This window comes from Aulonocara stuartgranti (genome assembly GCF_965226115.1).
Source record: "Aulonocara stuartgranti genome assembly, chromosome: 10".
Classification (NCBI taxonomy): Eukaryota; Metazoa; Chordata; class Actinopteri; order Cichliformes; family Cichlidae; genus Aulonocara; species Aulonocara stuartgranti.
Genome location: NC_138946.1, coordinates 5,337,855 through 5,389,425, shown reverse-complemented (window position 1 = coordinate 5,389,425; position 51,571 = coordinate 5,337,855). Strand labels below are relative to the sequence as shown.

The following is a 51,571-nucleotide window of genomic DNA, read 5'->3' as shown; positions in this document are numbered from 1 at the left end:
TTTGCCAGCTTTAAAGCTTCCTCAATGCTGCGCGATATTAGTTATATACACTTTGGTCCAATTTAGACAAAAACGGCCTATAAATCTGTTCAGAGCTATGTTATGATAGACAAGTATAAGTGCGATTGTATAAGAGTGCATAGGGTCTCTGGTTTCTTAGTTACATCCTCGCTTGTAACGACTGGTTTCATAAAATACAAAATGGTTCTACTCAGGTCAAAAGCTCTGCTCTACAATGCTTTAAATCAATTTTGGCAACATAAAATGCTCAATGTTCAGCAACAAATAAGTAGTTGAGGGTGTCACTAGCATTTCGCTCTCTCATTGGAAATTTGTTTGTTTGGCAGCTTGAGACCAACGCTACGGTAACTCAATCATTGTGCAATTATTTGTCACTGCTGATGCTAAAATCTGCCAATTTATGGCAGACGTACAAGGTTCATCAAATCTTTTGAAGTTGTTATAAAGTACAAAATAAACTCAGGTTAACTTGCAATGAAAAATCACGCAGCAGAGCAGTAATTTACATTAGAACCACCACGGGGGTCATTTTGACCCACTGCATTTTAAAAACTCATGTAAGCTGAATTAAAATCCCATCATCTCATGTATTTTTTTTCTTTAGGATCAGCATACAAAACTATCTGTATTAATTGAAAACTACCACACTTGTAGTTATAATTCAGTCTGAGGCTTTGTTTTCCTGACAGAAAATTCTCCTCCTGCAGTTTTCCTTTTTTCCCCCTTAAAATGTCCAAGCAGTGACTTTCCGGCAGTCTTGTAATCACTGCTTTATGTCAGCCTGTCAGTCACTTAGTCATTCTGCACATCACACCTCCCTCCTCAGTAGGGCTTGAGGAAAGCATCCTCACCCTCTCCTCCTTCTCCTCCACTTCCTCCTCCTTCTTGTCTTCCTCCTCAAGCTCTCTGCACAAAATTCACTCCTGGCCCGCTCCAAGCGGAGAGTTATTGAGCTGCCGGTGTGATAGAGGTGGGAGGTGCGTTCACAATGCAGCGGGGGTCTGGCTGCTCAGGCTGCATCTTTCAGAGGGTCAATCGATACCGACTCCTTTTCTCCCCATCAAAGCTTTTCATTCATACAGACAAACAAGGAGGGAAGGGAGACGTGAGGAGCAGCGGAAAGAGAGGGAGAATTGTGAGTGACATGAGAGTTCTCTTCTTACTTTTCTCCCACTTGTCTTTCTCTTCTATCCTCCCTGGACTCGTTGCCTGGCCTCAGGGTCAAACCCAAGAGAGAGAGGGGAGTGAGAGGAAAGAATAGAAAGCGGTAGATGAAGAGAAAAGGGCGAGAGAAGCAAGCAGGAGGTCGAGCAATAAAAAGAGTCACATAGGAGGGGAAAAGGGAAAGGCAGGTGGAGGGAGGTGAAATGATAAAAGACTGATACCTATATGCTAATTTGAGGAATGAGAGTTGAGGAATATATACACTGAAGATGTTGTCGATGAACAGAAGACAGAGGTAGATGCAAGGACGGGGTGTGCACACCAATATTACAGTAGAAGGCATGAAAGAATAGGCCGAGGATGTAAGGATTGTAAACACACACTAACTGTAATAACGTTTGCCCTCAGCAGGCTTCAGCAAGGTTGCTCTGTAGTTTGAACCTCAAGGTTTTTACATCACTTAGGATGAAAAGGGTATGAAAGAAGGAGACGAGTATAATGCCTGTTACTTCCTTCTTATTCACCTTCACCTTCCTTGTCTGCTTTCCTACAGCCATTCTACATCTCCCAGTGTCAAACCTTCGTCGACTCCCTTCTCCTTTCTTTTGTTCTATATTTCAGTTTGTCCATCCAGAGTCACTTCTTCTTAGTTCAGCCAATAACAGCGCTGCATTTTAATTGTATATGAGCAGATTAATTTCTTATCAAGTTTAGTGCTTTGCAGTCTTTGTGAGGGAAGTTGTTTGTATTCACAAATATCGATCGGAAAGTCCTCGAGCATACGGAAAGTCCTTTTGAATACAAATCTGTCTTTCTAAAAGGGAGAGAGATGAAGTGTCTGAATCTATGATGCTACACTTTCTTTACCAGCGGGTTTGCTCAGTGGGTAACACACATCTAGTTTGTCACCTTTTGCAGAACACAGAGCAGCAGCTGAGTTTCATAGTGATGTAAATTTGCTAGCTGGTTTGTGGAAGCAGCACATGCACATTTCATTTTTATTCTCCCACGTAAAAATGAGATGTTTGGTATTCTAGATGGAACAGAATTCATTTCTTCATAGTGCTAATTAATCATTTTGACTCAAGGGCTGATTCTGTTTGTGTAAGGAGGCCAAAGATGTGTCATGGCGCCAGTGTGATGTAGCATAACTTAAGCAGCAAGGAAGGTGATAAGTAAATAGCATTAGCAGACAAATGAAGTTCTTTTTTAAGCATACTTTATTGCTAGCATCTCCCTTTTACCATTGATTGATTGATTGATTGAATCTTTATTTTGAACATGTTGAAAAAGTATAAAAAAAAAATAGAATTAAAAGAGACAAATGAACAAAGCAAACAAAAGGAAAACGAGCAACCACAACTCCAAATAACGTCCATGTTCAAAAAGGAGCAGGAAGAAGCATAAGTTTATTTAATCCCACCCCTTTTCCACTATCTAGTATCAATAGACTACAGAAATACCTCCTTGTAATTACATTATATGTTATGTGTAATTTTTTTTTTTTTTTTTTAATATATACACATATATGTTTCTATCTATCCATACCTACGTATATACACACATACGCACATATACACATTTTCAATAACCCCATTAACACCTGAAGGATACACAACCTACAATTTTATATATATTTTATATATATATATATATATATATATATATATATATATATATATATATATATACATACATACATACATACATACATACATACATATATACCCATACCAACAAACCCGTGCATGCGCACACACATGAAAATATTAGACAAGAACACCCTATCAAATCTCTACCTTTTCCCTGTACCCTGTAAAAACCATATCCTTAAACTGCTTTTTAAACTGCGCCATGCTTGGACATTGCTTCATATCTTTACTTAGTCTGTTCCACAGCTTCACTCCACACACAGAGATGCAAAAACTTTTTAATGTTGTACGGATACGAGGATGTTTTAAATTTAATTCCCCCCTCAAATTGTATCCCCGTTCCCTTTTAGAAAACATTTTTAGAATATTGTCAGGAAGCAGGTTATTTATTGCTTTATATATAATTTGTGCTGTGAGAAAATGAACCAGATCTGTGAATTTTAGAATTTTTGATTTTAAGAATAGTGGATTTGTATGATCTCTGTAACCAGTTTTATGGATTATCCTTATGGCCCTTTTTTGTAATATAAAGATTGATGATAGCGAACATTTGTAAGTATTGCCCCAAACCTCTGCACAGTAATTCAAATACGGTGCAATCAGGGAACAATAGAGAATGTGGAGTGATTTGTGGTCCAGAATGTGTTTTACTTTACTCAAGATTGAGACACTTCTTGAAATTTTGTTATGTATATGATTTATATGAGACTTCCAGTTTAATTTATCATCTATAATCACACCAAGAAACTTATGTTCAAGTACTCTTTCAATTTCCATACCATCTACATGAATCTGCACTTGTGCATTTCTAAGGGAATTCCCAAATAAGATAATTTTAGTTTTACTTAGATTTAGCGATAGTTTGTTCCTGTTAAACCATTTTTTAATTTTGCACATTTCTGAAGTAATTGTATCCAGCAGCTCCTTTAGATTCCCCCCAGAACAAAAAATATTTGTGTCATCTGCAAATAATACTAATTTTAATATATCAGATGCCTTACAAATATCATTTATATAATCCATCCATCCATCCATCTTCATCCGCTTATCCGAGGTCGGGTCGCGGGGGTAGCAGCCTAAGCAAAGAGGTCCAGACCTCCCTCTCCCCAGCCACCTCCTCCAGCTTGTCCGGGGGAATACCAAGGCGTTCCCAGGCCAGCCGAGAGATATAATCTCTCCAGCGTGTCCTGGGTCTGCCCCGGGGCCTCCTCCCGGTGGGACATGCCTGGAACACCTCGCCCAGGAGGCGCCCAGGGGGCATCCTTGCCAGATGCCCGAACCACCTCAACTGGCTCCTTTCGATGTGGAGCAGCAGCTGCTCTACTCTAAGCCCCTCCCGGATGGCCGAACTTCTCACCCTATCTCTAAGGGAGAGGCCAGCCACCCTTCGGAGGAAGCTCATTTCCGCCGCTTGTATCCGCGATCTCGTTCTTTCGGTCACTACCCACAGCTCGTGGCCATTATTTATATAAATAATAAATAATTTTGGACCCAGTACAGAGCCTTGTGGAACACCACAAGCAATGTCCAAGCATGATGAGGAATGGACACCCAGCTTCACAAATTGTTTCCGGTCACTTAACTGTGTCCGGTCACATAAAACAATCAATCAGGCATGCAAAAATCCCACTGGCTTTATACAAGACTTTGCCCACACCTGACCTCGTTAGCCCCTACCATTGAACAAAATAGGTCAAACCAAATAATACAATTCTAAACAAAGAACAGGAATAAAGTCATGCATGAAACTGACAAACTCATTTACTCAACTAAATGGTTTGTAAAGTAAAACACTGCATACAATATAACTCAAAAGGCTACTTTAAAGAAAACAAACAATACTATACAAAATGAAAACCCTCCATTTGGTTACACCCAGTGATCCAATCATTGACCTCATGACCCTATATAAACAGGAAGTAGTGGGCGGCCCTTCCCATACACCCGTCTCACATACAGGACCTGAATGCACAACATGGACACCATGGTAAGTATAACCAAAGCAACATAAAGAAACATAATTTACTAGACATGTGCCTGTAAACAGAAGAAAATTCAGATGATCTGATGGTTAGTAGTGTTTGCTTTAAAACACATGCATGGATGTAAAGAATGTAACTACTGCTACCACAAACAAAACCCGGGATATTGTGTGTTAAGAGAAGTTACACCAGCACTGTCTAAATTAAAGCATTATGGCTGACTGTAAAATAACAGAACACAGAATAACAATATACGCAAGTGACAAATGGCAAATGAATTCTGTCCTAGCCACTTTGTCACAGCCAGGTCTTTGAGTTTTGTGGTTTTTGAGACTTTTTTATCATTAGGTCATCTGGTTGTTTCCTTGTGTTTACTGTGATCTTATTTTATATTTTTTTTTATTGAGCTGTTGGTTCTTTGTTTCAGGTTATTTCCATAATTTTATCCTGGTTAGGGGTGGTCCTTTATAAAGTTTCCTTATGTCAAATTCTGTGTGCCTGATGACCCTCCCACTGTCAAAGTCGTGCTATTACTACGAATGGGCTGTCGTGGGAGGATCGCAGCTCTTCGTTCAGTCACTCCCTTTCATTCCACCTTGCACCACCCTACTAGTCTCTAAACTTGTTGAGTGAAATTCCCCCTTGTCACCTACTTTGAACCAGTTTGCAACAGTTACTGTCTTACTCGCTCAGATTTGCCTTCTGTGTCTTTAACAGTATTTAAGGTCTCAGTTTACATGTGTCCTTTGTTGTGGTGTCCTTTTTGGCGCCCGACTGTATGTTTCACTGGATTTTCCAGGATTCTCGTTACTTTGCTTACTGCCTCTGTTGTGGATGTATGTTTGAGACATTAATCGGCCAAATAAACGACCCTTTGGTTTGAACTCTGCTTCTGCCTGCATTTAGATGTGGACGTTGAGCTTCTTCTTTTGTGCAGTGATGCGCAGTGAAGGATAGGTATACTCCATGTCATGGTGCATGGTTAGGCTCATGAAATGTAAAAGTCTGCACAGGGAAATGAAAAAGTGCCTTTTTAGTCAGGTAGCATTGGTCTAATGGCATTTTTAAACAATAATCAAATAAATGGGAAAAGTGGCTTCCTTGCAAGAAAAATGAATAGAATAGAATAGAATAGAATAGAATAGAATAATCCTTTAATTAGGGGAAATTTGGTTGTAACAGCAGCCAGAAAGACACATATACAACAAACAGGACACAGAAACATACACAATTTTTCTTACATATTTACATTAAGGACAATGGTTACTATAAACAGAGTATTGTACAGTTATTAAATAAAATAAAATTAACTACAGATAAGAGGCAAACCCAGGTTATAGTGCGAATCGGTTGATTAAATTATTGCAGTCACAGCGCAGATGTAAACATCTATGATTGTTGGGAGCAGTTGTGATTGTACAGTCTGACAGCTGCAGGGAGGAAGGACCTGCAGAAACGCTCCTTCATGCATCGAGGATGCAGCAGTCTGGCACTGAAGGAGCTCTGCAGTTCAGCAACATTTACATGCATGGGGTGGGAGACTCTGTCCATCAGAGATGTTATTTTGGCCAGAGTCAACACTGTAAAAAATGACTGATGACACCACAGAGTCATAGAAGGTCTTTAAAAGTGCTCCCTGTACTCACCCTATTTTAAAAAATCTTCCTGTAACTAAAAAGTTTCTGTGCATGAGCAAATGGGTTGTAGACCTTTTGAATTGTTTTATATTATGTAACCTCTAGAAATGTCTGTGAAGGTTCTCAGTCATCCAGGTCATCGTAGTCAAAGGAGCTTGCAAAGAAAAGCGTCTGGACTTCTTTAAGTTGCTTGAAGACGTTTCACCTCTCATCCGAGAAGCTTCTTCAGTTCTAAGGTCAAATGGTGGAGAGTCCCAGATATAAACCTAGTGGGAGTGACCCCCCACAGAGGGACAAAAGGACCCCCTGATGATCCTCTAATCGCCTGAGCCAAGGTGGGAAACTGGGCGTGGGTCCCAATCAGCCAGAGTTTCGGGTGTGTTCATTGTGAAACCTGGCCCCACCTTATCATGTGAATTCCTGAGGTCAGATGGCCCAGGATGTGAGTGGGCGTTAAGGCGTCTGGGAAGGGATCTCAAAACCTCTCAGACTTCTACATTGGAGAGACCAAACAGCCACTTCACAAGCGCATGGCACAACACAGAAGAGCCACCTCCACAGGACAAGACTCAGCAGTCCATCTGCATCTTAAGGATAAAGGTCACTCTTTCGAGGATGCCAATGTTTGAATTTTGGACAGAGAGGACAGATGGTTTGAAAGAGGAGTGAAAGAAGCCATCTATGTCCACTGTGAGCGACCATCTTTGAACAGAGGCGGTGGTTTACGACACCAACTCTCTGCCATCTATAATCCAGTTTTGAGATCCTTTCCCAGACGCCTTAACGCCCACTCACATCCTGGGCCATCTGACCTCAGGAATTCACATGATAAGGTGGGGCCAGGTTTCACAATGAACACACCCGAAACTCTGGCTGATTGGGACCCACGCCCAGTTTCCCACCTTGGCTCAGGCGATTAGAGGATCATCAGGGGGTCCTTTTCTCCCTCTGTGGGGGGTCACTCCCACTAGGTTTATATCTGGGACTCTCCACCATTTGACCTTAGAACTGAAGAAGCTTCTCGGATGAGAGGTGAAACGTCTTCATGCAACTTAAAGAAGTCCAGACGCTTTTCTTTGCAAGCTCCTTTGACAACCTCTAGAAATGTGCATTTTATAGGTGAATGTGCAGAACACGTAGCCAAAACAAGTCTTTTGGTACTAACCGTTTTGTAGTTCTATTATGACGTCTTATTTCAGCTACATACAGGTAAACAGTTCATGTGGAGAGCAAAATATGAAGCACATTTGCAATAATGCAATCGTGGAAGCCATCAACTATTACTGCCAGAGTTTTAGAGCTGAAGGAGAATAGCTGATCTGTTCCCATAGCTTAAATCTGATTGGTAAAATGTCCAAAATAAGAGCTTTAAAGATCAGATAATTAAGATAATCACTGTGAGATAATGACATGTTTTTCAATAATGTATATTATACAGTATCTGCATCAACTCTTGAGTGGGTGATTTATGGATATAATGCTGAGTGAAATAATCTTCTCTTATGCTGCATGTAAAAGGTGGGATTTGTAAGGTTAAATGTCACTCATTAACAAAGTCTTAATTATTCGAACAGAGACACCACTGTTCTGTATCCTTCATGTATTAAAGACTTTACTGACAACAACCCCCCTTTAGCTGATTTATTGGTTAATAAAGATCAAATGATATTAAGAAAAACTCGGAAGATTTTCAATAAATACATTCAGCAGTAAACACAGCGCCGTCTGCAAGTAAACTTTCCTTGAGAGCTTTTCCTATGTCTCAGCTAGTAATGCCATCCGTGGCTCGAGGCATCAGAGACAATTACAATTTGGTTATATCGCTTCTTTTCTTCACCAGAGGTTCTTGCTAATTTGATGCTCTGGCGAGGAAGATCGTTGGCTTTAATACAAATCATGTTTCAATCGTTACTTGAAGACCTTAAGCCCCAGCCCGGTTCTCTGGAGGACCACAGTAATGAGGCCTGCTGGGATTTCAATCATTTTTACATCTGTTGAAAAATAAGGAGAAAAGAGAAGAGAAAAATAAAAGAGAGGGAGAAAAAAAGAGAAAATCAGCCACCCACAACCCTCCCCTCCCCTCCCCACAGAAGAAAAAAAAATATTTGTTTTGAGGATTGATAATGAAAAAAATATATAAAGAGCTGCTTTTTTCTTCTACATTTGTGCTCTCAAATTTCTCCGGCCTTGACATCTCCCAGTACAGTACCTCAATGCTGAAAACTCCCCCAACAATTTCTTAAGCCCTCTTGTCTCCCTCTCCTTGTTGCAAAATAAATAAATCCGTCTGATATTTGATTTCAGACACCTCTTTATTGCACAAACGTACTCTTTCTCCCCGCCATCTGCGCCGTCTCTCAGAAAACAGTAGCTCCCCCCACTGCACAGAAACTTTACTTCCTTCCTTTTTCACACCACCCGCTCGCCTCCTTTGTATTCCCAGCTTTAATTCGCTTTAAGTTAAAAGGAACAAGAAACATGCAGCCTTAAGTGCCAACAGCAGTAAAGATGAGAATTAATCCTGCCTGGGAGCCTCAACACAAAATACTGTGTATTCTGTACACAAAATTAATTAATAAATAAATAATCTTAGCTCAAAACAGGTAATACCTTTTTGCAACATGTAACTTTCATTGGTCTTTTTTATTTTAGTGTTGCCATGGAGATTTTCAGAAAGTAATGTTGGCTGTGAGTTTGGATAAAGCAACATGAACGATGTGTAATTTATTCTCTCGTTAAATCACATTTTCCAATTTGGTGTGTGTGTCTGCTCTGACGCATGCCACACTCTGTGCCCAGAACTCTGAGATAAGTATGTGACACATGATTATGAATTACTTAGCAGCTCCATTTCACTCACAATTAAGACTCCACTAATGCATCAGTTTGAAAATATCACCGCCTTGATTATAGCAGCTTCTCAAGATTTGGTGAAGGCCAGCGTAATAAAGACAGTAGGTCTGCATACATATACCAGAAAATCAACTGAAATTCAATAAATATCATATCTTCATGACATCTTTCTGTGAATTAGGGAGCTAGTTTCTGTGAAAAAACATGTTTTCGTTCCTCACCTCACAGTATTTAATTTCACTCTCTACTTTTAATGCCTGGAGTGCAGCTTATTTGGTGGGAACGTGTTTTAGGTTAGCGGGGTAAGACTGTCCCAGGTGAGGAGAAATGGCTCCGAAATCTACATTGCAAAGCAGCCGAGAGGGTTATCCACAGTCTTGCAGCACTGATGTAACGGTTACAGAGGAAGGTCCCATTTATAAAACGCTTCCTTTTTTTAGCGCTAAGAGAGTTTCGCAAAAATACACAAGTTCATTAAGAGGCTCGCATCAGTTTCAGCACATGTTCATGCATCCATCCAATCACAGGTTTCCTGTCTGCTGGTGTAAGAAGACTCTAACAACACTTTACATCATTGATGCCAACAGGTTAAAGACATCTCCCTTAATGCAAATAAGCTTCTTTTCTCTCACATTATTGTCTGATTGAGCTCACCGTGCATTATTACTCTTCTCCCTAAAGTGGATTAAGGAGTTTGTCCTAATGCAGGATTTGTTGGTTCATCTATTCATTCACGATCTGATGACTTTTGTATCCATTGTGTTTGTACCAGCTTGCCCTGTTTTGAGTCCATATTTTTTTTAATTTGAGCATTAATGACAATAAAGTATTGATGGGAGTGTGGACTGGTTATCATCTGTTATCCCCTTGAATGTAATTTGTCATCTCAGGTCAAACTGTTGTGATTGTGTTGTATTTATTCTCTGCAGTTGCATCTAACATGAAAAAAGCATCAAAATCTGTTACTGTGTATCTGTATACAAACTGTGTTAGTGTGTACAAACAGTAAGTGAGGTATTTTCTGACTTGTTCTATCTAAAATGTTTTGATACCTGTGGCAATATCTGATCACTTGATCGTTTCTGAGAAAAATCTAATATATTTTTGAATATCAAGCTATCAGGCAGACATATCACTGAAATCTGGCTGCCGGAGCAGCCTTTGAAGTCTCCTGGCAGAGCTGCGCCAGGGAGCTCCGAGCTGGCTGCATTGAAGTTAGCGTTAACACTCCACCTCCACGGCAGATCAGAAGCTCCCTGTAGCGCCACAACTTCAGAGGCAGGCCCGCCTCTACGGGTGGAAAGGACGGCTTGCTTTGCTTCTCGCATCAACACATGTGTATGTTGCTGCTGCTTTCTGTTTGACTGATGCTTCTTCTGTGCGCGATCGTCTGTCTTCCTGCATCAACGGTCGACTTCCTCCTCTCTCTCTCTGCCTGTCACTTTGACTTTCCAGCTTGGCCTCCCAAGTGCTTTTTTGTCCATCTCATTGCTTCTTCAGTTAGCTGACAACACTGTGTATGTTCACCTGCCAGTTTACCTTCATAGTTGTCAGTTTGTGTGACAACCTCTCCGTTGACTTCCTCTTCACCTCTGCCTGCATTGCTCTTACTGATCTGGGTTTGACAGACGACAAAGGAAGGATTTTCATGCACGTTTTTTTTTTTACTGCACCCATGATTTTATTTATTAAAGGACAAAAGATATCCAAATCTATCTGGCCCTATGAGAACAAAATAAGTTCCCCCTAAACCCAATAACTGTTTGTGTCACCTTTGGCAGCAAAAACTGCAATCAAGCATTTGTGATTACTGGCAATGAGTATTTCACATCACTGTGAAAGGTTTGGACCACTCTTCTTTGGAGAATTGTTTAAATCAATTTGTTTTAATGCATCTTGATCAGATTTGAATCAAGACCTTGAAGAGGCCACTCCAAAACCTTCATTTTGTCTTGTAGAGAGCAAAATTCATGAGTCGGTCAATAACAAGTCGTAGAGGTCCTGAAGCAGCAAAGCAGCCCCTGACCATCACACTTCCACCTCCATGTTTGACTGTTGGTATGATGTTCCCTTTCATGAAATGCTTCTAATGGGCGTCATATCTTCTAAAAAGTCCAGATTTTATCATGTCAGTCCACAGAATATTTTCCCAAAAAACTTGGGGATCATCGAGATTGTTTTTTGCAAATTTTAGATGAGCCTTTGTGTTGTTTTTGGTCAGCAGTGGTTTTCACCTTGTAACTCTCCCATGGATGCCATTTTTCCCCGTCTCTTTCTTATAGTTAAATGATGAACTCTGACCTTAACCGAAGTGAGGCCTGCAGTTCTTTAGATGGTGTCCTGGGATTTTGTGAGACTTCTTGGATGAGTGTTTGGCGCGTTCTTGGAGTTCACCACTGTTCCGAGTTTTCTCCATTTGTGGATAAAAGCTCTCAGTGTGGTTCGCTGAAGTCTTCAACCAAAGTCATCACACTTTATCCTTCTATCTTATATACAGTAAATGTGTGCCAGCAGGAAATGTTAGTAAAGGGTGTTGTTAGCAGCAGTCAGTCTGTTCAGCTTACTCTTCTCAAAAGGTAATGTTTGTCTACGATTTATACTTTATGTGCTACAAATAATCTGAAGACAACCTGCTTTAACTTGTCTTCATACTGATGTCATTCATGAATTATTTGTACCTTTCTGTATAATGGCTGAAGTCTGGGGCTGTGAGCGGGTGACTGTTTATGAGCTGTTTGCATTTGTGTACTTGCGTATGGTACATAATGCTGTATTAATAATAATTATAATTTATAAAGCACCTAAGACCAGAGTTTACAAAGTGCCTCATCAGACAAGCAAATACAAAACGCTAAATTTTAAAAATGAGCCAAAAAGATAAAAATGAAAGTAGAGAGCAAGAAAAAAGACAAAATGCAAAATTTAAAAGAATAATATCAATATAATTAACAAATGCCTAATAAATAAACATTAATATGTACCAAGGGAAAAACACAATGAAACCAATAATGAAGAAAATCAATTCACAAGAAAACAAACAAACAACAACAAAAAAAATAAAGATAATAATAAGAGGCAACAAATACTCAAATGTATCATATTTAATACATGAAACCTTTCATCATGAGTATGATTCCCCCCAAAAAAACCTAAATTCATTTTTAAGGTATAAAATGTAAATAAAAAAAAAATGCTGGATTCAGGAAATGTTACAGAATAAAACTAATTTTGCAAAACTGCAAATTATGCAAATATTAATTTTTTTTTTTGTTGTCAGGAGATTAACAAACACGTTATTTTTTTAAAAAGAAAGTGAACTCTCATTCAATTATTTCAAGGTTCAGGCTTTAAAGGATCAAAAGTCTGTTAAAAATGTGATCTACAGGAAGTCACAGATTTTTCAATCCAAAGCCCTCGTGGCAAAGGTGCATGAGCAGTGAGTTATCCTTACATAAAATCTAGTCGGACTCATAAACAGTGAGTAACCACCTGCTCCAGCAAACAGACAAAATGTTAAAAGATCAAGGCGACAGATACAATGGTGCGCTGTCACACCACACTTCAGAGCAATCAGCCTGACAGACACTCAGCCAGTGAGGGTATCACAGGCTCAGGCCTTCTCCTCTGCAGTTGTCAGACACTGGATGAGTGACAGCTAACCTCCCTCAGTGCCACTTATTGATCAGCCTGGGACTCTGCTGCTGCAATCCACACATGTATTGCTGTGTGTATTGACAGACAGAGAGAGAGAAAGAGAGAGAGAGCATCACAATGAATCACTTTGGGTTCAGAGGTCATAAATACAGTTTTTAGTAACCCCCCTTTTTAAATGGTCTGCTTCTACAGGTGCTGGCAGCAGGAATCTACCCGACACAGAGCTGTGTAAGAGCACATGTAGTGACACAACAACTTCATTTTCCTTGAAGTTGAATCTTTTTGGTCCTTCAAGTAAGCAGATACATAAATTAAGAGGAATCACAAAGAATATCAAAATGAACTATTGTATAATCTTTGTTGATTGGTTCAGTTTCATAAGCTTTGCTTTATGTGTTTTTCCAAACAGGCTTTGGCCGGTGAGCACTTTGAGTCCTTCAGTTTATAAAATGTGCTAAATAAAGATGGCCTGACTTAATTATGATTATAAAGTTCAAGCGTTGTGGGTTCTGATCTTTTAAAGTAGCTACTTAATCAACCTTGAGGGCTGAATGATCTTTTCCTGATACTGAAATTCAGTTAATCTGAAGCTAAAACTGTTGTACAGTAACAATCTGTATATGAAAGATGGACATAGCTACCAGCTCTGAAACGTGACACCAGCACATAAGTGTCTTAAACCAGCAGGGGGAGACTCTTTTGTTTGCAGGAAGAGATCTGATTGTATAGAAATCGATGGGAAAATGACCCATCGGCTCCTTTGATCTGTAATTCAAGCCAAACTTGATGCATTTCTGGGATCACTTCCTCTCTTTAACTCTTATTTAATAAAACATGTTTATTTTGTAAATGTATGCCGTGATTAGAGTCAAATAAGAAGTAAGCCTGAGTGTGTGGCTACACTGTGATTGCTAAATCATCCCGCAAGTCAGGTTTTCAAAAACTAAGATGTAGATTACGTAAAGAATTAAAAATAAAACTCAGCTTAAACACTAAAACAGAGTTTTATCAACCAGTAGGTGAATATATATTGGAAAAACCCTCTGGCTGGACACATATAGCAATTCATGCCTAAATGGAATGGGGGGGGTCCCATAAGAAAAAAGTAGCTGTCTGAAAAAGCTAAAGTAGAGGCTGAAAAAAGTGGAGGTTGGAGGCTAAATGAATCACAAAACCTGATAAAAATGTTCCAGACTGTGTCAGACATCATACACCACATCTCCTAGCGTGAAATAATTCTGGCTGGAGTCCTCAAAAAATATATTATAAGCTGAGCCATTTAGAAGCCAGTGAGTTAAAAGGTAAATGGCCTCTGTAAGGCTGGGAAAGCACTGCACAGGTATAAATTTTACCAAAACTGCTGCCAGGAAGCCAGAGCTCCCTGAAGCTAGCTCGCCGGGCTTGTAGCAGGTTGTCTCACAGCCCCCTGCTTCACGTTTTTTCTAAGGCCTTTAATTCCTGGCTGCAGCAGGGGTAGCGCACTGCTAGGCCTTCTGACTCCTCCAGCAAATAATCATTATAGTGCTCCAATACTGACACTGTGTGGTCACAAATAGTACTGCATCAACTCAAACGCTCCAGAATGATTAAGCACAGTTTCCTCTTTTATTTCCTTTGTTCTTGCTGTTTTGTTTTGTTGTCCACACCACTTCTACCCATCATTTTTTCTACCATTACTTTCTAACAGTCTTCTTCCTTTTGACATTCTCTGTAGCTCCTCAAATGTTTCCATTCTGTGGAATTCTCAGCTGATCTTCTCTGGGCCACTAACTGCTCTCTTACATTGCTTATCCTTTTCTCATCAGAATGTTTTTCCTTTGTTATACCACATCTTGTTATCCACCCTTCTTTAACTTTGACCCTCTACCCCCTTCCTTTTACGCCTTTCTTTCCTTTGCAAGCAAATTTTCCTTCTTTTTTTAAAAGGATTCTATTTTCTTCCTCTTTATGTCTCCCTCAGCAGAGAATGTGCTTTTCTTTTGGTTCTCTTCTTCTACTCTTTCTAACGCTCTGTGTCTCTTTTTCCCTCCCTCTTCAATTGCCTAAACTCATTGTGGAAAGTAGAGCATCTATTTATTATTAAAGAGAGTCACTGTGTGGTGAATGGAAGAGGTTATATAAACATTTGTGCTCTCTGCACTTTGTTGCTCACTTGGTTTTACAGAACACCTGGGACCGGCAGTACCGATACCTTTACTGATAACTAACCAGGTCAGAAAAAAGAAATCATTTCCTTTTAACCTATTGGTTCTGCTGTGGTTGACAAACGCTGAGCTGAGCTTAAAATATTGTACTGCTTTACAGCTTGTGGGGAGGTATATGGTTTAAGACTTGAAATGGGAACTGAAATTTGATCAAACATAAACCAAAATCCGAACTTTATACCTTATAATTTGATTTCTTTTCCTCCAAAACCATGGAGGACAATCTTTAACAGCCTCCACTATTCTGCTTTTAGCCCACAGGAATTTGCAGGGGGGATTAAGTGGGATTGCCGGTGATGTTGCAACCATGAAGTTGGTTGACGCTTGGCTCATGGGCTGACATTGTAGTACACCCTAGGGTGTCAGATGGCACCGCAACCAGCAGTCAAATACTAGAAAGAAAAAACCCTCCTACGTCTGTTTCTAATCATTCTGGAAAGCATGACTAGGTCAAGCAAAGGTTTGAAGGAACATTTATCGAGACCTTGAATCTTAGATTCATTACCCAGTGTTTTATTTTCATGTTGTTTCATGCAGGTCACATGAAGCAGAACAGCTGGTAAACAAAAACATGTCATTCAGTCCACTTATATTTTCTCTTCCAGGATAACTATTGCCTTTGCAATGTGACAAAAAATTAACACATCCAACACACAAACAAAAAAAGCTGAAAATTGTCCACAAACCTTTGGCCAATTAGTATAGTGCGCACACTGAAATACTACAATAAAGCTGTGGTCACATACTGAATTCCCAAATTGAGCAAGAAGCATTAAGAATCATGTGTTTGCTCAGTTGCATGAAGGTGTGTAGATGGTCGGGGTTGAATGGGTTCAAACAGATATTTTTAAAGTAAAAATGATAAAATTCTAATAATAGATAACTAGTAGTTGTATCCTAAAATATATTTAGGATTGTAGCTAAATAGCTAACCTATCCTATTCTGTTAACAAACGAAAAACAAAAGGAAAACAAAAAAATAGTGTAGTGAACTTGTCTTTGTGATTTCGCTTATTGTGGTGGTTTGATTTCAGCAACTTTTATCTGTGGTTGTATTGTTTTCTTCTGCACTGTGCTTTTACTGACTTTTGTCTCATATCAAAGCAGTTTTATGTACAGATAAAATGTGTTCTATCTTATACACTCTCTTTCATCCAAAAGGGAGCTTTTATATCTTTGAATGTGGTGGTCATGTGCCAATATGGCCACAAGAGGGAGCTAAAACTCCACAAACGATTGAGAATTTTCTTCTTTGTCTCACAGCAGCTGATAAATCAAATAATTCATCAGGAACTTCGACTTTTCTAAAAGAGCAAACTAATATTTGGTGCAGGCAAAAATGACAACCTTTATTGAAATTTTTATTGTTCAAATAACAAACAAATGGATAAAATCTTGACTTTTTTCTGGCATTTGTTTTACAGAAAAGTCACTGATCAAGGTTTTTAAATCTTACTCCCATGCAGATCTGATTTAATGGTCATAACTGAAAGGCTTTTTTGATGCCTGTGTTTCTCTGAACCCTTTTCTACCATCCTGAATGTTTGCAGAAAGAAAAGTTCTCCTTGATACCAACAGGAGGCGTCAAATACTCTGGTATAGGCCTAAGAAAACTGTCTCAAAGGTGCAGTCCTCCTATGAGGTATGTCTAGCAGCATTAGCATCCAGGTCCTAGCACCTGCAGACAGTTTGCCATATATGATATTTGACCTAAATGGTGTATCATTCTAACATGGTTTAATCAGCTATGTGATTACAGAATCCAGTGCACACAATCTGTGCATGTACTGCACCTGCGCAATCACGGCTTGGTTGTTGGACTGAGGGTATTTGGTTGAATTAAGTTGCACAGTGTCATAGTGCTTTATAAAAAGCAGTAAGTAAGTAAGTAAAAGGGTATTAAAGGTGTACAATTTTGTGTCAATCTCATAATTTGTCAGTGAAGATGTTCAACTAAAAAATTTGCTGTTAAAAACTGTTAAACAGACACTGAGAAGACTAATTTGAACTTTTCAGACAGGCATGTGGATGCTGGTGTGTTTGTGTGTGTGTTTACACTGTGACCTTTCCTTCCTGTGAAACCAGTGGGCAGTCTGTTACCCAGAGTCCCTAGCGGGGCCAGCTGTCAGGGCCTCCATCCAGTCCAGCGTTTTTCAGCTCAGACTGTGGGAAAGTGGGAACCCCAGCGAGTCCCATAAGGTTTGCTAATATCTAACAACTGCCTTCCTTTCTCATCCTGCTTCCCGCACCAAACGGCTAAAAATAATGCTCTGGCCATGGATTTCCCGCTTTGTCCCAAAATACAGCAGTGACATCAAACATGTTCTTTTGGAGATTTTACTTCCAAATTTTTCTCTCTCTAAGCTTTGATGTTGTCATTTCTGTTGCTTAGCTAGAATCCTATTTAAACTTTAAACTGTATCCAAATGATGCACTTCTACATGCACAGATTTTCATGCACCATGAAAGGAGGTGCATGCACAATGAAACAAATAATGCATTTTATTAGTTGTGAGTGAGTTCCTCACCTTGCAGACAAAGTTAACCTAAACATTAACCACACCAGGTTGTGGCGGATCTCCAGAGCAAAACGAGATATGGCGCTCCCAGCTGCGGTCTAGGATGGTGGAGCTGAAGTCTGTCCCATTGTCCTATACATGATATTCTCTGGGGAAGCAGCTGAATTATATCAAGAACTGCCACAACAGCTACCTGGCCAGTGGGCCAGCTGGCAGTAAAGACAACAGGGAAAGAAACCTTGTCTGACGGGTCTGCAGTGACTGAACTCTCAAAATAAGAGGCAGTTGTCTGATTACAAATGGTAGCATTGTTTTAGATGGAGGAAGCAAATACAAATAGTCCCATAAATATAATTTTAATATAAATATATTTACAGCTTTCTAAAAGTTTCTTCACAGTTTGATGTCCCAGTCCCCTCATAATGTCCCAGTTTCTATGCTTTATGGTTGAAATATTCTAAGACTAACCCAACTTGGCTGGATGGATAGATAGATGAATGGATGGTTGGTTGCATGGCTGCCTGAGTACACACAGCACTTAACCCCATCACTGAATACCACACCACATCAGCAGAAGGCCATTACTGTTCAGGAAATATGCTGAATTATTCAATCACTTCCTCTCTGCATTCTCTACAGGATGCAAAGTGTTGCAAGAAAATCACAGTGTGTGTGTGTGTGTGTGTGTGTGTGTGTGTGTGTGTGTGTGTGTGTGTGTGTGTGTGTGTGTGTGTGCGTGTGTGTGTGTGTGTGTGTGTGTATTGAAGTGCTCACAAAGAGTGTGAGTGCAATCAAATTCTTGTCATGACCTACATTAGGTCACCTTCTTGCACCAAATTGAATCAGAATATACAATAGTAACGTCTAATGTTATATTAAAAATACAAAAACTCATGTTTTACAATATTTGTACTGGAAAAAAGACACATAATTTGCAGCTTTAGCATATTATGAATGTGTTTTTATTTATAAAGTATATTTAGATCGATGAAATTGGTTTTATATCACAGCATTTTTACATAATCTAGTATAGACAAGCCACCTTTTTATCATTACTGTATATATCACTGTCATATCACTGTCACTATTTAAATGGACATGACTTTAAAAGCTCAGATTGAGTTGTTGCTGTTAAACGATTAGTTACTATTTTCCATATGTATATTTTTTACATAAGCTGAAGAAAAATTCTGCCTATTTAGATGAAAATGAGGAAAACATTTTAAAATTCCCATTTGCGGAGGAACTGTTGAAACCTGTACTTTCTGAAAATAAATGGAATTGTTGTTTCTAGGACTGCATTTATCCACAGTTAGTTTTCCAGGTATGAAATGTCGTCTCAACATCTGTTTCCTCCTACATATAAACACTTGTGTTTTGCGGTTGTGGTCTTTGCTTCGCAGTTTTGTTCTTAACAAGCCCCACCGTTTTTTGGTATTTCTGTTACTCGACCAAACAAAGCAAACCAGTCTCATGTGTGCCTTCAAAAAGGGGGTGGGAACATTTCTGGAGCAAATGGGTTGTCTTAGTCCTTGAACACAGCTGCATCTGGACTCCACTGGGTCAGCAACGCGCATCTGCAAAACGAATGGACAGACATTCTTGTTGATGCTGACTGGCTGGCTGTGCTTTGAGAACACAAAAACTACATGGAAACCTAAACGGTCATTAAGCCATCTTGAACTGAACACATTTCTGAAAAACTGGGGGCTTTGGAGCCCTGGCCGTCCCCCGCCTCTCCTCTACCATTTCCCTGCATCATGGTTTGATGAAAACATCTGAATGAGAACCCAGCCACTCTGAAGTGCACCAGAAAAAAGCTGAAGACAGGACTAGGCATGAAAGAATGAGTGTGGGAGGATGGGATGGACGTGAATTCCAGAGAGGAGGGAGATGAGTTTTGTCATCCCAGCAGCAGAAACAGGAAGTGAGTTAAAACCTCTCGCTTGACCTCCAGACCTCTGCAGATAACATTCCCACCCTCCCCCATCTCTGCAGCTGTGTGAAGCCCTCCCTTGCTTCCTAAATCTGACTCTCCCACTTGTTTCCTGTAAATCACTACAACTCCATCAATCTCCTCTGATAACGGTCTCCTTGCCAAAGCATGACTTAAAATGAATCAGCCAGTTTGTTTTTAAAATCATATTGCTTAGGTTGTAAAGTTTTATATTCATCATGGTATTTTTGTGTGGATACATTGCAGTCAGTAAGTCAGCTTCTATTTTATGGGCGTTTTACAACTTTACCACAAGTTTTGATAGATAAAATCTAGAACAGTTTCTCCTATGCACCGATTCCTAACAGCTGGCAGATACAAGTCGAACAGGCCTGATGGACCCCACAGGATCATTGCAAGATAAACTCTGAACCCCTTAACCCTTTAAGACCTACCATAGAACCAAGTCCGCCAGAGCTTATATTATATTTTTACATGCTGTAGAGCCATTTTTGGGAGCATTTCAAGTTGATATACATCAATACAACCATTATAGCCCAAATTTTAATAATATATATGCATTAAGTGTACAGTAATTACATAAATTGCAAAAAAAAGTGCAATAAACTACCAAAAAATTGAAAATCGTTTTTGTTTTTTTTAACATATATTTCTAATTAGAGAAATTTAAGAGGCTTATCCCTCAAAACTGTACAAAAAAGTTGCACAAAATAGTTTCCCACCACAGGAAATTTATTTTGAGTGTCTTCATATTTTTATTTTTGAAATTCACCAATTTTTATATACTGCAGGAAAAACGAAAATAAATGTTATAATGCAAATTTGCAAAAAAACTGAATATGCATCAAAATAAACTATTTCCAGCAGTGCAATTTGAGTCCTAAGCATCCCAGAAACGACACAGAAAGTCATAAAGTCAAAGATAACTTTTAAAAACACCAGTATAGGCTCATAAGGCCCTGATGGTAAAAAACTACATTTCTGCAAAAATGACGTCACTTCCGGTTTCGGGTAGGTCATGGCGGAAATGCGATAGTTCGCGCTGATGGACGTATTGTTACGAACAGCTGATCGGATCGGCAAAGCGTGTTTTTGGAATATTATGTTTTTGTTGCTGCAAGTGCTTTTTATGCAATTTTTGCAAAGCTATATGTGGAAGGAAACCGTGACCGAGGACAAGATGATGACATAAGATGTAAGTATAACTCCTCTGGTTTCATATGCAAAAAAAAAAAAATTGCGCTAGCTTACGTGGTTGCAGTGCTACCTGGATTTAAAAATAGTTACGCTAAACGACCGGCTTTAAAGGGTTAATGTAAACTCACCTGCCACTTATATTCGGTTGTTGATACAATAATAATAAGTTGCAGGATATTTAAAGCTGCGCACTCATTTGTAAGTTTATGAGGTGCACTGAAACTAGTGATGCAACAGTCCTGCAATAACTTTTTAACATTTTAGAGAGGCACTGATTCGATTTAATGGGCCTTTTAGAATCTGCAGCATGCAGTGCTGTTAAATTATAATGCATAATACTGAGAACTGTTTCTGCTATTCAGTGTACCCATCACTGCTGTAATTGGAGATGACAAAATATTATAGAAAACAGAGAGGCAAAAGCTCACTTGAGATTGATTTTTCGGAATGAAGGCAGGGATATGCGAACGGGAGGACTCACTATTCTTTGGAGCATTGTGGGGTTTTGTTTTGTTTTTTTAAGAAAGTGATTTAAGATATAGGATGAGGGGTTTGTGCTGGCCAAGTTTTGATAGTGTCAGTACTTTTTAAACCTTTGGCTCTTCCTCTCATTGTGAACCAGAGCTCATTAGCACACATTCAGTAATGGGGAACGTGATCTGGGTTTATACCATCGTGAGACAGATTAGTTTGAACATACTGGTGATGTGGTGCTGTAAGAGTAAATCTGTTTGGAACAGAAGAAAGAACTACGTGTCCAGACATTTGATGGGCATACAAGCTTATCCAAAAGCTGCTTAGTAAAGTATCTGTGGAACTGAACTAAAAGTCAGGAGTCTTAGCTGCTTGTTACGGGGCGGAGGCTGTCCCAATGTCACACCAATTTCGCCTAAGAAATTGTGTTTTAAAAAGGTTTGTGTGCCGCAATCCTGAACTCACAGAGGCTGCAGAGCAGAACCAGTATGCTGTGGACTACACGGGCAGCATACTATTTCTCTATCATTTGTCACACACTATTACCAGAAGTATTCATTTTATCTGCATTCACACTAATATGACCTTGAGTGGAATCCTACGTTGGCTCCCAAAAGTGTTCAGTCAGGTTGAGGTGAGGACTCTGTGCAGGCCAGTCAAGTTCTTCCAACTTGCTCATGCATGTCTTTATGGACCTGTCCACTAGTGCTATGATGTTATGCTTTAGAATCTAGCAGCATGTTTTAAACTGGATTTGATGCTTTGCATTGCGCTTCGTAATGTAAAGCATGGATGCAGCTGCTCAGACATGTAAACCATGAAGCTCTCTGAAGGCCACATTAAGTTTGGAGGTCTGTAGAAATTTTCTGATTTCACGTGGCATACCACTTCATGGCTGAGTTACTGACATTCTTAATTGCCTGCACTTTGTGAAATATTTCACAACCAACATTGCTGCATGGGTGGCATCCTATCACGGTGGCATGCTGGAATTCACCGAGCTCCTGAGAGTGACCCATTCTTTCACAGATGTTTGTAGAAGCGGCTTGCGTGCCTATGTGCTTGATTTTACACAACTGTGGTCATGAAAGTGATTGGAACACCTTGTTTCAGTGATTTGGAAGGGTGGGTGGATACCTGCTTTCATGTGCACACAGTTGTGCTTGTGTCTACGTGCCCTCTATAACATCACCGCAAATGAATTCTGTGGTAAATGTTGTTCAGATTGACATAATACAAGAATTTATCCCTTGTAGTGCAGTATCCTTATACATTTTTTTCCTTGCCTTCCTCCAATCATGCCATCTACCTGTGCAAATACCAGTTTTCCTACAGGAGCTTTCACACGTGTGCAGCTCAAACATTCGGAAAAGCCACAGCTTAACCTCTTGTCTTTTCCAGACTCCCAGCCAGCATCTAAGCCATCTGAATCCATTTTGTGACTTGAGTCATATCATAACAGACCTTGGCCACAATCGGAGCAGAACTGTTAATGTTTTCCACAACATTAACATTACTTATTGTTCCATTATCAAAAGTTATGTTGGGAAGTGTAAACACAACAACAAAAAATCATGTGCATGTATAATTTGATAATAAACACCAGCGACAGTGAATATAGGCACATAAGGTCACCACCAAGCAAGACACTGATTCCTTCATCGCATCCCAGGCTGCTGTTCTGAAGCCGGGCTGTTCTGAAGCCTGGCCTCTAACCTTCATTCATTTGCATTACTCTTCTTGTGCTGGTCAATTGACAGCTATAAACCACAGTGATGAATCTGTGTGAGGCCAGTCTCATCTATCTAAGTGATGGCACTTAGTCGTTGCAGAGCTACAGGCTCTTTCGTGTAAACACACAAGAATGGTTTGTCGAGTGATTGACAGCTGTATGGGCTTTTGATAGACAGCCGGTTTTGTTCTTGAGAGGTCATGAGACCGACTCCTAGGGTGCACCGGGACAGCAGCTCCATTCGAACAACAGCGAAGATTCACAAGTTGGAGAGGGTAGGGGGTCGGGCAACGTGGGGGATAGCTCCTCACCTCTGGACGCCTACTGCTTCACCAGTAGGGTCAGAAGTCACAAATGGAAGTGGCATCACTCATCAGCCTGTCTCATCACTGGAGTGTAGCAAGAAAGCTTTAGTAAATGGTAAAACACTCATCTATTCCTTGAAAGTCATTCTTATTGCTTGCCTGGTGTGTTTTGTAACAATTAACCATATGTTACAAAACACACTGTTTGATTCACAGTTTTTACTCTATTTGTCATATTATTCTTCTAAAACATATTCTTTATGTTGGAGAGTGTTAATGAGTAACAGGTTTTGAGCCTGAGGTCTGTACAGTATCAATTTAATTTCTTTAAATTGTATTATCTTTTGCAAAGTCCCAATTTGATTATGCTGTGGCTCTTGGTTTATTGATTTTAAACTAAAGTTATAGAGGAGACGCATTTTTCAGGCTCTTACTTTTATTCAGCTGCGTGCCAAACTGCCTTCGCTTTTATTCTTAATAAATATAGAACATAACTGGCAGTAAAGCCAGACATACTGACCTTGATTAAAGTCAGTGCCTGATGAATGGAAAAAGAAATGAAGATACGCAAGCAACTGTGCATATAAAAAGTTAGATGCAGTAACCTAAGAACATTTATAAATGGGAAAATGTAATTTCTTGCCCAACATCACTTTGCTTTGCTACTTTCCGGTTATAAGAAGTATTAACAAAGTATTGTGTTACTGGTTGAACTGTAGACTTATTTAGGCAGCGAATCACAGCTGCTACCTTGGGCCATGTGTGATAAATGATCGGTGCTCCAACCAAGAAACAAACTCTGAATCTAAAAAATTAAACCAAAGTCACCTAAAGCCTCAGTTCTCCTAATGGACACTGGAAGCTGAGTCAGTCCTCATAGACCACTATGTTAGAAATGGCCAATTTCATCAATAAAATGAAAATGTAGAATCCTGTGGACAATAATAAAGTACTAGAAGACAAACTTTATTATTGTCCACAGGATTCTGGAGTTGCCCACCCCTGTCCTAGGCTAATATAGTGTCTGCATCTGATCTGACTACATTGGGTAATGGCTTTTTCACATACAGCTACATACAGTACAATTGCTAATATTGAGAAGGGCTGCAGTACAATTGAGAAAGGCTTATGTCCTGTGGCATAGGGCTCATGGTTTGTGCTTCACCATACTCTGATGTAGTGTTATGTATGGCCCAAAAATGGCTTCCGTAATCTAACAATGAGCCCCAGGACATGAAGAAAACTTGTAGGTGAGGTGATTTGTTGTAAAGTAACTGCTGCAAAACATTTGTATCAGTGAATAAGCACTAAAATCATATAGCATACTTGTGTCCCTTTTACTAATTGAGTCAGAAGTCACAGAAAAAAGTGCAAAAGTGACAGACGTTTATCTGTGCTGGGTAAATAAAAAGGCTAATGAAAAAGAAAATGGACCAAAAAAGGCAAGAGGCGTGGACTGTTGCACTCAGTGATGGGACTAAACCATTCACCCTCTGTGGGTTAGCTGACTGTCAGGCTACCAGGTCAGCACTGCATATCGGTGCCTAGAGCCAGTGAATGGGTTTATTATTTTATTATTGGTAAGAGCTTGTGGAGCGAAATGCTCATGCATATTTAATTTACTCTATCACACTTTTATTACACACACACACACGCACACACTACAGAAAAACTGAAGTGTTTATTTATACGAATAGCATGCTTTTATGTATGTTTGCGTCAACATGGTGGTTGTGTGTGTATATGTGAGTCCAGAGGAAAGAGTGCAAGGTGTAGATCATCTTTAATGTGATGATGAACTGCTTTTTTCCCCCCCAAGGCTGCAAACACACGCACACAAATACACACATATACACACATATACACAAAAAAACATGCATGCTCCCATTCTAACCTAGTAATCGCATCCCCTTTCTGTTTACGGGCACATGTCTTATATGAAAAACACACAAACACACACATCTGTATTCACTGCTCTGGGAAGCCATTAGTGTGACCCAGCCTTGATTACTTATTTATAAGTAAGGCCAGCAGAGTAAAGTGAGGGGAGTGCAGTACTGGGGTGGGATCCTCATTTTTAAAACGTTTGTTTGACTTCACCCAGATCTCACCACAGCTGATGCTATCATTTCTAACAATGTCAGTAAAACAAAGAAATGCATAAAATGTCATCTGTGATATTGTGACATTGTTTGATTGTGGATGACAAAAAGTTAGCAATTCTCAGGTGAAGCATAAAACTACCTGATAGTTTAACTTCTGCCATTTTTTTTTTTTTTACTATAAAAATATATTTTAAAACAAATATTTGGTATCTGCTGTTTTCCAGCAGGTCACATTTTAACAGTGGTCATATTGCTGTTTTCCAGCAAATTCTGACTAGAGTTAATATCATTTTGATATTTGTTCTGGCTGATTTCTCTAGTGGCGTGAAACTATGACAGCACACTGATATGGCAATGGACTGTATATTGTTTCTTTTTTTATGATACAATATTGTTACACCATAAAATATTTTTAAGTGAACATGCAGGAACACTACCTCTGCTTCATAACTCTTGCCAGTTATCAAACTAATGCAGAGAATGAAAGTTAACTAACTTACAGCAGAACAAGTGACTATCACTGGAGAAAAATGCAGACAGTGGGAGAAAAAACAAAGCACAAAGCAAATAAAAGTTTAACCACAGCCTTTGACTCAGTTGAACACTCCTGCACCATCTTGAAACCACAGATGATACTTGCTCCTCCCCTGTCAGATTCAGCCGTGGTGTTCCTCAAGGCTCTATCCTTGGTCCACTTTTCAGCTGCCTCTCAAGCAGGTCATTCATGTCCATAATCTTGTCCAGCACAGCTCTGCAGGTACACATTTATCAAGATTTATCAAAAGCTGTTTCATAAATTCCTGAAACTCAGTGATGATTAATCTAATTTCTACCAAAGATTCTGCAACCCTGGCTTACAGTAAGCTTAGTTCATCGACCAAAATTGTCAAGCAGTCTACTCATAACATGGTAGTAATTTTTGACACTGACCTTTGTTTCTATGCTCAAGTAAAAAATGTTATCCAGTCATGCTTCTGTCAGCTTTAAAAAAAAGTCCAAAAGTCATTCTTGCCTGTTTTTCTGTAGGGTAAGCACTTAGGGAACATTTACCCTGCAATAAAGACTATCTCACCTGCTATGGGCAGGCACCATAACTAACCTAGCTAAGCTCTCTAAATACCTCCAAAATGTAATCTCGCATCTTGTTCTTTAACCTCCTAGGACCTGGCGTCCACATATGTGAACATCACATTTTGGGTTATTTAGACTAAAATACTCAATTTTGCTCTACAAGGGCCTGATATCCACTTACAGGACATTATATTGTAACTGTTCTATCGAAATTTTAAACGAATATCCTTATATGTGGCTCTCATTTTTCTTAGAAACAAAAATCATGTAAAAAAAAAAAATCTGGTAATTCTTTGTTTTTACATTCATCAGGTCCCAATCAGCCCAAATATCAAAGACAAATTAAAAATGCATTTTGTGGAAGAGTTTGGGTCTTAGGAGGTTAATCTGCATGTGTTTGAACGAGGGGAATGTGATATACACATACAATTTCACCACATTATTTAAAATAAATTTGTAATAATTATATTTCTGACAATAATGCATTTTTCTAAAAATATTTCTATTACCTGTAAATGGATTTAGATGTGTGTATGTTTCTAATTTATGCAACTTGTGATTGTACTGCCGTTTTTCTTGACAAGGGCACTCAAATCATTTTTTTTCCTGGTTAATAAAAGTTAAATAAATAAATGATATACAGTGACACAAATGTAACCACAAAAGTAGCCTAGGTAGTGTTTTCAGTTTAAATAAATAAATAGCATCATTCATGCATGCCATCTATTTCCTTGTACTTACCAGTCTGTCACATCAACACAGACACTCACACTATGAACTAACTAACTGAACTAACTCCTCCCAGGAACCCAGAGTACTCATGCAACCCATGCAAACATGCTCCACAGGTCCTCCTAGACAGGTCCTGGCTAAATATTGGTTCTGAACCCAGGAGGCAACAGTGCTAACCATCGCAGCCCCCTATGTACTTTTGGTCATGCATCACCAGCTGCCAGGATCACTGCCTTCTTCCTTCCTTCCTTTTTTTGGGGATATTTTGAACAGTGCTTTGTTGGAGATTGTTGAAGAAGCTTCTTTTTCATGTTGTGCTCGATCATATGATTTTATTTCACATTAAAATTTATACTGGTATTATCAACAATGATATGGATTATCCCTAGTTAAAGCACAAAGGTCTGACAGCTTCTTAAGCAGTTTAAAGTAAAAATAACAATTATAATAATAGTAGTTTTTAATATTTTATGCTTCACTGATGACATGGAAAAGTTGCAGAAATTAAAGACTCATTCATAGCACGCAGTTGTTATTTTGAAATTCTGTTTATTGGTTCATCTTTAGCCAGGAGGGCAGCAGCAGCCACACCACACTGAGAGGAGCAAAAAACAAAACAAAACTCAAAAAATAAAGATGACAACAAAATCTGTGCCTTTATCTCTGACAACTGTAAAATAAATACATCTCAACACCATCCTCACGATTAATGTCAGCGCCATTGTTGCAACCATTTAAATAAATATCCATGAAGCAAAAATGGCAAAGAAACAAAGTGTGAAAAGCATACTGTTCCATATATAATATATTCATTTAAGATAAATTTCTATATATATTTGTTCCATATACTCTCCTTAAACTCTTTTGCAACATATAAGATGCCAATTTGTACCAAAAGCGATGCTTGCTAAGACACGAGGAGAAGTGTAGTGGTTATAGTGGCAGCCTGCGTACGTACAGCATCACACAGGTTCAGACATGAGCTCCGGCCCTGAGGGCGGACAATGTTGAAAATGTTTAGGATTTTAAACTGGAGCACTTTATTTATTACATACAGATGCACAAGCCATGCAGCATGGGGGAGTCACTATTTCAAGATGTTAATTCCCTCAAATGACTGAAAAAAGGTGTTTGAAATGACAAAAACAGTCCTCCATTTCTATTATGCAGTAAAAATGGTGCCTTACTCAGGTTTACTGACACCAGTGCTGTTTCTATTACAATTATCTAGCTAATTAGCTCTCATTAGCTCTTGTCACTATACTGAGGTTTTTAAAACATTTGACTCGTACCCCACCCATAATGCATTGCTTATGCCTCTGTGTGTATCTGTTGTACATACAAAAGACTGCATACTGTAGAGATTATGATTGGATAGTTGTCACTGCAAAGATATTAAAGCTACTCTGAACACAGGTGAAACAGTTAGCTAAAAAACAAGTGCAATATCATCCCGATAGAAAAAACAATCCAGATAGAAATAAATGTTCCCCAAGTCATCTTCACAAGCACCAAAGATCTGACTGAAGTCGCTCAGCCAGGGTTAAAGGAGACAGTGTGCGCATCTGTGTGGAAACCCATCAGAAACTCATGTCCACAGTGATGCAGCTGAATATGAAATGGTTTCCATTTTGAAAGTTTTACACTCACACTATTGTTTTCAGTCAGGATTTTCTGTTGCCTTTGAAGCATTGTTGTTCACAGAGATGCATGCAAGGTAAAATACGCCAGCTATCAATCAAACAAACAGTTCCTTGAAAAGCTCACTTTCATGCCACTGCCAATTTTCAAGCAATTTCTAATATCTTTTCATTAAGAAGCTAAAACTGGCAGTTGCGATGAAATGTTGGGTAACTTTTCAGATTCATTAGCATTAAGGTGGACATGTTAACCCTGGTGATTTGCTTAACGAATATCAAATATGTCGACTGTTGTTTTTCTTGTTTGTTTTTTTTTGGATGCCAATACTTTGAACAGTAATAACCATGGAAAAAGGTGGAATATTAAAAAAAAGAATGAGAGAAAAGTTCATATTTAAACTGAGTGTGTCCTCCACAGTTGCCAACCCATCTATCAAAGTGGAACCTGTGACGAGACCAGAAACATTTAGGGCAACATTTGCACTTCCCAATGCATTGGTGAAGGCCCGAAGACATTTAAAGAAGACATGTTACACATTTCTGTTGCATAATCCTTATAGGCCTAAAGCATAGGCTTCAGACTGCTCTAAATATTCACTTCTTTACAGTTTATTTTACTCTTGGCTCTGCATGATGTCAGTATGGTCACCAAAGCCCTACCCTGTTTCTATCCAAGTCTTTTGTTTGTGACGGACAGCCAATCAGAAGAAAGTTGAAGACTTTCAGTTACCACAGCCCAGTGTAAGATAAATAAGGATTAATTTAAACTGATTCATGCAAAGTTGGTATAATCTAAGGAATTAGCATAATAGGTCCCCTTTAAATTTACACCTTTAGTTCCAAGGCACCTTATTAGCAGTAGTTCAGTAGCAAACCCTTGACAAGTCTTCAATTCCCTCCAGTCTAAACTATAAAATGTTGTTAGCACATCTAATGTTAGAAATGGTTACTTGTTCTGTGATAAAGTCATTAACAGCCTTCGGCTGTTTGCAATCCACTGCCTCACTTTCCTTTTATGACAATAATAACAGTTGCTATTTGAAAACATTCACAGATTGCATGAATGATTGTCCCCTAATCCTGATGCATGATTTGGATTGTCTGCTTCAGAAATTTGCAAAAATTCCTCAACCTCCTTTAGAGATTCATCTTTAGAAGCTCTTTCTTTCAGATTTTTTTATTATTATTATTATTGTATAGAACCAATTTGTGCAGCAGTGACTAATGTATGTAACTATAATTGCACTGGTTCTATACATCTATCTGGATTGTTAAATAACCCCTTTGAAATCCAACATACTTTTTAAAAATGCTAATGGGGAGTAATTTTGCATTGCAGTCAGTCGCCCTAAAAGTTCCTGAATGTGGACTCTTAATAGTTCACAATAATGAAATATAGCCATAATATCAATCTCATACAAACAAAATAAAGCAGAATAAAAATAGTTTTACAGTTAACAGCCCATATTTACATATAAAAATATAACAAAGGAACATTTAACATATCAGGTCAATGTGTGTCTGTGCTTAGGTCACTTCCTGACACACACACACACACACACACACACACACGCCCAAATGCATCCAAACATGAACACACACGCTTAAAAACCTGTACATGCGTACACACACCAGCAAACATACATGCATACTTTGTGTGTGTGTTTTTTTTAACTGATTTTGATCCTCCTCTAAATGTGTTCCATTTATGGTTTGCATCAACACCTGAAGTCCTGAAAAAACTAAAAAAAAACAAACAACCAAAATCCAAAAGTTTAAATCTGCACTGCTTTTGCTGAGTATTCATGGTCTCCAAATGACCTCATGGACCCATCAACATCCTCTGTTACTTTTCCTTCATCGACTCCTGTTCTTTTTCCTCTTAGCATCCCTCCTCACCATTCTGTCTGTTTGCCAAACACCACAACTCTACTCATCCTGTCCTCTCTCTTCTCTCCCTCCCACGCTCCATTCTTCTCCAGGCCATTAAGAGCTATCATGAAGCTAATTGCCTGTTTGATGAACTCTCCATGGACCTGGAACTCAAGGCTTTTAGCCGTCTGAGCTTAAGAGGAGAGGCGAATGAGACATTAGGGATATACAATGCAGTATGGGTGTGTAATGTGCCTTGTGTCGGCTCTTTTTGATGGTTAGGTCATTTTTAGTGCTGTTTGGATCAGTTTTAGACCTTTTGCCTTTACCTGTAACTAACCGATATTATTCGAAGTTTTGTCCAGGGAGGCAGGAGCTAATGAAATTTTCAATCCAATTTCAGTAACAGAAAATGAAATTGTGATTGAAGCTCAGGTCCAGCTCTAGGGTATTAAATACTGCTATTTTGTCAAAGCCACTGGTGTCTCATACATACGTAGAATGTTTGCTTTGGTGGTACTCCTGTCGTACATCCTGGCTTCACATGAACGCTGGCCTCAGTACTCCAGGTAAGCCTGTTTTTTCAAGGGGTATTTTCAAACCTAACCACTCCTAACCAGGAAGTGAAAGAACAAAGTGAGTGGAAATTGCACCAATCAAACAAAGAGCAAAGCCCCAGACTGAAGATCAGAACATGCTGTCTCCTGGCTGACACACTCCTGGTTAACAAGCGGCCGTTATTCTCAGCATTGAGTGTGACCTCCAAAGGTGCGTAAAGGCACTGGGCCCAAAGCAACCCTCCTGCATATCTGTGCAACAGCAGCTTCTGGCAAAAGCACAGCATTTGATACCCTAGGATGAGGATTCATTGGTATATCAACCTTTAAGGCCCCGCTAGCACTTTTAACTTTTTACCTTATTAGCTTCCTTGTGTGTCCTTTTCTTCTGCCAAGTAGTCAACAGCTTTTTAGGTTATAGGACGCAATGTCTCCCTATGTTAACCCAAGAATTTGCTTTTAAGTGCTAAAACACTTAATGGATTATATAGACGAATGGTTCATTAAGAATATGGTTTTCAAAACCCTCCAAGCATTTGGATCATCTGGAAGTTCAGAAATGGCATTTGATTTCAGAATGGGTAGAGAACTGATGGGTGGGGTGGGGGGTGTTTATGTGTAGTAGTGGAGTAGAGGATTGTGAAGGAGGTGGGTCAGAGGAGGGAGCGAGGGAGGTTGGCGACAGGCTGGCTTCAGGAGGAAACCCGACCAGACCCTCAGAGCTCCAGCGAAGCAGGACTGCTAAAAATAACACAAGGCAGGCTTCTTCTGCTGATAAAACAACAAACACACAGGCTCATACACAGGTTGTTGCACAGTAGGAGGACACACACAGACGGACACGCACGCACGCTGCCTCACAATAGATGCATCCTCCCTCTGGTTAAATAATCCCCCAATGAGCTCTAGGCTCACAGGGAAAACATTGTCCATCTACCTCACAGTGCTTTTCGTTTACAAATGAGCTTAATAACATTGAAATTCACACCGTTTGTTACAGTGAATGGTCCCTTTTTGGTGTCAAACTGTTGTCACAGGTGTCGTTCATCTCACTTTATATCTTGGTGCTTTGCTGAGTCTCAGTAAGATGTTCACCTCAGTACAACACTGGTTTCCTCGTTCATCTTTAACGTTTTTTCAAAGTTCTGAATCTCGTTGTAGTTTTAACCTCCATCTCTCACACTTCTTCTGATCAGGTCAGAATCTGTTTGCAAAGTCCATATGCAGGCTTCTTTCCTTTGTGAGCGATTCCTTTGCAAAGAATTAGCACAGAGAGTGGCAAAGGGTTGAGAAGGGAGGAGATTCAATAATAAATAAATACATTTTAACATGCCGAGATTGCACCATAGAAAGCATGTTTTTTTTGTTTTGTTTTGCCTTGTTTTTTGTCTTGGTGTCTTGGTTAAGGTTTAAGGATCGGTCCAGCAAAGCAAAACAGCTTCTTATTCTTCAACATAGGCATTAATTCTCCAACATAAGCAGGCACATTAAAGCTTTGGTCCCTCCTGAGTTGGAGAAATAAAGGTACGTTAGGTGAACAACTTGGTTGTTTGGTTGGTTGGGTGATTGGTTGGCTTGTCATACGTAGGTAGTTGGGTCACAATGGCACTGTCGTCATGATGTCAACCGAGGGACCGTTGATTGGTGACAGCATTGCTTTTGGCCACATCTGAGGGGAAATTCATTTACTTGGCCCTCATTCAAGCCTGTCATAACGGTTTCTCCAGAGCTTTGCTGCGGAGCGAGGGATGGCAAGGATTAGGGTTGGAATTGGAAATCTTGCGGCACACAGTGTTGGTGTTGCTGCACCTGCAGCCGGGCCGCGTAGCCCGGTCGTGGGCACACCGGCACAGAGCAAGGCACAGCCTGGCAGGGGGGTAGCAGCAAAGGCAGGGCAGACATAGCGCCAGCAGTCCCATTGTGCTCCAGCGGGCACAGGCATGGGCTGGAGCACAGGAACATGGCTGGTCAGCACAGTTATCTTCATCATCCTGGGCAGAGCAGTGATAGAATAAACCTTTAACACAGCACAAGCATGTGCCATACTCCACGGCATTCTCAGCAGAACACAGACAGCGTTGTCCACAGGCCCAGCAAGAAGGCAGGCGGCGTGGGGCGCAGCACTCTTGACATTTACAGCGGCCACACCTCTCACAGATGAACTGATGGAGACTGAGTTCAGCCTCATCTTCCGCCAGGCGTTTACCAAAAGAATCAGGCTTCAGGTCCCCTTTAGGCTGTGAATGGACCACCGAACCTAAGCCAGAGTGAGATGGTGTCAAACCTGCCAGTAGCCGCTGGTCTGAGGTGGCACTTGTTCGTGACATAGAAGAGCTTATGGTACTGGAACGGCTCAAATGGGAAAGATGAGTGTGCTGCTGTTGACTTTGGCTGCGGGACATGGCTGAGGGGAAGGAAGGCTGGGGGTGATGGATGTATGCACCGTGAGGGTAACGGTCATCGTGGACCAAAAAGAATCCAGACTGCGTTGCAGGTTCCAGTGCCACGGGCCGCTCCACATAGTCATTGTTAGCCCGAATGGCACGTATCTGGTCAAGCGACAGCACTGAGTCCAGCTCCATCCTGAAGGAATGAGTAGAGTCCATCCTGGTCAGCCTGCTGGATGGCACCAGGGTTGGAAGCCGGGTCTGGGGCAAAGTGCTCCCGGTGCTCAAGGCACATCAGATAAACCTGCAAACACAAAGAAAGGAAGCAATAGTGATTATTGGTTCTAATTTTTCATAAAATTCTGGGTTATAACATCTCTCTCTGAGATACATAAGAACTATTTTTAACTATCAGGAGTGACTTTAGTAAAATGCATCAATAAAAACATGTAATTGGAAATTTTAAGCCACTTCTACACATGGTAGATAAGGCTTTGGTATTGGGTTGGCAGTCAACATTCTACATTCAATTTATACCAGGCATATTTTCTGTAATCACAATTATATTAACTAATAAACCTTTCATTTTTGTATATGTCAGATGTTGTTGCTTCATTTTTATGAAGTCAAAGAATGATTTCTTTTGAGTGTATGGTGTATATTTAGTGTTATGTGGAGAAAAATGTTGTGAAAAGCAAACAGTAGCCTGCATGTTGCTCTCCAAAACTTTAAGAAGCATTTGATCAGGGATGGATTTTGGCTGCAAAACCTCCACACAACCATCAACCGTGTCATCATGACCGCTGAGGCGCTCCACTGCTCAAGCTAACACTATTATTAGCCTGCCAGAGCCAAAGAGACACAACCATGAGGTTCACACTGTAATTTAACATCTGTTGAGCACAGCTGCTGATGCCATGGAGGAATCCCACCTGCAGACAGAGGCTGGCAGTGTGGCCAAGCACTTGAGCAACAGAGAAATGGCTTTAAAAATGGTTTAATTGATATATATATATATATATTAATCATTTGTCTCTGATTGGCTCAACTCTGCCAGCTAAAGATTTTAGACTGATTTATTGAGGTACATTTTCACTGAGCAAAATATCTCACCATAAAAATACTTTATTTCAGAAAACCATCTGATAAAAATAAAGTAGGCTACTCTGAGTTTCGGTCTGTGGTTCCAATCAAGCAGCAACCACAGCGAAATGCTGAGGCCAGTGCAGAGATACTTAAAGACATGTATTTCCTTAAAAGCTACCAATATATGCCAGTAAGTAGCTTATAAAAATCATCTGCTTTCCTGTAACAGTTTCTTTACAAACTATTTTCAGAGGAAGCACTTTCTAGAAACAAGGTTCTTGTGTATGTAAATTATGTGAGCTATTTGGAGCACCACTAATAAACCTTGTTTATCCTCATGCACATTTTTTTTTTTTGCATAGGTTCACTCCAGTGGACCGGTTTTACCTCATTTAAACCATCAGCTTTTAGATTTACAGTTATTGCTTCAGTTCATTGAAATTTGTGGGTATTTGTTTATGCGCAGCTCTCATAAGGTCCTGCCACAGGATTTCAGCCAGGCTGAGGTCTGGACCTTGACTGGGATCATAGTCCTTTCTCAAACTTTAGCTGTCAGACAGATGAACTCACATTTGACTCTTGAATAGTATAAAGAGGTGTTCATGATGAACGCAGTGACTCAAAGTGCCCTGGTCCTGTGGCTGCAAAATAAGCCAAATCTTCATCTTTTTATCACAGTGTTTGAAAGTTGCTATGAGGTGTTCAGTGTTTGGTTTTCTCCAAATGTATTTCTTATGGCCAGAGATTTCCACATTGGTCCAGTAAGTCCAAAGAACGTTGTTCTAGACGTTTTGTGGTTTGTTCAGATGTAACTTTAGAGAGAAGAGGCTTTTTTCATGGCAACAGCTTTAAATAAGGCATACAGACTCTTTCTCTAGTTTCACTGTTATGAATTTAACATTTTAAATGCTAACTGAGGCCTGTAGAGCCTGAGATACAACTCGCTGGATTTTAGTACTTTATCAAAGTGTTGGACAATCTGACCTTGGGATAAATTTGATGGGACATACACTCCTGAACGCTTGAAAACAGGAAAATGTCTGAACATCTCCTTTTATAGAGGTACAGTTAATCAAGCCTATTTGAACAGAAGCACCTGGCTGCTAGTTACCCTTTTATTTCCAATGGAAACTGTAAAGCACTGGTAGGCAACTCCAGGCCTCGAGTGCCGGTGTCCTGCAGGTTTTAGATCTCACCCTGGGTCAACACAGCTGAGTCAAATGATTAGTTCATTACCAGGCCTCTGGAGAACTTCAAGACATGTTGAGGAGGTAATTTAGCCATTTGAATCAGCTGTGTTGGATCAAGGACACATCTAAAACCTGCAGGACGGAGGCCTTGAGCTCTGGAGTTGCCTATCAGTGCTGTAAAAGGTCTTACAGGACGGGATAGAATTAATTTCACGTGACTGTGTATTGTATTTGTGATAACATAATGCATTTTTTGGGCAGCACGGTGGCACAGTGGTTAGCACTGTTGCCTCACAGCAAGAAGGTCCTGAGTTCAATTCCACCATCAGGCCGGGGTCTTTCTGTGTGGAGTTTGCATGTTCTCCCCGTGTTTGCGTGGGTTCTCTCCGGGTACTCCGGCTTCCTCCCACCGTCCAAAGACATGCAGCTTGTGGGGATAGGTTAATTGGATAATCCAAATTGCCACTAGGTGTGAATGTGCGAGTGAATGTGAATGGTTGTCTGTCCCTGTGTGTTGGCCCTGCGACAGACTGGCGACCTGTCCAGGGTGTACCCCGCCTTTCGCCCTATGACAGCTGGGATAGGCTCCAGCGCCCCCCGCGACCCTGAAAAGGATAAGCGGAAGCGAATGGATGGATAATGCATTTTTTGTTAAGGCTTTCTTCTTTAAAAATTTAGAGTGGCCCTACAACCAGTAGGATGTAAGAGTGGAAGGAACAGATTAGCAACTATCAAGGTAAGAGTAAGGGAGGTGTCTGCCATTAAATAAATCCTTTATGTCCTCTTGAATTAAAGAATAAAAATATGAAATGTGACTGGGTAATCTTTGGAGGGTGTTAATATATCTGGTTATCCTGCCCAAGTAAAGTCTGTATGGGAAACACTGGTATAAAATGACATGCATTGTGTTGCATACGCATTCAAATGCTGAGTAAGCCACTTCTTTAAAAGTTAACGTGCATTTGCTTGGAAGTGCAGTAAATGCATGATTATACTATATTAAATTAAAATGTCTGAATATAGATTAATATGCCACTGATTTGATTTCCTGTTTGAACATCAGAGACAGAACGCTGTTGCTTAATTTAGAGAAAAAATGCTCGGTTCTTTGTGTTTGTTTGTGATAAAGCAAGCAGCCAACATATATATCCACACACACACATACACACACACACACACAGCTATATCCTCACAGAGAAATGGCAGTCTTGCCAAGTGGCCAACGGGGAGAGATCACTGGCTCACTCCTCACATGGGGCCGGCCCTCTTAGAGAGTAATGAGGCCAAATGGAAATGCGTTTAAAGCAGCTCAGATCATGAGATTAGATAGAGCATGGAGGTAAGAGGAAGCAGAAGCAAATGTGTCTCTTTAGCTCCATCCATATGCATCTAGACTTATTTCAAAAATGTTTCCTCTATTAGTGTCCACTCTTCTGCCAAAGCAAAAGAAACACTGGAGATTCTTTTCTTTGGTTTTTGAAAAAGAAAACAATGCATTAAACATTTTCACGAGCCTCAGATGTTGTGTTATTGTGTTATTCTGCTGGATTCTAGCAGGTTAATTATTATTAGCTGATTCTGGAATTGCAGTATTGTCCTGCAGATGTTAGACATGGGTGGTCGGCTGGGATTATACTTGTTGGGAATTGTTCTGCTTTCATACTCAAATGTATTAAAGACACTGAGGCATGGTCATGTCTATGCAGCTCAAAGATGCCCCTAAAATTCTGTCTCCCTGTATTAATGGCATCTTTTCCCCAAAAACTAGTCAATTATCTTTAGAGGACTGCATTATGGATTTGTTTGTTGAGATGAGGAAAGTCTGTTTGATGCATGACTTCACACTTGTTCTGCCAAAAAATAAATAAATAAAAATTAAAAAGTCAGACTTAACTGAATGCCACTCATTGAGACACATATTGCCAGATGAACAGCTGATGGAAATTTATCAAACATATGAAAGCCATAATGGCATAACACAGCACTGGTGTTGCAAATAAGGCAAGATGGGAAAATTCTGGAAGAAAGTAACTGATTGTGGGAAAGTTTATGTATTTTACCACTATTACAGTAAGAGCATTCGTGTCTGCCGCTGTCCAAGTTTCAGCAGATGTGGAAAAAACTTTAATTTATGGTAGATGAAAGTAAAATTATTTTATGAATTAAATATTCTGTGATAATAGGCTACACAACCTTTTGCACTTACTTTAATTGCAGTAGCACGTGATGCTTTCTTTTTAAATAATGGTCCAAAAACCTAAATGATTCAGTCTACTGCCATGCCTCTCTCATAAGCAGTAGACTGCTTGAATCAGACTGCGAAATATCTCATCAGGATCTCTCATTTTAGCCAGAAAAATATGTTAAATAATTGCAAATGTTTTGGGAGTTTTTTTGTACTGTTTTGAGTGCCCAAAAGTTAAATAAAAAGGAGTAAAAAAGAGAAGTGGATACTGAAAAAGGCAGTGCAGACACAGTAATGGAAGAGCAAACAGATGTAGGGATGATAGGATGGTTGAAACCCAAGAATGGCAATCCATCACTGTGAGAGCAGGAGAGGTGATTAGCAAGAATACAAAATACACTTCCTGTCCTCCGTGCCAGGAGACACCTTTGAGCAAACAGCAAACTGTGGCAGCCTGAACTGAATGGTGCCCAACCCTCTGGCTTTTCTATATAGCCCCCCCCCCCCCCCCCCCCCCCCGCTGTGCCCTGCTTCCAGAAATCCAGCCATAAAGCAGCAGATAAGGAGGGCCAGGTTGTTTGGATGAGGATGCATTTTCAAATTAGTCTGAGGAGAGAGAAGAGGACCTGGTGACTAATCTCATCACAGAGCAGTGGCCGTGGCTCGCTTATACTCTGCTCGCCTATCACACCATCTAATTGTTAAAAAAGAAGAGGCCTGCCAACTATTTCCATGACCTCATATTATTTACTCTTTCTGGTCGTGCCTACTATTGCCCCCCTCTAATATGACATACTTACAGCAAGTAAAATCAGAAGGCTTGAAACTATAGAGTTTGAATGTAGAGTTACTGTAGGACATTTTCAACAAATTCGACAAGCAGTTGAATGACTCACGATTTTCAGAATGGATTTCTTTTCTCTGTTGCATGATATTGTTAGGTTGTAGACAAAGAAACAATTAAAAACAAGAGTTTATTTCAGAACTAAAACTTTGTCCAAAGCTTCTATTTTATGATTAAATTCCACCATAGACTGATGTTTATTGCTGCGATGAAGACTGATGGAAATCTTAGTGAAGTAAATAAGCAGCTCTACAGGTAAGCATACACTTTTAATACAATTATTGTTTCTAGGAAGATTAGAGAGGAAAATATTGTCTGTTTTAAAGGCCCTGGTATCATAATCAACACATGGCCTTTATGCATGCAATCAGCCACTCTGATTGGCTGAGCTGAGATTTCCTGTTGTTTTCAGTTGTGATGCTCAAGCTGTGTCCCAGTTCAGGGTCTGCACGCTTGAAGTACGCGCACTACGGTGCGTACTATAAGTACGACAAGTGCGGAAGTGAGAGGCTTGTGAAATGGGACGGTATACGCTTCGTCGCGCTGTTCAGGTTGCCTAGCAACCACGATACTAACCGCGAGACACGTTACATACAGCTTTGTTTGACAGAAATGAAGGAGAAAAATGTTTTGTTGGTCATTCATTTTTGTCATGACATCACTTTGATTAGCTGAGTATCTGAGGCTGAGACCACGGGACTGTAAAACATGATTGTTGGGCTTCATTTCTGTGCTGAACAGTCATTTAAGATTAGTTAGTAAATAACAATTAGTTAATGTTGTTCATGAGACTAAAGTCATCTCACTGTGGTAATGTAAATATAATATGGCCAATATTATAGTATTGTCAGATTATTATCAGATAGATAGATAGATAGATAGATAGATAGATAGATAGATATCACTGACTTTCAGCTTGTTGTGTTTGTTTCACAAATTTGTGTTAACTGCAAGAACCTAAACCCACGGACTTGGAGACAGGGGAACATGGGGGAATGCAAAACACTAATGAATTTTAGAGTTTCAGGACTCTATAGCAGCGCGCTGCATCACACCTTTCATCAAACACTTTGCTATTCTAGTAAATTTAGAATAATTGAAAATTTGGATCACATGCTTTCCTGATATTTCGTGATCCTAAATAAGATGGATGTTCCTGGGTAACTTGATGCACGTTTGTGGCTTATACTGAACTTCCATGGCAAGAAGCACTGTAATTGTTTTATAATCTATCTGGTTCAGAGTAGAACGGGGATTGGGGATTTTTGTGAAAATTGTGCTCGGCAGCATAAGAACAGGATAAGAACAAGTATCATTGTGGACATAGGGACAGAAAAACAATCAACAGGAACAGGAGACGGACAGAGAGGGTTAACAGTATGAATACGCGGTTTGTTTTGGCACGTTTTTGTTTCTTTCCTTTTCTTTTACCATGATGAATTCTCCAAACATTGCATAAGTAACATAAACAATGGATGTCAATGAAGCAAACCAGCCTAAAAGAAAACAGTCATAGGGAGCTGTTGTTTCAAGAGGCCGTCAGCGGTAACCTGAGGATGGACCTCTGTGCTAGGGGAGTATCAGTAATGACTGAGTCTGTGCCCTGGGACACACACACACACACACACTCCTCTATCACACATTTCTTCAAAAACGCACACCACACACTGATCTACACTGCTGCCCAGTCGTTTCTCATACTGCCATGTTTAAACTTCAGTGCAGTCTATCTGTATCATTGATACACATAAAACAGGAATTCATATTTTTTTCTTTTATTGCCTCATATGTTTTCATGGTTGTGATGTAGGTAATCACACAGGAAGGTTTTTTCATATTTTTAAACCTTCATATACCAGGAAGCAGGAAGTCTGTGTTTTTCTCAGTGCAATTAGACATGAAGCAAAGACTCGCTGCTGCGAGTTACATTATCCAAGCAGCGTTTTATCAACTAAGTCAGAAACACTAAAGTCATCACTTTTTGTCCAGGTGACAGCCATCCATTAGAGAACAGGACAGTAGACAATGATAACAATACTATAACATAAGCTTATTTGTTTGAAACCTCTAAATATTATCATTAACAGTTGGCATATTGTACTTCTGGCATTGGGTTTAAGAGCTGACCATCACTGTTTGGATGCGGTCTATGCTAAGTGCGCTTCCAGAGTTTTATAAACTCTGAAAAAAAGTGTTTAATGTTGAAAACCCATTTGCTTCATAAAATCAAGAGGAAAAAGAAACTTGTAATTAGTCCTGATTCCTTGTCTGCCCGCTGACTCTCTGACTTCCGCTGAGTCTGGGCTCGACCTGCTGATGGTCGATGGAGTTTAATGGATAAGGCTTTGTTGCATCTCCCCCTAGATGACATCATGGTTTCTGGCTATTTTAGAACTGACTGCAGTGACCCTTTGCCTCGAAATGAGGAGGGGTTGCCCTCTCCTCACGTCTCCTTTCCTTTCTTCTACTTCCTTCTGTCATATCTTCCCCTATCTTCTCTGCTCCTCTCGCTCCCAAATGTCACCTTCACTGCAATCCCTCCACCTTCTCTTTCATCCTCTCACTGCTCTCCTGTCCTTGTTACTCCTTTAACGTTTTGCGAGGTGTTAGAAATTGTCTTTCATGAAAGATGCTATCAAGCGCTGACTGTTGTGGTAAACAATCTGTTAGTTTACATAAATACATTTTGGGAAATTATCCTTTTTTTCAGCAGAGAAGATCAATATTGATTTAATGTTTGTGCCAATATGCCACTGAGCCTGAATATAAGAAGGGAAACCTCCAACTCCAAACAGGGGCATGGCCAGGATTTTAAGCTACATCCACACTGGAAGCAGTTCAGACCAACATGGCAAACAGAGACCATAGAAAGACATACATATAGATATTTGGCAACTTCAGGCAACTATGGGGGAACTACTTGCTGGGGATGTGAAGTGAGCGTGACCCAAGATAAACTTTTCTCAACTTTTGGGCAAGTGACTGAAGCAACTACCAGTGAGTTTAAAGAAAGCCACTGATAGTAATGTGTGCAGGTAGTAAATACAGTAAAGTGACCAGCAGTCAGGTTCAACGCGATTAACAACTCGTGTGGCCAGAACTTCAGAAGTACAGGGATCAAGAGTCGGCCCCACGTTTCAGAGAGAAATAAAACTACACTTGGTAAAAGTGTTAAAAAAAAAAATGTGTGTGTATACATATATATATATATATATATATATATATATATATACATATATATATATATATATATATATATATATATATATATGTATATATATATATATATATATATATATATATATATATGTACTTAAAAAAAAACCTTTTGGGAGGCTCAAATCACACATATTGAAATAATGAATTCTGTGCTTAAATCATGAATTGTACAATAAATTATGTATTTGCAAATTCATTTTTTAATTATTTTATTTATTCAAGCATTACTACAGTAATTTATTATTTAATAATAAAATTTTAAATAAAAACACTATTTTTAAATCTATTTTTCAAAATGAATCATTAATCCATCAATAAATACTTCAAATCGAAAATGATTTTACAAAAAAAGAATGAAACTCAATTAAAAAACATTTTTAAATTCCAAATTAAAAAACTAATTTTCAAAATCATTTTTAAAAAACAATTTGAAAAAGAAAAATAATTAAATGGTTTCCAGAATCAAAGATTTATTTCTGACATTTAAAATGGCAATTCCACTCCTCATTTGAAAATCCATTTCCCTTTCCTGTTAGCTCAAGGATTAGCTATTATATTAGCTATTGGATTAACTATTGGATTAGCTATTGTGCAGACAATATGGAGAATTTTAATTACATTTAATGCTTTTTTTTTCTTTTTTTTTTACTTCTACTTCTGTCTTCTTAGAAACAAGAATCACCCACATTATGAGTGTGGACAAGCATTTTGTGTCCCCAACTCACACACCTACACCGTGGAGGTTAGCATATAGGTCTGCACGGTGCCTGTGGGATACCATTGCAGTGCCATGCTTAGACCATTAATCCCATGCTGTCTTTGTTACTTTTCCTACTATTGAGCTGCCTGATTTCCCAGTGTAAAACTTGGAGCTATTTTAACACAAGAAAAATAATCTATAACTACAGAAAACCTTCAATATTGAAATATGATTTGATCTATGAAAAAATAATGATGGACTGTAAAGCTTCTAATTGCCACAGACCTCTCATTTGAATGCACCGATATACTTCTAGGCAAATAAGTTACATATTCATGTACTTTGCTGTTGTATGTAAAGACTTTGGACTCATAATGGAGCACTACAAGACCCAACTGTACTAGATATAGATTTTAATCCATTCTGCTCAAATTCCAGCTGTATGTACATGCGTGTTTGGCCAATCAGGCACTAAGACCCAGGGGCCTTCCTCTTGATGCCCTCCGGGAGCGCAGCAGGATTGAATGACAATAAACTGGATGAGATACCGGATGTGCCGAATCTGACCCCAACGGAAAGACTGAAATAGACACTGCAGACCAGCAAGTCCAGGCAGAGGGGGTGGGACAGGAGGGGAAGCAGCAAAAGAGGAAGGGAAGAGACAGCGCATGAGTAAGGGATGGTGAAATTAGTAATCATAAAAATGAAAGTGGTGGAGATTTGTTTCAGGAGCTGCACATAAGTTACACTTTTTTTCTTTTTCCTGACACATAATTTATGTAAAACTAAGTTATAGACGGCCAATAACATGAACTGTTATCTTGAGAAATCAGTATGTTTTTTTAAAAAGTACCAATGGATGAAATAGTGATCGCTTATAGGCTACTGTTCATATTACGGTACATGGCAGGCTGCCATCTTGATCTGCACCATTAAGTGTACAATTCTGCCCACTATAGATTTAGCTGTAGGCACGAATATGGATCAATGGATGACGTTTGGAGTTGGAACTAAATAGTTCGAGCGTTGCTGATTTGGATTTGAGTTTACTGTCGTGATTTTTAGGTACATTTTAGACGTTATAAAGGCTCTACCACAGTACCCATAAGAGCTTTTCTGGTTCAGACCAGTTAAGTTACTTCCTAATAAGAACTTTACGTTCAATAATGTTATTTTCACGCCTACACCCCTGAAACTGTCTAGAAATAGTCAGCTGGTTAGACAAGATATTAAAGTAGACCAATTATGCTTTTCCTTGTTTTATCTGATAGAAGTTGCATCACAAATGATGGATCCTCAACAAAAACGTAGTCAATATTTCTAATAATGAGGTTAGGATTAAGCCCTGTGAGCCTAAAGGTCAGACTTCACACTGCTCTATATGTTTCTTCAACTTTTCAGTCTTTGTGATGTCAAACAAACTTTCAGCTCCTTTGTACAAAGTCTGAGCGATGTCTGATTTTATGGTGACAATATTAATCTTGACTGTTTGGATGGACTGCTTCTTCTTTGTGCTACACCTTAGTGAGGACAACTTCAATGTCCCGACCTCTAAGTTCACACGTGAAAGTGGCTAGCAGTGGATTTACTAATAGATTGTGTGACTTAGAGGCCCAGAAGGAGAAAAAAAGATTGATTTAAGACTAAACAAGTTAGAAGAAATGTGTGAGAACGAGCAGTACTTCATTAACAGTAACAAAGGGGACGCAGTCTAAACATCATGAAAGTATGATAAGAATGCACATTTCTCACATGTGTTGTCAGCAGAGACAAATGAAACCTTGATACCGACTCGATCAGCATTGTTTTTCTCATCAAATACTTCAGCGTGCAACAAAATTAACCAACTATACTCAAAAAGTATCCCATGCCGGCATGTTCTTCTCAGTCTGACCACCTATTGTCATTTAAAATTGCTCTATGTGGCTTTATTACCACTTTGGCCTTCCGATCAATCTATTGACCTTCAAGGAGAGGTCAAAGGTCAAATGTGACATGATTTTTTTAAATCTTTATCCTGCACTTTCTATATCTTGGCAATACACACCACACTTGTAAGACCTATAGTTATAAGGATTTTTTTTTTGTTTTTAGTTGTTAAAGTTGACATTGACGACCTTTGTGGATTAAATGGATTGTTAACATGACCCCACTCTACACCTGCATGCACTCACATGCATGCATGCAAACATTACCAAAAACATAGCAACTTAGTGGAGGCAATAAATACCAACCAAGTGGTGACATTTGTGCTGAACGCTTAAAAAGCCCAGCTTGTCTTTGTGATTCGAGTTGCATGCTCTACCAAACTGGTTTAGGGGTATGAGAGAGTATAAAAGTATGCAAGTAGTTTTCCTAATGGAGAAAAACACTTCTTTCACTTTCTGTAAAAGTACCATATTTGAGTGTTTGTATTAATACATTTTTTTATGTATATTTCCTGTACTCCGGTCAGTTTAGTTTTCTTAAATCAGTGGTTTCCAAATTCTAGCTTCTTGTACAAACATCGTTGGTGTTATACAATCTGTGATTTGAAGTTTAAGGACAACTAAAGACTGAATAACATCAACCACATGAGGCCTGAAACACGAACGCGACGGTAAAGATTCACACCTGTTGCTTGTTTCACACTCTCGTAGTACCATAGATTTGAAGCAAATTATCAGCTTTCTCATTTTATTCTGTTATATGTTATATAATATATATTTTGAATATTTTATTTGTTCTTTTATAACAAAAGGGAAAAGTTACGAGATTGTGACTAGTTATCTTAGACGTAGAGCCAAATGTGATGTTTGATTGTTCGGAGTAAGCAAGCGACAACAGTCCAGAGAAGCCAGTGGAAAATTCAGATCACATTAAGCATTTTATTAGAAAATCCTGAGAATATATTTGTAAAGAGCTTTAATTTAAAAGGAAAATGGACTTCTTTAAGCAAAAGAAGTCCATTTTCCATCTTTTTTCAAGCCCTAAAGACTACTGAGATATTACGAGCATATAAGCAACATTATGTATTTCTTTCTGAAGGTAAATAAAAGAAATATACATTTAAAGAGGGAACTAGTGGCATCTTTTTACTGTTATTGTCATAAAAAGTATAAAATTCAAATCTAAACTGTATGACATCACTGGATTGACTATTTGGAGGATTTTGTTTGGGGAAAATAAAACTCCTGTAAATATGTTTGACTTTTCTGATGACTGCCTTACAGTCAGGTGACATCTGATGACCTTATGCACAGTTAGCACAAGTTTGTGTTTGATTTGATTGAATCTTCCCAAAATCTGATAAGTTTGTGGTTCTCTAGTTTATTAGGAAGTGTATTAGCTCCTGTTGCGTTCCATCTCCATCCATCCCATCCCTATCTTCAAACATCTTGTCATTCTTTTTTGTCTCGTCATAGTTTTCCTCTACAATCCATCCATCCTTTCATGGTCAGCCCCTCTGCCTAGCATTGCCACTCCTCTAATCCCATTCACTTTCTTTTTCTTTCATGCTATCCCATCGGTCCATCCCATCAGTTTCTCATCCACCCACCCCTCCAGTCCCACCCCAGCGGAGATGGGTATTGACATTCTGCATCCGACCTTGAGGACAATCAATCCCAACCCCACATGTCCCCGTCGCAGTTCCCCGCACACACATACTGGTTAAACGTACAGAGACTGGTGTTAACATGCAGAAACAGTTGGCTAATATGATTATAGTACACCATTGCATTTGGTTGTTTGATCGCACCTCCCGGTGATTTAAAAGCGTTTGATTAAAGTCACCAGACCTTGTGCAGTAGTTGTTATTGTTTCAAAACATAAATATAAAAGTCAAAATTGACAACAAAGATTCAGTACAGCTAAATGACTGAATGGAGCCACCTTTTGCTTGTTTTACATGTGTAATATGTATTTATAGAGAGTACAGATTCAAGAGTAAAACCCATCTCTTCCTGACTGTTTCTCCAGCAGCCAAGACAAACACAAGAAAGAGAGGAAGGGACAAGACCCGATCTTTTGGAAAAAAAAATGTTGCAAACATAGTAGGGCAGTGATCAGTGAATTTGACCATTGGTTATCAAGGAGCTGGCTTGCAGTTGATGTTAGGTTCATGTGCACTGAGGCTTTGAAAAGTTCTGATGCCGTTTTACCACGTCAAGAGATGAAATCGACAGGAAATGATGATTTTCAGCTGGATTTACATGAAGATCAGAAGGTTGCCTTGATGTTCTGCAAACTTTTTGGTTTCATTTTGAAAAAGCGAGACTTCATTTTTGGAAAATTTAGATTTTTTTTTTTTTTTGCTAGGTGCTACTCAAACTCCCACTGTATTACAATAAACTTATCAGTTAATCATATAAAGAACTTTTGAGTATAGAGATGGTTGAGCTTGAAAATTTGCAACATAGTGAACAGCTTATTTTCATTTAAGCAAGTGAGTCAGAACAGGGTCTTTATTTAGAGAACCCAGAAAAAGAACTTAAATGAATTTAACTAAAATGATGCCCAAGTATGAAGTACAAAAAACCTGCAAAGCTGGAAAAAAACTTAATCCGTAATCACTGATTTCAATAAAAAAGAAATTAATGAAAATATCAATTTCATGCAAATCATTAATAGTCCATCAGCAGATCAGATGGCAACAGGATGAATTTATGCTTACCTCCGATTGGTGCGAGATCCATTCTGCAGCAGTGAGCTGGGGCGTCCTGGTTGTCTGTGTGTATGTATGATTTATAGATGTGTCTATATGTCTGTGAAATTTGAGTTGATGTACTTTTTTATTAGTTTTTTTTAATATTTTAATTAAACTCACTTTATTGTACAGCAGGGAGTTATTTTCTCCTCTCCAGTTAATTTTATAAGATTACTGAACTCCTGCTGTCCTAAGGGTGTGTGCCTGAGGGTGACAAAGAGGCTGGGAGGATGCTCTTCCCCAGCACGACGCGCCCTCCTCCTCCTCCTCTTCCCGGAGCTTTTTCCCAGAGCACCACGATCGTGGTGCTGTCCTCCTGAGGTCACCTCCTCCTCCACCTCCTCAAAAAAGCCCAACCATTCCTTTCACACACACAGCAAAGAAGGGCTCCACTCTCTCTGTCCAAGGCATTCAAGTTACCACTGAGCCTTCTGATGCACAGTCTCAAAAGCAGGCACAGTTTTGGCGCTTGTAAATTTTCTCAGTTTTCACGGACAGAAAATTGTCCTCTGCTGCAGGAGAGAGAAATGGGAATATCTCCACGGAGAGCGGAAGGAGCAAAGTGAAATATCTGCAGCTCAGTTCTTTTGGTTGCAAAAATAAACGGTGATGAGAAAAAAGTCTTAATTGAGAAACTGATCGCAGAACTTTATTTTTTATCTTGTGTTTCTCTTTGTGCTGTAGTTTCCTCTCCACTCTCCAAGAGATGAATGACTGAGAGCTGCATGCACTTTCTCTCACTCCCTCTCTCTCTGTCACACAGATACACAGTCCAGTTACCCCTCCTCCTCCCTTCCTCTCTAACTCCTCCCTCTCCCATCACTGAATTAAATTCAATTCTCTGCTGTCTGAACATGACAGAGCAGAACGCACTGTGTTAACTAATAAACAGGTGCTGATTCTTGATGTTTTTCTCTATCCGATGTAGCCCAAACCAGTTTAATTCAAAGTTTGCTCAGTGTTTCCAATGAGGAGTATAACATGAAGTGAATTTTGTGTAGTGGCTGCTGGGCTTAGTGCCACTTCTGCTTTTCATAATGTGATATAATTTGGCTCCAGATGGTTGGTTGGTTGGTTGTTTTGCAAACTACTTGGGTTTTTTTCTGATTTTAGATCAGTGCAATAGCACGTAAAAGCTGTCGATCTCACTCATGTGTAGACAGCCAACAGTAGGTTAACCAGTCCAGCTAACAAAGCAAGCATATGTCTTCACAAAATGACATTTTCTGTGTGGAGTTTGCATGTTCTCACCATGTGTGCATAGGTTTTCTCCTCCCTCACTCCAAAGACATGCAGTTAGTGAGGTTAGGTTAACTGGTGATTCTAAACTTCCCATAGGCATTAATGTGAGTATGAATGGTTGTCTGTCTCTCTGTGTTAGCCCTGTTACAAACTGGCAACCTGTCCAGGGTGTACCCCGGGTCACCCTGTGGCAACTGAAGTAGGCTCCAACCCTTCTACCTGCAGCTTTAAGCAGAAGAAGATGGATGGGTGAAACAAGAGTGATCTATATATTGTAGGGTAGAAATGCTACAGCATTAGAGTGGTAACCCCAACGATCCAAGAATCCCCTGGTGAGGAAGAACCCTTTTAACAGAACGAGAGACCTCTCGCAGAACATTAATAAGATACCATCTCTTAAGAGATGTATCCATTTGTTCTCAATACAACCATTACTTCCACTGATAACATTGTTGTAACACAGAATAATGGAATCCACATCCATTTAAGAGTATACTGCCTTCATACAAAGTAAAATGAATCTAGAAATTAGAGATTTAAGCATGTTTAGCTCTGTCTGAGCCGTCCGATTTCCTGTGTGTTCTCTATTCGCAAATAAAGAGCGTGGAAATGAACAAACTCTCATAGAGTTTTAAAAATTTCTAATTGCTAAAATCATCATAATTAGACATTTTTTATTATTAATTTTACAGCACTTCAGGTGGTCATTGACAGGTTGTGGATTTGAATCTTGCAGTCAGCTGGGAGCTGTCTGTGTGACGCTTACATGTTCCCCCTTTACCTGTAGTTTGCCCATGTTCCTCCGAAAGTCCAAAGACATCCATGGTGGATTCAGTTATTATTTTAAATTGGCCATAAGTGTGTATGTGTGTTGTTCTCTTTCTTCTTTAGCTTGTCTAGAGTGTACACCAACCCTGATCCTATGAAAAATAAGTTAGTATCCAGCATCACCCACAACCCAAAGCTGGATAACTGTTTAAGATCATGGAAGGACTGATGGGTACAAAAGTTCTCTTGTGCTTTGGGAAATCACACAACCTTTAATTCACTGAGGCGTCTGTGCCAAATTATTATGTTGGTAATTTTGACAATAAGTGCATCACGGACCCCCGTGTCATGACTGCTTCTCTGCTGTGAAGCTGGTAATGCAGTTTTCTAAATGAAAACATTTTAGGATTGTTAGGACTATAAATGTTACACAGAACTTAACCGTGGTCAATGGGGGGGGAGGAAGACATTGAAATTCATTCATTCATTTGTTCCATTAGGACAAGTGACATCACTGACAATATGCAACATAACTGAAATATGAACCTCATCTTTTATGTGTGTGTGTGTGTGTATATGTTTGTGTGTGAGGATGCTCGTGCATCCATGTGTTCGTGTGTACGAGCTTTTTGTCTTTTTTTGGTCTGCGCCCTTACTCAGCAGGATCCTGGCTAGAGCAAGATGCACTGTGCAAGCATACAAGCGTGTAGTCCACACACGCACACACACATTAAGGTAACTGGACACGAGTCCCTAATGGGGGTGAGGGGAGCTCTGTTTCCTGTTGAGGAAAGCATCTGAGATGAAACAAACTGCTGGTAGAGACGCTGAGGAGAGGGGGTAAAGACAAAGACAATTAGATTATCTAAAGGAAACCAAAACTACCTTCAATTAAGGCCCTTTCCTTTACCTAAAATCTAAAGAGCATTTTTCAATAAAAAATTGCCAAAAAAAAAACACCTTATGGTAACTTAGAAGTGTGTTATGAAATGTACAAAAGGTCAGTATTCATATCATGTTTTGTTTGTGTTGAAGGTTAAAAAATACAGCTTGAATATGGGAACAATTTACATTATGAAAATTGATGGCTGCCTGACAATAACTGGCCAGCTAAGATAAAACATAGCTGTCGTGGAGGGTCATCCACGACAGCTATGTTTTATCTTCCTTAGCCCTGAGTCAGATAGGCCTTGAGATAACTGAAAACTGTGTAGTCCCACACTAGTTGGTGACCGTTTGCAAAAGGTTGCTGGCTTTCACTGGGTGAAATCAGTTGCAAAGTGCTCCATCAAAGACCTTCTTGTGATTGCCTCAGCCACCTTTAGTATGCATGGAAGACAGCAGCCTGTCTGCAAAACTCACTAACTTTTAATTATCAAAATTAGACCTATTTTAAGAAAATTTGTGTGATATTTAAAGCAATACTGGATGGGTTTTTTTGGTGACTGCAGCTTCCAGGTAGCAGCATTTAGTAATGCAAACAGAATGAAGGGCAATCTCCATCCTTTTTCGGTGAGCTACTGTCATTGGTGTTTCAAAGTGCAAATATATTGGTAACTTACCACATCAGTAACTTCAATCCACAGCTCACTCTTCCTGTCATATGGAGGGCAGCTAGTGAGCACTCCAGCAAAGCTCAGCTAAGCTTACTTTTTGGTTGCACATCACCAGCTTCTAGTATCTACTCCTCTGACCTCTGGGTTATTTCCATCTTTATCAAGAACAAGTTTCCTCCATATTCTGCAAAGTACTGGGTTTGGTAAAGCAGTTCTTGTTTTAGGCAATAAATCATTAATAGATGATGATGGTGGTAAATGCACGTTGTTGCTATATCACTGATATCATGAAATAAGAATTTTGATGAGATGAACAGTCATCAGTCAACAGCCATTTCTGATGTGCGTCTTATTCTTTCACAACCACTTAGTGAGTAGT

At 39.4% G+C, this 51,571-nt stretch overlaps 1 protein-coding gene across 1 annotated transcript; it reads right to left on the bottom strand.

Annotated features, from left to right (window-relative positions):
• Window positions 1–27,812: 27,812 nt before the first annotated feature.
• Window positions 27,813–48,357, bottom strand: LOC309716240 (protein sprouty homolog 3). The gene is made up of 2 exons (XM_082549919.1): window positions 47,594–48,357; window positions 27,813–34,019 (listed from the first exon to the last, which is right to left on the bottom strand). The coding sequence occupies exon 2, from the start codon at window positions 33,932–33,934 to the stop codon at window positions 33,038–33,040; it is 897 nt and encodes a 298-aa protein (XP_082406045.1). The 5' UTR covers window positions 33,935–34,019; window positions 47,594–48,357; the 3' UTR covers window positions 27,813–33,037.
• Between the last annotated feature and the right edge of the window lie 3,214 nt (window positions 48,358–51,571).

What these genes read in the sequence shown, in the direction of transcription:
- LOC309716240 (XM_082549919.1), bottom strand. Translation starts at nt 33,934, where the DNA reads ATGGACTCTACTCATTCCTTCAGGATGGAGCTGGACTCAGTGCTGTCG.